We start from the raw sequence: 72,089 nt of genomic DNA, 5'->3' as shown, positions 1-72,089 counted from the left end.
ATATTTCTAATTTGCCCCCTTCAACAAATTAGAATATTGCGAATATCTACACAGTTTATCTTTTCATGACATTTATATAATGTTCCTAACACATTTAATTATTTTATATATATATATATATATATGACCAAAATTATTAACAATCTTTCATTGGTCACAAATATATATCATTAAAATTCTTATAAATGTGTTAGATTTTATGAGTTCAAAATTGTCATTATATGCCTTGACCATATTCAAAAGATCTCGTACATTGATTACATTTGCATATAGAACCAAAACAATTTTAATTGAATTAATCGCAAGCAAACCTAACAATGATCACTAATGCTTACAAAACCAAATGACATGGACTCATCATGAAATGTATAGCATGAAAATTACATGAAGGTGATTTGTACACGTCTATTTTTTAACTTGTCCTTACGTTATCTCAATGAGATCAATATAATAACCTTAATATACAGAGTGTAATTTCTGAATAATATTCAAAGTATGTCCTAAGAAAATGTATGCATGCATAAAATCAAACATAGAACACAAAACACATAAAAGTGACTAACTTCCTCTAAACCAAAGATTCCTCAAAATGTAAAATGTAACATCCCTGGCTCGCCCAGATCATGTCAGGTTACTACAGCCCGATGCACCCCAACCCCTCACCCTTCTCCGTCCATTCATATTGGGTGGGTTGTTGCCAGCTGGTGAGCCAGAGGTGTTAAAGGTCAGGTTGGGGGTTCGATCCCCACTGGCAACAACCCACCCAGTATGAATGGACGGAGAAGGGTGAGGAGTTGGGGTGCATCAGGCTGTAGTAACCTGACATGGTCTGGGCGAGCCAGGGATGTTACAAAAATTGGTAGCATCTGCTGGTGAGCCAGAGGTGTTAAAGGTCAGGTTGGGGGTTCGATCCCCACTGGCAACAACCCACCCAGTATGAATGGACGGAGAAGGGTGAGGGGTTGGGGTGCATCGGGCTGTAGTAACCTGACATGGTTTGGGCAAGCCAGGGATGTTACATAAAACACCTATATAAGCAACATGCCATGAAAACCTTGGGTGGAAATACCTTAGTGAGAGGATTTGACATCATGGAGTTTGTCCCTTATTGTTCTATAGCAAATTGTCCACTTAAGAAAAAGTTATTCATATACGTTTTAATAGATTTTTTTTTAATATATTTTTTGTCTTTGTTGAAATGATTTACAAAGGAATTAAAAATACAAGTATGAGTTGAAAGTCTCATATCGAGTGAAAATGAAAATATTTAATAACATATAAGAAAAGAAAGAATACAAATATTAAGCTTTGAAATTTTGTTAAAGGTAGTGTCAGGTCTTCTCAAAAGCGGTGAGTCTTCCCAATTTATTCTACTAAAAAATTTCAAAAGGGGTAAGACCCAAAAATAGTTCGGGTCGGAAGAGAAGTGTTATAAGTTGAAAATCCCATGTTGAATATAAATGAGAAAATTGAATGATATATAAGAAAAGTTGGATCTATAAATATTAAGCATTGAGATTTCGTGTTAAAGGTAGTATGATGTATCTTATATGGACAACTTGTACATAAAAAGTTGTGAGTCTTCCTGGCAAGAACTTCAAACAAAATTAATGTTTATAAACCATTAAAACCTTAATTTTGGTAACTTAACTCATTTTCAAAATCTTCCCTAAATTCTTTTCAAAGCTCAATCAGATCCATAAGTGACTAACCATTTGATTAAAATTCCACTGTAAGATCAAGTTGTAGACCATGGGGTTTTGACCAAACTAAAATGAAAGCCATTAAACTCAAAATTTGAGGTGAAGCGATATATGATTAATTTATCTATAACAATAAAAACATCTTAACCTTGAACCAATTAAGATGAAAAATCCCTAAAGAATAATATTCTTCAAACTTTTATCTTATGTTTGAATGAGAGATTGCAACAATTCTAAAAAACTGAAATACATATTATTTGAATTACTTACTATTCGACCCGTCCTAAAGTGTCTAAATCTTTGGCTAGGATAACTTGGCTTGACTTTCAACTCAGGCCTACTGGACTCGGCATTCAGTCCAGGTCGACTTGACTTGACCTTTAACTCATGCCAAATCGGCTCAACTTTCGGTCCGAGCTAACTCATCTAAGCCTGAAACGGGTTATCTCGACATTTAGCCAGGGTTAACCCTTTTGGACTTTTAGCCTATCCCGACTCGTCTCATTCTTTGGCCTAGGTCTAGTCATCTCAACCTTCAATCTGAGTCTAATCTTCTCAACCTTTGATCCGACCAACTCATCTCAACCTTCACCCAAGACCAATTCGACTGGTTATTCCTCTCGAGACAAATCAACTTTCGACCTAACCCGACTCAGTCGATCTTCAGCTGGACCGAATCAGCTTGACCTTCAGTCGAGGCCAACTTGACTCGACCTTTGGTCCGAGCCAACCCGACTTGACCTTTGGTGTAGGCTGACCTAACTTGACCTTCGACTCAGGCTAACATTAATGAATTTACCCTTATAAATTACCTCATTCAAACACAACATTAATGTTTGACTTGATTGTAACCGTAAAATTATTAAAAGAAAGAAAAAATTAAATAAGAGAAATTTTTATGACTTAAAATTATTTTAATGCAAGTTCGAAGCTAAATTTTGAAGAAGTTACATAGAAAATATAGAAAATTGTTTTACATACTTCTTATTTCGAATCTCTTTTTTTCTTCTAGGAATCGTTTTGAAAAGATTTGTTTAAATACAATTATTAAAAATGTTTTTCTTAAATTGTCCAGGTAAACTTATACCAATTAATTTATGTATACATTATTTCCAATTTTTGAAGAAGTCAACTTTAACTTTTTTTTTTCTTTTTTCTAATTTGTAGGGAGAAAATTTTTCAAACAAATAAAAATTAAAAATAGAAGTCTCTTTACAAATTAATTTGTATATAAATTAATTTTAACTTTTATAAAAGTTAATTTTAATACTTTTCGTATTTCTATTTTTCTAAAAGCTATGGAGAAGTATGTTTAATCTTTTCTCTCCATACAGCTACCACTGTATAATTTTTATTCGTAATTTCTCGCAATTATAGTAATTATAAAGACCACTTCAATTATAATAACCATTTGAATTTGAAATTACCAATGTTTCAAACTTCGGATGAAAATTATACATTCAAAATAAAGTTATAAATAAAATATCATTAATCATAACAGAACGTAGACACTATTGCAAATCCAGTTTTAACCCTTTTTTTTATGTGTACCAAAATAACCATAATAACGGAATTTAAAAATTCATGTATATTTTCCAAACTTTTTACCACTATGTAAACACTAACTGTTAAATTTAGTTCAACTTAGATATTTATAACCATCATTTTTGTAGTGAATAAATATTTTAATACACATTATTACATTAATGGAATTTTTAATTACTAGAACGTGCACGCAATTTTTTTTTTATAATATTTCAATTTTAGTGAAAAAACATATTTTAAATTTCAAATTTCAAGATCTAAAATGTTTTCAACCCATGGATAATTGGGATTCTTTTCTACAAAGGTGCAGGAAGAAAAGGCATAAAGGTGCTAGAAGAAATTACCCAAATTGAATATTGCCTATACTAATCCAGATCATATTTTAAAATTATACAATTTAAAATACATTTTTGTATTATACAGTTCATAATGCATTCTTAAATTTTTCTCAATTTTAATTGTTGAACAATATTACAAAAAATAACTTCAAATTATGCAATTCAAAACACGTTAAATTATGTAATTCAGAAACTTTTTCACTCAATTCAGACTTGGCAAAAACTACATGAAGAGATATTTTTTTACATTTTCTCACTATCCATGAGATGTTTATAAGATTAAAACAAGATTGGATGAGTCTATTGAATGTCACAAAACTCATTTAATTGCTAAAGGATTCTATTAAAAAGATACTCTAAATTATGTATAAACCTATTTCGCTGTCACTAAGATGACAGATATTTATACTCTTATTATTGCGGACTTTGTTTTTGGTGCATTTTTTTCAAATGAATGTTAAAATATTGTTTTAAATGGTAATATGAAAGAAAAGATATACATAATCACTCATTCATGTAGTTCTCTTACATCTTATAAATACAAAAAAAAAAGAAAAAAAAAACCTCAACAGAGAATATCCACTTAATTGAAATTTTCTAGAATTTCAAAACATTAATCCTCATTTAATGAAGAATAATTCATAATAATGAAAATAAAGTTATCCTAAAAAGAACATATTAGCGTAGCAACAGAGAGTGTGAATTCTCAGTGCAAAATCACATTCTTTCCTGAATAAAACCAAACTCACTTAAAAAGGATCTGTGAGTAATTTTATGAACATGGTATTGTATAGAAGTCATAGAGTAATACATAACAGAAGCCGTGAATCCATACATAATACACAACAAATACAAGAATTTATACACTATCATGGTTGTGTACAAGCATCAGAGTATCCTGTGTCAAATCTTAAAACCTCAGTGAATAATCATTACTAAACTACCTAATTTTCAACCTAGTCAAAATAAATGACATGAACAAGAGTTGTCTGTCAGGGAAATTACTTCAGATTTTCAAGGTTTTTGCGACTATAATAACGCCAACTCTTCCCATTTTACAAAGATAGTTTTCCACATCATCTTTCCATTGGTTGAGCATTTGCGAAATGGTGGTCATCCTCATCTGTATAAACAATAAGAACATCAAGAAAGGCTGAACAAAGATTTGATTAATATGGAATTTTCATCATTTCATTTTTGAGTAAGAATGATATTACTTTTTTAATATAAAAAATGTATCAATAAAGTAAGCAAGAATAGGAGAAACAAGTAAGCAAGAAAGTATGGAATATTTTTCTTTTTGGTATATGATAATTTACTCCACACTTGCTGGGTAGAACAAAATAGTGACATTATTGAACACAGTGCAAAAATTGTGCAGCATGGAAGTGAGTTAAAAGTGACTGTAAACCGTATTATGCCAGCATCATAAAAAATATGACGCTGAAAGAATGCAAATTATAGTATTTTATTTATGATTATCTGCACTAACTAGATTCATTGATGTCCACATTATTCTAATTTCTAATCTAGAAGACAAATTAATCAAAGGAAAACTTTCAGATGGTATTGCTAAAAGGAACCAAATCAGAAAAATACCACTTTCGCCATCAGAAAGATCTGCAAGTTTTGCAATTGCATCAATAAGAGCTTGTTCGTGATCCTGCGTTTATCTCACATGAATTATCTGTTCATACACCATTTAAAGGAAAATACATGAAATGGCACACTGACATATGTATCTATCCCTTACCTTTAATACTTTCTTGACTTGCTCAATTTCAAGTGCATCAGGATGATTTGCATTGAATACCCTCTCTACCTGTCAAGTTCATCAGTACTTAAATATGTCAGATAAGATCAAATAATCTCAAAGAGTACTTTTCTGATTGAAGTGTTTTCAGTAACCTTCTTCACTAGCGTGTCTGTGTGAAGTATGTGTATATCATCTACAGTCTTCTTTCCAATTCCATTCTGAGATGGAAAGAAATCCATTTTGGATTGCCCCTTTGTGGTTCCCCTACCTCTTACAGCTCCTGGAACACTGCTACGTCCTACAGACCTACTCATCCCATTACCAGATCCATGACGACCACCACCATGATTGATTCCTGGATCCTCACCTACCCATTGAATATCTTCAGGAGAGATCTGCAGCAACAATAATATTTTTGCATGAACTAAAGACATTACAGTGCAGTGATAACAATGCACAGGCTCACAGCACAGTATTCTACACAGTATTGTACATTCACTAAATGGAAGAGCAGTGCTTTCAAATAACCACCACAATTCAGGGCTTAAAAAAATGAAAGTTGAAAACATGTTTGACAACAAATTCCATTTCATATACTATCAATAGCTGCATTCATTAACTTTGAAGTATTAAGCATCATACAATTTCTCTTCAGCCAGTTTTCATTCTCTATTTCAATACTGAAAATGAAGGGATTGCAACATATGCCAAAATATCAATAAACTAAAGAAAAAAGAGCAGCACACGGTCATTTTCTTTATGAGTAGCCATTTTCTTAAAGATAAGCACCCATACACTTGGGGAATCCACCTTCAAAACCTAGCCATTAAGGTGAAGGAACCAAACACTTAATTACTCTATATCGAACATACAATATTACTTTATGTGTGACTTAGTGCCCCATAATACCCAAGTCCCTATACCTTATGTACGACATGATGCCTTGGGAACTTTCATTCACCGCCACACTCCACTCAATTTCCTTGTAAGTCATAACACACTATCTAGGAAGCTTTTTTCGAGACGTTGACAATCAGCTTTGATACCAATTGATAAGTACCTAAGTACTCGGAGAACTCACCCTTAAAAGCTAGCGATTAAGGAGATAGATAGAACTAGAGTTAAAACTCCACTAAGCATCCCATACTGCTTGATGCTAGATTTAAGCACCCCCAAGTCCCTATCAAACTCTTTATAACTATAGTCAAAGATATTAAATTATACCTTGATATCCCCAAAATGTAAATAACAATACCATGACATAAAAATGAATCTGTTTAAATTCCTATGCAATATAATATAGACCATTTTGGCAATGGTAAACTACTTGTTTCTATGAATATAAAATATTAGTTCTGGTAAAATGTTCTTTAGTTGATTGTTGGTGAACCTTTTGCTGCCACAAAATACTTGTTTAATCACCTTTAGAGAAGACTATAAACCTCTTATTTTTTTAAGGAAATGGAACACTATCAGCAACCCTTTTTAAGGGTGGGGGTGTCAAGAGAACATTAATGTCTGACTGTTCTCATACTGCTTGATTGCCATTTCAAACTTCTTAATCCAAACATGTTTCCAACCATAATTTTATAGTTATAACATTGTGATGATGATGTGTTAATCATAAATACATAAGAATTTCAAAACAGTAATCAGTATCAGAAATACCTCTGACAGATTAACCCATTCCCACGTTTCATTTGCAGTCCCCATGTCATATACCAGAGCATATCGACCCTGAAAAGTTAGAAGTAAACATAAGCATCTCAGCTACATAATACCTGAAACAGAATCTTAGTTAATTGGGGAATGTAAGTACATCAGCTCGATTGTAGTCAGATATAACAGCTTCATAAAAGTTGTTGTCATCAGGCCATCGTGTTCGCACTTTCCTACCAACTAGTGAAACCATTGATGCTTCCTTAGCAAGCTCACCCGTTTCAATACCAGAAGGAGCTCTATTAGGTATTTGATTCCTTCCACTGAGTCCTGATGAAGGGTATTTCTTGATTGAAGATACTCCCAGTAATACTTGGCCCTGCAAGTAATCGACAACATTATTTAATTATTATTCCTTAGTACTAAAATGTGTAATCCATGTGTGCATAGGGGACAAACCCAAACTCAATAAAGCTATACAGAAAGGAAGAGCCCTAACAAAATTTATCATTTGCTTACAGGTTTGTGCTTCTTGCCCTTGGATCCAGAAACAGATCCTGGATTTGCAACCAAAGATGGCTGAAGAGGTGGTTGGGGGTGAAATGGAGAAGGCCCACCAAAGGATTCTAAAGGAGTGGACGCCATTATCTTCTGCTTCTTACGAGATACAGAGACAGTGGGACTTGGAATTGAATCATGAATAGCTTGCCCAATATTCAGCACAGCAGGCAGATGGCCTCCTGCCTTCCTCCAGTCTCTAAAATAATGTTCAATAAGGTGTTGATTAAGAAAATAAAATTGGATATATGGAAAAAGCAATGGCAATCTCACTTCTGAAGCATAATTCAAAAAGAAACCACGTTTCAAACTTTTATCAGACCTTATATTTTGTATTACATCATCTGCATTAACATGACCTAGAAGTTCTCTGTGTTCCTCATTTGATAATCCTAGTTCTTTTCTAAGTTCTGTAATCAAACTTTCCTTCTCCTGAAGAAATACACGCCATTTAGCAGTCATTTAAACCTGACCAAATCATCTCACAAATTATAAATATATCACAAACGAGAAAGTCAAATGACAGAATATACCCAAGTAATGGCATCATCTTGAGCTTTAAAGGCTCGTAGAACTGAACTGTATGCCTCCTTCTCAAGTTGGTGGATTTGAGTTTCCATATCAATTTCACCATATGTCATCGGGTATGAAGCTCCTACAGATCTTCCATTCCTTGCAGGATGTGCCCCTCTGGGGATTCTGTTTTGATGAGTTGGTGGAAGATCATCATCAGTTCCTGCAATCAAGTGAATGCATGCAATGAAGTATAACATGTGAGGCCAAATGAATCCTTGAAATTGGTATCAACCAGACTTTTTTGGCATTGGTGAAAAATCTGATTCTCAAGAAACAGCTTGTAAGTAAAATTCTGAGCATCAAGAGTAGCAAACATACATTTACTAATCCTACAACGTTAGGACACAATCCATTAACCATAACAATTAAATGATAAGAGAAACTATTTTAAGGGAGAGTATAAATACTTAAAAGCACTAAAACTTCCTCATGGGAATAATGAAACTTATACATGACAGCATTACACTGTATCATATAGAGAATTGTGTACAAATAGTTCCAAAAAAGAAAATGATGTCAAAGGGAGTACAAAAGAGTTGGCATTTAAGGAACTTAAGAGCATAACCATTTTATTTAGAAAAAAAAAAAATTGAAGTCCTTGTAAACAAAGGATAGATATTTCCATATAACATTTTTTATCTTTTTACATTTATAAAAAATGTCAGGCCTAACTTAAGTAGTTAAATTATTTCCTGTTTTCTTCTTTCTAATGCGTTTCTTAATTGAGGCAGAGGCTTGCTTCCCAGTGCCTCTCGAGTCATTAAAATGCCCAAGTTCTGAGGGCACCCTTTTCTTCCCTTAAAGTCCATAGGAAAACAAGCTAACAAGTAAATTGACATGAATATTTCCACCTTCATCGTGGAATAAACACAAAAAATAAAAATAAAAAATTATCCCACTAAGTGAGGTTGATTAAAGACCAAATTCCCAACAATATTATTCACCATGAAATCCCGCATAACAATTTCCTTTAATGTTGTTCTAGGTATCCCTCTCCCCCTTTTCACAGTACTACAAACCATGCAATTTACTCTTCTCACTAGTGCTTTCAATGGCCCCCTTCACACGTGCTCTCAGACCACCTTAACCAATTTAACTTCTCTTTACCTCAATCGATGTCACACAAATATTTCCTAGAACACACCATGGAACAAACCTATTAAAGAAAAACACTAATCATTTTGTCCCCTGGGTCAAGCCACAAAACACGAAGCGTTGGCGCTATACCCATTAATCAAACACGCTCAGTTGCTCTAAAGTTACTCGCTTTTACATACTCCGATTCCACAAGAATATGAAACCCAACAATTTGGCGCCAATTGAAATCCCCACACCCATCAAAAAGAAGAAAACAGAAATGGGTCAAATGAGAATAAAAACAACGCCCTAAATGTATAATTAAAACAAGTCTTAAAGATTTTGGCAAAGATAGGAGAAAAGTACGAAACTTGAAACTCACCACTACTATCGTAGGGTTCGTAGTCCATAGCCAGTTTGCAGCGAAATCGAAGCACCAAGATTCACGAGAAAAAGCGCAGAAGCAAATATCGCAGCAAAATGGGCGACAACAAGCGGGGAATGGAGGAACGAAAAGTTGAAGGGAAAAGGAATCGTAGGTGGCTCTGTCGAGTAGAGGCTCTGTGTTCCGAATCCGACTCTGAATCGTACTCATTTTTTTCTATAAGTATATACACTTCAAGGTATAAAAAAAATGTTTATATAAGGTTAAATTAATCTCTATTTGTATGAAATTTCATTTTGGTCCTCAAGTTTTTTTGTTATCTTAGTTTGGTTTTTATTTTTTTAAAAATGATTCAATTTGGTCATCATTGTTAACTTTTACTAGACGCGGTGTTAAGTCAACGTCACGTGTCAATTTCTGATTTTTTTGAATTTTTTTAATTTTTTAAAAATTTTAAATTTTTTTTGAAATTTTTTTAATTTTTAACATGTGTCACTTCACAGTTGTGCCACGTGTAAAAGTGACTCAATTTGGTCCCTATATTTGTTTTTAGTTTCAATTTAGTCCCAATTTTTGTAAAAATGAAGCAATATTGTCCTCCTTAGATCGAGACTCAATTTAATTTTTATATACAACTTATGATGATATTCTTAATAAAATTGACATTTTTATTAAATATTTGTAGAAATATTTTTAAATAAGTTTTTTTTTAGTTTTATTATTAAACAAAGTTAAACCCCAAACTTAATTTCAAAAGTTAATAATTTTGTCATCATATATAAAGACATCAAGTGTATCATATTATACAAACTTAGTAAAAATTAAAAATCAAATAACTTGTCACACATGAGTTTAGGAACTAAATTTCAAATCCAAAACAAAATCAAAGTCTAATGTTTTATGTAGAATTTAAAGTTAATTTAAAATATTTATAGAAATATTTAATAAAAACATTAATTTTTGTAAGAATATCACCATAAAATTTATAAAAAAGTAAATTTAGTGACAATTTAAGGAAGGACAATATTGTTTCATTTTTACAAAAATTGTGACTAAATTGAAACTAAAAACAAATATAGGGACCAAATTGAGTCACTTTGACACGTGACACAACTGTGAAGTGACACGTGTCAAAAATAAAAAAAAAATAAAAAAAAAATTGAAAAAAAAACAGAAATTGACATGTGACGTTGACTTTAACACCGTTTGGTCAAAGTTAACGGTGATGACCAAATTGAGTCATTTTTAAGAAAATGAGGATCAAATTGAGACAATGAAAAACTTGATAACCATAATGAAATTTCATGACAAATAGAGAGACCAAAAGAGTAATTTAACCTTTATATAAAAATAGTAATAAAAGATGATTAATTTTAATAATATTATAATCATGTAACATGTGGAATTCTAAAAAGGATCCCTAAGTTTTCAATTGTCCAATTTAGTCTTTTAATTTTTTTCAAAAAATTCGTTTTAGTCTAAATTACTGACGTTGTTAAAGCAACTAACAGAATAATGAATAGGATTGTATATGTGGCACATTTTAATACAACTTAGAAAACCAATATTTAATTGAATGGGAAAGTAATTGGGAAATTGTTTTCGGTTAAAGTAAAAAAGTTATCAAAGAAAGCATCGTCCATAGTGGAAGAAGAAGAAAACTTAGGGTTTTTTTCTTTCATGAAGATTTTGTGTCGTCCATGGTGGAAAGTGCGTTGATTTCGTCTCATGTTCTTTGTTTTTTCATTGTAATTTGGTCGTCGACATTATGTGGTCTCTAATTTGCTCATGTGATAGTGATTGTAGAGATTGGGTTTCTTCCTCGAGGATTTCTTCACGATATTGCCTCGTTATAATTTCGAAGGTTCTGTGCATTGGTGGTTAAAGGTGCGCTTTTAGTTTTTTATTGTTTGATTTTGTGTTTCTATTTAGGGGTTCTCCTTCTTGATATGTGTGTTACATACTGTTATGTCAATGTCCATGTGTTTTGTTTATTCGTGCTTTGTCAAATTGTGGGTAATGGATTGTATTATTGTTTAAACGCCCACCACACACTTCTATTTGGTTTAATTGTGGTCCCCTATTTATATGTTTTGTCTGATTGATTTTGGGGGCATGGGTTGTAATATGTCTTGATTTTGTGGGCATTTATATTTGACAGTGTATATATTGTTTCTGTATATATAGGTTGAAATGTCAAACGATTTATTTGAAATGGTGGTCCACCATGATGGCCATTTTATTAATAATGGGGCATTGGAATATATTGGGGATACAAGTACCTGGTCTTGTGACCCAAATAGATGGAGTTACTTTGAGATAGTAGATATAGTTAAACAAATAGGATATATGGATATTAAGGAATTGTGGTATGCTATAGGTCTGGGTTCTTTTTTGAGTAAAAAGTTCCACCTCTTATGTGATGATATTGGTGCAATGGACATGGTCCATATTGGCAAGCGATGGGGTCAAATCCATTTATTTGTTGTACACACAATATCTAAAGTTGAGATTGTTGAAATGTTGGAGTATTTGACGAAATATCAGGAGAACTGTGAGGGGGAAGGTCAAGGTAAGGGTGGGGTTACTGTTGAGGTTGAGGGTGAGGTTGATGATGGGGTTACTGCTGAGGTTGAGGGTGAGGTTGATGATGGGGTTACTGCTAAGGTTGAGGGTGGGGTTGAGGGTGGAGTTGCTGCTGAGGTTGAGGGTGTGGTTGAGGCTAGAGTTGTTGTTGAGGTTGAGGGTGAGGTTGCTATTGTGGTTGAGGGTGAGGGTCAAGTTCAGAGTCAGGTTGAGGGTGAATGTGGGGTTCAGGGTGTCAGTCAGGTTGAGGTTGAGGTTGAGGTTGTTGAAGATGTTCATGGTAATATGGAAGGTAGTGTGGAGGTGGAAGTCCATGATGAAGATCATGATGATGATGTTAGAGTGCCTTGTGGGAGTGCCTCCCGAAAGAGAAAAAAAGGGAAAGCCAATGTTGGTTTTGACAGAGAAGTAATGGATGAAGAGGATGAGGAAGTTAGTCATGATGATTCAGGTTGGTTTGGTGGTGAATGGGAGTCAGAAGAGTTAGACAGTGTGTGTGATAGTGATTCAGAAGACGATAGACAAAGTTATGGACATTTTCCAACCTTTAGCATGCCAAAAATTATGGCTGATTATGAATGGGAGGTTGGGACATGTTTTGAAAACAAGGTTGAATTTATAAATGCAATTATAACATATGGCGTGCATAGTGGAAAAAGATTGAAGATCACGAAAAATGATAGGAAAAGGGTTAATGTGAAATGCTTTGGAGCAAAAGGAAAATGTAATTGGTTTGCTTATTGTGGGTATATGGCCCAATTAAGACATGGCAATTATGGAAAAGTGACAATAACCACAAACGCAACAAAGAATTCAATGTTGGTTTAATCACTTCTAAATGGTTAAATGGGAAGATTGAAAACTCAATAATTGAAAATCCAAATATGAAACCAGTTGATATACGCAATAATGTTAGGAAGTGGAATGTAGAAGTGTCTAATAATATAGTTAGGAAGGCAAAAGCATTAACAGCTGAACATATTGATGGTTCATGGAAAGAACAATTTAAAAGGATTTATGACTATGCACATGAGATCATAAGATCAAATCCAGGATCCACCGCCAAGGTTAAGGTTGAAGAAAATAATGGACAACCTATATTCATGAGATTGTACATCTGTTTGAAGGCATGCAAAGACAGTATCAACTCTTGTCGTCCTATCATTGGACTAGATGGATGTTTTCTGAAAGGTAAATATGGAGGTGAATTGTTGGTAGCCATTGGAAGGGATGCTAATGACCAGATAATGCCAATAGCATGGGCTTTCATTGAAGTAGAAAGCAATGAAACCTGGATTTGGTTCATGGATTTGTTGATTGATGATCTTAGTGGACCACAGATTCTTAGTTTGTGTACATTCATCTCAGACTAGCAAAAGGTACCTTCTTTTCAAACCATTTAAATTTGTTTATAACCATGAATGACATTCACTAATGTACTAGTTCTTGTATAGGGTCTCGTGCAAGCTATATAGACACTTCTTCCTGGAGCTAGTCACATATTTTGTGTTCGCCATCTATATGCTAACTTTATGAAGAGATTTCCTAGTGCATATTTGATGCGGTTGATGTGGAAGGCAGCTAAATGCCCTTACTCACAAGCATGGGAAAGAGAAATGATGAAGATAAAAGACATAAATGATGAAGCATTCAAATATCTTATTCAAATCGCCCTAAGGTAAGTTTCAATTGTTGTTATATTTTCTAAGTTAAATTTCGTGCTGCCACATTATATTTTGATAAATACATGTCAATTTCTTTGAACAGGTATTGGTCAAGATCAAGGTTTACTCAAACAGCTTTGTGTGACATAATGGTGAATAACACGAGTGACGCATTCAATAGTCTTATTGTGACATCAAGGAGTAAGCCCATAATAACAATGCTTGAGGAAATTCGAACTTATGTCATGCAAAGCTAGGCTAAGAATAGATTGAAGATAAGTACATATGAAGGTTATATTTGTTCAAGACTATTGGCTAGATTTAAAGAAGCTGGAAATTCACGACATTGGCTTCCAAGGTACTTCAATAATCATTAAAATTATTCCATTATTGCTAACATACTAGGTGATTAATTATACCTTCACCACATATGACAGCTGGTCCGCAAATAAGATCTTTGAAGTGAGGCACACATCATGCATTAGAGAGAAATTTGTTGTCAACATAGATAATGGTGAATGCAGTTGCAGGAAATGGGGACTGGGATACTGTATTCACATGCAGTAGCAACCATGAAGTTTCTTAACTTGGATTGTACAGACTACATCCCTGTGTACTTCAGGAAATCAACATATGAGGAAATTTACTCCTCCATCAATCTACCCTGTTAATGGTATGCATATGTGGGTAGAAACTGGTTTTGCTAACGTATTGCCTCCAAATAAAAGGGCATTACCTGACATACCAAAGAAGAATAGAAGACTTGAAGCATGGGAGATAAAGAAGAATCATAAAGAGTTAAGTAAATGTGGTATGCGCAAGAAATGTGGAATTTGTAAGGAATTGGGTCACAAATGAAAACGATGCCTTCAACTTCCTAAGTCAGCACCACCTTCTCAAGTGGTTCAACCGAATACTTCAGTGACACCAACACCTACATAAAGTGAGATGAATGGTCCATCATCCATTAGAACAACACAGTAAACAACTAAATCTGACAATGGATCACAACCAACACCAGTTTAGACTACATAGGCTTCTCAAACATCCATACCACCTCAACCAATTCCCATTCAGCCTCCTCCAAACCTAAGACGAGGCACATCCATCATAAGGCATAAATTACAACCCACAAGAGGTCGTGCGTGGAAAACGTAAATTTGGTTATATGTAGTTCTTTAAACTGCAAGTTTGGGACATGTATTTTGTTAATGTAGTTGGTAGGCTTTTGGGACATGTATTTTGTTAATGTATGCTGAATGCTGCATTTTTTTGGGACAAGTAATGTACTGTTTAAATTCATGAACACTTTTTATGTGTGAATGCAACTTGGAGGCATGGTGCTTTAAAGTCTTACTCAAACTCTGTCAGTATTGGTGAATAATGGTGCTTCAAAGAGTAATTTTAGGTTTTGTGCAGGATTTTGCAGGATAACAGACTATTGTTTCCATTATTTTCCAAACTTAATTTTGTAGACCACAGTAATGGGGAAACTTGAATTTTTGTCTAAATGAACCAATATTGTGAATTAATATTTAATTATGCCTCAAAGGCGAGAATGATGTTTAATTATGCCTAAATGCATTGGCCTTGTAATGTTGTGATTTAAGCATCCAAAATATGAAATTGCAAGAGTTAAATTCTTTTCTCCATTCACACTCACATTACAAGAATTAAACAAAACATGTTCTTTTATGCATACACAATCACATTATAGGAGTTAAATTATGCATAATGTATTCTTTAATGCGTACACATTGCACCTATAATATGCAACATCACTTACACCTTGAACACCCACAAGACCTACACTGTGACACCCCGACTACTATACTAAATAATTATTATTTGATAAAAAGATATGAAATTAATTTTTCTTTTTTTTCCATAAGATTATCCTTGAGAGAACATTAATAATAACATAACTTCATATTCATATATATAATTTACATCTCTGTAATTGTTCATGAAATATTACAAAAATATCTATTTGTAAAATATTAAGAGTCCTACATCAAAATAGAAGATTTATCTATATTTTTAATATCTCTTAAAGATATTAATAGAAATTATCCATGAGTCAATCTTCAAAAAATTCACCAATAATATCCTAAACAACTCTCACTGAGCAGGTTCCTCTTCTGCTCATGCAACAGGTACATATGAAAGGAGTGAGGTCTTTATAAGCCTTAAATATCAATCTTAATAAACTCAACAAACAATACAGACACCGGGGGCCTAGATTTGGACCTACAACCACAAAACTTAATCTCGTTTTACCAGACATATGGATCCATATTTCACTTCTGATGATCCAATCTGAACATCAAAAGTTACTTTGGGAAGTGATTAGGTAGTTGAGTATTTCTCATAAAACATTGGTACAATGATAATTATTTCTTTCTTGAGAATATTAGCCATTTATCGGCCCATAGAAGAGATATATACTCACTACCTAACCTTGGCGATGCCGAGCAGGTATCAGATAGTTCCAAGTTTGGCTTATGAATATCCTAGTCCAGTGCGCTATTCTGAACTATCCAGATATTCACCTACTTGGTAAAACTTCCTTAGACCCCACCATGGTCCCTGCCTTTCATCCCGCAGTGTACCAAACTGTGACTTCCCAAATACAAACACTCTAACACTAGTTTAATCTCAACCAGACTTAACTCTTATTTAACTGACATACTCTTGGATATTTTCAAAGGTCATAAAATGTGATGACTATTAATTCATGTCATTGTATAAACTATACACAAAGAATATAAAACAACGATAAAATGTACATGCAATTTTCTTCTATCCAAGCTCATTGAATAAAATAATATTTACTTTCACTTCACATCTATTTTTTTTTATAAAATAATGACAAAATCAGAATCAAAGCAAGAACTTTAAATAAATAATTAGATAAGGATTATAACGCTATAAATAAATATAATAACAAAAATATAAATTAAATAGGACCAGTGCATAACTAGAGATATATTAAAATAAATAAACAGAACCAGTGCATAACTAGAGATAAATAAAATAAAATAAATAAATAGGACCAGTGCGTAACTGGAGATAAATAAAATAAAATAAATAAATAGGACCAGTGCGTAACTGGAGATAAATATAATAAATATAAGAGGATAATAAAAGAAAATAAGTTAAATGAAAATAAATAGAATAATATATGAGTCAAAATAAATAAAAGATTAATATAAAACCCATGAGTTTATCAAGATTAATATTAAAAGAGCTTAACCTCACTCCCCCCTTACCTGATTAGTTGGAGGGACACACTAGGAATACTTCTAGAAGACCAAGATCTCTTTCAAATCTTTTGCTCCAACTTTTTCTCTCTATTTCTTTCTCTCTTTCTCTCTCTTCCCTTCTTTGCTTCTCATTTAACTCACATTTCCTTTAATTCTTTCTACATTTTTCTCTTTCATGCCATCCTTTTATAAGAAAACCATGTGCAACTTCATTAATGCAAAGATTCTCTTCATTAATGAAGAGATAAGCTTTATGCTTTCCTTATTTCTCTTACCTAATCACCCTTCCATCATTTCTTTTATGTATTTATAGGTTAGGATAAGATTCCTTTCATTAATGAAAGGTAATCCAAAACTTTCCAAGTAATCCATGTAATACATGCGGATGATGTAATCTTAGGTCATCTTTCTTTCATCATCCATTTCTTTCATCCATTTACAAGCCATGCATGTGCCGACTTGCCAAGTAATGAATGGATGCATTAAATGTAACGTTATCACTTCTAATTATTCCTATCTTCCATGTATTTAGATAAAACTCCTTTAAATCTCCTTATCTTCTTTCTTTTTCTTTTATTTCTTTTTTTTCTTTTTTTTTCTTTTTTTTTCTTTTTTCCTTTTCTAATTTTTTTTTCTCTTTTAGAAGATTCTTTATTTTTCTTTTTTTTTACACACACCTATTTAATTAAAATACTTTTACCTAATATTTATATATATATATATATATATATATATATTATTTGTTTTGTTTTGTTCTTATTGTTATTTTTAATAAGTAAAAACTACATCATGATAAAATATATTTTTATTGTTTAAACTACATTTAGATAAAATATGAAATATTAGTAAAACCATAAGATTTTATAATTGTTTTATATAAAATAAATAATACAGTTTATTAAAAATAAGGATGTTACATACACAATCACTACAACACATTTATATAACCCATTCTTTATGGAATTCTCAATATCATTGATAGTAGGATCACATTCATAATACCAAAAATAAAAACATACACTATCAACAATTTAACCCATTTCTTTAACACCTTAAGATCTTTCTCTAAATTACATATCTTCTTTCTATCTCAAAATAGTACGATCCCTTTTATCACTAACATCTTCATTGCACCATTTGAAGTAATTGCATCCAACAAAATCTGAGCTTCCATTCTATTATTCAAAGAAAAACAATAACCTCATGGTTACAAAAACGGTAAAACAAAGCAAACCAATAAAGAACAAAAAAACTTCATTAACATTATCTTATAGTTAGGACAATCCCAAAATTGTTTTCCTCATTCTTTACCGTCCTTGTCGTTCTCAACACTGTAAACTTTCCATAATTACAAATTGGGGTTACTGCAAAACACCTCGACCCAGATCCACCAGAGGGAATGCTATGATTTTGAATTGTTGAGCATTGCATGAACAAGAGGAAGATGAAGGAGACCTAGCCATAACTCACCCCAACCCTAAGCATGAACAAGATGAAGGTGTTTAATGAACTAGGGCAACATTCACATCTTCCCTTCATAAAGGGATGGCACGCCACCTACACAATTTCCACTGAGCATTTAAACAGGTGTCAATTTTTCATACACACTGTGCCGTCTCAACAAAATCTAAACGGCATTTAGATCAAACTAACGAAGATGACCAACTAATACATTTTTAAAAAACTAGAGGACCAAATTATACAACTGAAAAACTAGGAGTCTTTTTGAAAATTCCACTGAAATTAAAGGACGAAATTAGGTATTAAGCCTAGATTAAATTATGCTATCGAAAATATCGTCCTTTTATTTTTTTATGTTTCAATTAAATTTTGATTTTCGATTTTAATGACTATATTCCAAACCATCAAATACTATATAACTTTTGTTATATATATGAACAAACAAATAATTTATATTATTTTATTTAAATTTTAAAATTATATCTAATCTTCAAATACAAAGTTTGATAATATAAAAAAAATTATTTTTCAACAATAATATTAATAATATAATAATAAGTAATGTTTAAACATATTTTTCTTATATTAAGTTTTAAATATATTTTCCAATGAGGCTAGATATTATATAGATACATTATCCAAAAATAAATTTTAAATTTATTTATTATAAATAAAAATGTGGGCAATTCATTACAAAGAGGGCTTTAGTGGTACATTAGACAATAAATATTTTACAAATTGTTTATACGTACTTCATGTAAAAAAATTATCTTAAAAGAGTTATTTTATTTTTTTATCAATTTAATCTGTTTTTAAGCTTATTTATCATAAAATTAAAATATATTTCAAATCTATTATTTAATATCTAATAGACTATAATTTTAGTTCTTAAATAATACTACGCTTAAATACTTTTTTGGTCTTCATTTTCGTAGTGTTTGTTGTGGATGATCCTCATTTTGACATAATGTTTTAAATGGTCCTCATTTTTACCGAATGTTTAAAATGGTCATCATTTTCGCAATTCGTGTTTTATTTGGTCCTTTTTCTGTAACGCCGTTTAAATCATTAACGAAGCATTGTACAAGTGACACGGTTTGTATTAGGGTGTGTTACGTGTACTGTACATATGGCTAATTAACGTTAATTTTTCTTGGGTTTTCATGGTAAGATCCTCTTATGTGGTGGATGGACGTCAAGGTAGGGAGTTCTTTTCCATAAGACTACACCATTGATTGGAAAGAAGATGGATTGATATATTTCTTTGTAGGTGGATCTCCTGAAGCAGATTGATATGAAGTCCTCAACATTGACATTGATGAAATTCATGGTTGGAGATAAGTACACAGTGAATGTGGATGCTCAACATTGCAGTTGTAGGAAATGACTTCTGACTACTATCCCTTGCTGCCATGTTATTGCAACAATGAATTTCATCAATGTCAATGCTGAGGACTTTATATCCACCTGCGAAGAAATATATCAATCCATCATCTTTCCAGTCAATGGTGAAGTCTTATGGGAAAGAACTCCCTACCTTGACGTCCATCCACCACATAAGAGGATCTTACCAGGAAGACCCAAGAAAAATTAACGTTAATTAGCCATATGTGCAGTACACGTAACACACCCTAATACAAACCGTGTCACCTGTACAATGCTCCGTTAATGATTTAAACGGCGTTACAGAAAAAGGACCAAATAAAACACGAATTGCGAAAATGAGGACCATTTTAAAATTCGGTAAAAATGCGGACCATTTTAAACATTCTGTCAAAATGAGGACCATCCACAACAAAACTACAAAAATTAGGACCAAAAAGGTATTTAAGCCATAATACTATTAGTTTATCAAATTTATTAGCCAAGAAGATTAAGTGAAAGGATGGAACAACGTATTTAGTAATTAAATACATTTTTTCTTATAATTTTTAAAGTGTCTTGTAACTTATTGGAAAAGCTTTTCTATACATGTTGGTTACTAAACCTGGTATCAAACCTTTAATATTCCTCCTAGGTTTGCATTACTTTTCATGTTCAATTTGCATGCTCCAGTAGTTCTAAAACCAGTATAGAGCCTTTACTCTCATTGCTCCTCCCTCTTGTTGCATTCTTGCATCGTTGCCGCACTCAAGGTAACATCATTATTTGTTGTGTTTGCTTGTATGCTCTTTGGTTATGTTTATTTGAAACATGGTTCGTGAAATCTTGGTATACTTTTCTGTTTTTCTTTACCTGGAATGATACTTCATTGAAAATGCATGAATGATAATAAAGTTCATGTATTTTTTAGTTCTGACCCTTTGAATGACGCATGAATAAAAGTGTAGGAGATGAGTTTGTGCTTTGTTGCTATCAAGAATAAGTTGCAAAAGGATTGGTGCTGCCATATTTATATAGAGGTCTTTAACTCGGTAATTTTCATGAAATGCAATATTTGCCTAAACTTTTTCCTTTAGTTAAACTCCCACTGGGACTGAAATAGATGATGATTCTAAACATCCCTTAATTCATTTGATTCATTGTTTCCTCTTAACTTTGTCAATCATTTTGTTTGCTACCACCACACTATCAGTAACCTCTTACCTTCTATAAAAGCAAATTGTGTTTGGTCAATTATTTTATTCAGCACTTCATATCCCATATAGGTCGGTATTCATCCAACATTTGTGGGTTGTCTACCTTGGGTATTAGGCTAATGAAAGACGCATTACTTCCAATTGGTCACTTCTCACAACTATGGAAACAATTTGAGGTTTTTAAAACAACATCTTTAATAGATAGTGTCCCAGAACATCTTTATAAATGAATCACTAGTCAAACTAATGAATCATATTGATAAATTATATGTTGCGTGCAGCAACAAAAGAAACAGAAACAAAATTGTTATGTTTGCTTAAATAGTGGCAGGAGGGAAAATAAAATTCAAATAAATTACTTACGTTGACCAAAGGCATAACTTAACTAATATAACATAATAAATCATTTGTAATCTTTTTTTAACAAGATAACTACATGTTAGAGCTGTCAAAATGGATCATCTGTCCGATCCAATCCGGCTCATTACAGATTGGCCACTTAGTGAGTTAATCCAACCAGACCACTTATTCGGTCCATCACAGGTTGGTGAGTTAAACGAGTTGACTCACTTAATTAAAAAAATTACAATTTATTTTATTCAAACCTAAAAAAATATAATTTTTTATTAAAATCTAAATAAAGTTAAGGCATATTATAGATTCATAGGGTCACATAACTTATCTTCAACTAAAAGAAAAGGTACTAAAAGACAAAGGAAAGTGACATTAAGTTGATAATTGTGACTTTGGTGTGTCATTTTACTTTTTGAATTTTTATTTTATACACTTTTACACAATTGTATTTGTTCTAAATATCTCTATAAAGTTGTATCATTCATTTTACACCAAAATGGATCAATTACACTAGTTTAGAGAGATAATTAGAGAGAAAAGTATTTAGGGCTTTTAGTTTTTTTAATATAATTTAATATTTAAAACTTATGGATGGGTTGGCGAGCCAACATAGGTTGCTCGGCTCATCATGGGTTCAACCCGGGTGAGCCGGGTTCTTAGTGTACCAGCTCTATTACGGGTTATAGTAGATTCATTACTTACAAATCATATAATCAATAACGGTTATCTTTACGCAAATAAAAAGGGAGAAAATATTAAAGAGAATTATATTATTAATTATCATACTTATATATATATAAATTTTGTGGAAGAAATTGGTGGAGTATTAACTTAGAAATTTTATTAAAGTCTATGTTTTTTTTATTATAGTTGAGGATAAAAGAGCATGTGAATTTGTGGTTTAGTTAAATTGATTTGAAAAGCATTGTGATGACGAATTTGCGAAAGATTGGCGAGAGTGGTCTTCGTTGTAGTGAGGAGTTAGAGGACAAAGACAACTCACTATATATTAAATTATCATTCAAGCCTTGATGGTTTTTCACTTTTGCAATGTGCATGTTGTGTGTTTTTATTGCTTTTCTACTGTGCATGGTATGCATCTACACCATGCAAAGATGCTTGAGGAGATTCCTAAAGGCATATTGCACAATGGAGATTCCTTGCTCCATGCATTGACCAAAGGTGATAGTTCAAATTTTGAATGTTATATTAAATACGTGTAGAGAGGTTGAAGGTGTATTTTTGTTCAAAGGGTTGAGCTTGTGCATTTGAGCATGATTTGTGTTGTCTATTTGCAATTTAGTCTTGGCCATGAGTTTCTTAAGTTTGGTTCCTCTTATGTAACTTGTGAACCTGGGTAGTTGTGGGTTGCTTTGGTTGGTGTGGTTCATTTGTGAATCAAAGGCAAGATGTGTATTGGGGGAAATTTGTAAAAAGGGGTCTGTTTCGAGGCGTATTTGTAAAAAGGGGTCTGTTTGAAATAATATTGCAAAAGTGGGTCGTGTCGTCCGGTGGGAGGACGACATTAAGGTGAAGTCGTCCTCCCAAAGGCCGGTTTCCCTTTTTTTTTTAAATGAAGTCGTCCGGCCTCCAGCCGGTTTCTGCATGTAGCGTGATGAAGTCGTCCGGTAGGAAGCCGGTTTCAGTTTTTTATTTTTTATTTTTTTTCGTTGGAGTTTTATTTTATGTTTTATAAATTTTCAATTTTCAGTTTTTTCAATCATTTACATTTCTTAAATTTTTTGTATAGTATATTTAATTTGTTGGGATTCTTTTATTAGTATAATAAATTAATTTAAAAAAATACATCACATAATAAAAATAACATAATAAAAATTCGCAACCAATACATAATAAAAATGACATAATGAAAATAATATAATAAAAGTTACATGGAAATTGGATAAAGTAATAAATTACTGACGGTAGGGACAATTGCCCCTATGATGTCCTTCATCTCTACAATATGAACATTTGTTTCGTCTGTTTGGATTTGGTTCATCCATCTCATTATGGATTCTATTAGTTGGTGGTCTTCCCCTTACCCTACGACGCATGTTTGGGTCTGGAATGAAATGTGGTCCGGTGTATATGGGCCAATATTCTTTATTCCTAACCGAATGAAACTGTATTTCATATGCTTTGTTGATGTTGTAGAGGCTATAAACTGGGTGGATGTATGTGGTTAGGTCTATATGGGAGAAAGAGCAAACAACTATTACGTGATGACAAGGCAGTCGAACAACTTGAAAATGACCACAATCACACCACCAATCATTTAATTTAACTGTAAAAGACATTGGTAGGCGATGATCATGTGGAGAAAACATCTCTTGAACTTGAAATTCATTATTGTCTCGTGAGTATCGACGCACTTGACACATTCCCGCTTGTTGTTGATTTTTTCTAATAATAGTATTAATTTCCTCGGGATACTGGTGGCCTACTCGTAACATGGAGTCTGCCTTAACCCTTCTCTCAACAAACCATGTTGTGGTCCTTTCAAATGTTGCCTTAATTAGAGCACAAATTGGTAATGAACGAGCTCTTTTCAAAACAGAATTCATACATTCTGCCAGGTTTGTTGTCATGTGTCCGAATCTACTACCCCCGTCGTAGGCCTGAGTCCATTTTTGTAGTGGTATCCTATCGATCAAAGATGCCACTTTTGGTGAATGTGATCTCAAACCCGCAAATTTAGCATCGAATATGGGTTGTTTGACCTCGTAAGCTGTAAAAATGCAATTATATTAGTTAATTTAATTATCGAATATGGTGACTGAAAGAAAAATTTTATTACCCATATTCTTTAACCGATTTTTCAATTCGTGATTCTTGAATTTTTTGTTGAAATTGGAAGCAATATGACGTATGCAGTATACTGATTGCAATCCATCTGCTTCCCATTGTACTTCTTCAGATTGTAGGGCAGCCAATATGCCTTTCCCCTTGTCAACCACTTCCTCATCTGTTCTTTATTAGAAAGATTGAGATCAGAAACTCATACATTTCACTTCCCCCATGGAGAAACCACCGTGACACTAGAAGATGTAGTCGTCCTCCTTGGCCTACCGATAGACAGAGATGTGGTAACTGGTCCCACTACGGTTGACGACATATTCGCCACCTTCCATGAACATCTAGGTGTCATTCCACCACCGACGGTGATAAGGGGGAACTCAATTCGAGTATCTTGGTTAAACACTACTTTCCAACAGCTTCCACCCAATGCAAACAATGAGGTTATTGCTCAATATGCGAGAGCGTACATTCTCACATTGATTGGAAGCATTTTAATGCCAGACATGTCTGCAGCTAGGGTACATGTCATGTATCTACTTAGGCTAGCTGACTTGGATGTCGTCGGAAATTATAGTTGGGGCTCTGTAGTCTTGGCTTGTCTATATCGTTGCCTAGATCATGGCATTCACCTACGCCAAGAAAATATTGGTGTATGCATGATTTTGTTACAATGTTGGGCTTGGGAAAGGATTACTTCTATAGCCCCACCACTTCAACCTTTAAGTGATCAGGAGGTGGCTGATGGGGATGGTTTCCCTGTCTGTAGAAGGTAGAAAGCTAACTTTTAAATTATTTTTTTTCTTGTCATTTAACTAACTTTAAATTGCAACATTTTTATTTAGGTGGATGAACGTAACGCATCAGATAAATCCAACTTCAATTTCAGTTACTGATTTTCGATTGAGATTTGATCAAATACGTATAAGACAGGTAATACTTAAGGTAATTGCAAGTTTTTTGTTTTTAAAAGTTTAAAACTAATGTCTACAATTTGGTTTCAGTTCTTGTGGAGGCCTTACATTCAACCCGAAGTTAGTCGATTGATTGTGGTTGACATCCCTCCGGTGTCCAGAGCAACAGTACCAATAATTTGCTTCGCGATAGTAGAAATCCATCAGGCGGATAGGGTGATGCGTCAATTTGGTTTAAGACAAAACATTCCGCCTGAGCCGATTAACCTGGATCAAGTTCACAGGGATGACTTGAGGGGGAGAAACGACAGAGATTGGGTGGCGCATCATCACTAATGGATTGCAATTTGGAATGATCGACAAAATCGGATCATTCAAGGTACACCGTTCAGTGGAAACGGTCATTTGCGTGATGAAACACCGTATATGCAGTGGTACATCAACCACACTATCTGCTATATATCTCCATCAGAATCTTTCGACGATGAGGTTATTTATAATACATTTGTAGTACATTTGTTTATCATACATACTTATTCATGCCAATACCCATGTTCTTTATTTTACAGTACGACATATCACAAAAACCTTCTCAGCCTGCTTCACAACCCTACACTGCCCATGTTGGGTCTTCTCCAGATTTCATGCATCATCACCAACCCTTTTTCGGACAGTCCCCTATGGGTCAAGGTCAAATGTTTGGACATTCATATCCTCAATTTGGCAACCCATCAAACACCTCATTCCAACACATCCCTTCCTCATACGGTTTCTTCCCGCATCAGTCAACTTATGGTGCTGGTCCATCACATATGTTTGGAACCTCAACCATGACACCACCATCTGCCTATTATCCAGGATCTTCATCATCAATGCCATTCTATCCTCCGCCAATGCCTTCCCAATCACAACAAATTCCTCAAAATGTCCAAAGTCATCAAGATGAAGATGACGATGACGATGATGAACTACAACAACAACCACTAACACGTCCCAACAGACCCAGAAGAAGACATAGATGACTGTTTCATTATTTTCAAGTTACTAAATTATTGTATTTTAATTTTTAATCATTTAAAAAATATATTAAAGTTTATTTTTATTTTTATTTCAATTTATTATCATTTACTGTTAAAAAAAACTAAAATGAAGTCGTCATCCGCAAAGACGACTTCATTAACGTCAAACCAAAAACCGGCCTTCAACCGGATGACTTCATTTAAAAAAAAAAGTGGAAACCGGCCTTTGGGAGGACGACTTCACCTTTAAAGTCGTCCTCCCCCTGACGACACGACCCAGTTTTACAAATAAAATTTCAAACGACTATTTTTTACAAATTCTTGGTCAAAGTGACCCCTTTTTACAAATTTCCCTGTGTATTAGTGAGATAACAATTTGCAGTGAGTGAGATTTTGGGTTGGGAGAGGTTTCATGACACATGAAATGAGAACTCAAAGGCTAGATAATCCATTCTCTTCTCTTTACTTTTTGGAACAAAACTTATTCCTTTGTTATATAATACCCAGGAGAATCGATTCTCCTATCTCATTTTACAACTAGAATCGATTCTATAGTCACCTAATACTAAGAGAATTGATTCTCCTTTCTTCCACTATACCCTAAAATTGATTTTCTTTTCATATAATATAAGTATAATTGATTTTCTTCTAGAGAGATTACACACGAGATTCAATTCCTCCTTTATTTTTACGAACGCTGCATGTGTTGTGTTGGTGTTTCTTCCTTGGTTTCCTTTGTGATTGTAGCTTTATGTTGTTTTTGTAGGTGGTGGTCTTGTTGGACATGGTGGCCGATGGTGGTGCTTGTTGTTGTTGTTTCCAATGTGTTGTGGTATTCGTGTGTTGGTAGTGCTTCTCTTCGGTTTTGGTGGTGGTGTTGTTGGTATCCTTCATGGTGTGTTCTCTTTTTGGAGTGGTGGTGTTGTCCCAGTTGTTCTCCATTTTTTATACGTCTTCAACATGTATGTGAATTGTAGTTTAGAAGTGAACTAGGTGTTAACCATAAAATTAGTAAAAGTAATAATTAGTTTAATTAGTCGTATGTTTACGCTTAAAACACATGGAAAACGTCTTTTTCACTCCTTGGTCATTTTATAAAAGAGAGTCTAGCCTAGCCCCTCTTATACAAACACGTTTTAAAACCGATTAAATTTTACTTTGTGAGACAACTTTTGAGAATATTTAGAAGGATTCTACCCTTACTTAGGTTCTGATCTTTGAAAATTTTTTCAAATGATTAATGCTTTTTATTCTTATCTTTTTTAGAGTCTCTTTCAAAAAGTAGGGTGTTATATGTGCTTTTTCCTTAATCATTTTCTTTGTTTCATTTTACAATTTATTATTTGTTTTTCTTGTTTTTCTTTAAGTTTCGAGGAAATTTTTCACCATGTATAATGCTTTTTATTTTTTCATAGAGTTTCTCTTCTCCGTCACCTCTTAAGTTTATTAAAGTTCTTCCTTCCTTTTAAAGATTACATCGACCTACAGAATGTAATTCTATTTCGTTAACGTGACCAAATAAAAATCGTAAAAATGATAAAATGTTAAATATTATATAGTATCATATCTGTCACATGACTTTTTTCCATTTTAATACTGACATGAAAATCAGGTTAAAAAGACTATTATATTTAAAAATTCGGTTAAAATTACAAACAAAATTTATACCATATCATTCACAAACCTAAAAAAAAATCAATTAAATCTTACATATAACATGTTCCATAACTTATGAAACAACTAAATTGTTATGATAAATCTTTTGTGAGAATGACACTATATAACAACTACTGCTTCCATAAACTGTTGTACACAACTAGAATTAAATATGAATTTCTCATCTTATTACACAGAGTTGAGTGAATCTGAGGAGCCTCCAATGTGGAACAAAAAAACACTACTTTTGCAGAAAGCATGGTATTAAACAGGAAGAAAGTTGAAAATGAACATGCTTGAAACATTAAAAGACAAAGGGAGTGAATCTTAAAATTCACATGCTTGAAACATATCTGCAGAGTGAATAGAAAAAGACAAAAACACAATCAAATATTAAATTTGTCGAAAGTGGGACCTAGTATATGGCGGTGGCGAGGACGACCGGTGCATTTATCTTCTCCCTGCGATTGGCCCTAAGGGAGTTTGGCAATTGATTCGAAAGCAATGAACCTTGAATCATCAATTTCAGTTCCAAGTGTTCAAGAGTTAGCATTTCAGAGGCCACAGAAAGTGCCACCAAGGTACATAAGAGATGAAGATGGTGATGACATCATTGGCCCTTACCCTTCTGATCCATCTCTTCGCGTACCCTTCATAGACATGGCAAAGTTGGTCAACGCCGACACACACCAACACGAGCTTCAAAAGCTTCTCCTCGCATGCAGAGACTGGGGGGTTTTTCAGGTACCACAAGACCTTCTTAGATAGTTATAGATCCTTGTGTTAAATGTTATATTCTCAGAGAAGTTAAGAACATAAGCCAAAGTTTGTATTTTTACCTGATTTTCTTCTTTTTTTGCCTTCAGCTGGTAAATCACGGAGTTTCAAATACTTCGCTTAAGAACATGGGGAATCAAGTTCAGAGATTTTTTGAGCTTCCTTTGCAAGAGAAGAAGCGATCGGCACAGAGACCAGGAAGCCTTGAAGGCTATGGCCAAGCATTTGTAACCTCAGAAGATCAAAAGCTGGATTGGAATGACATGATCTTTCTCAAATGCCTACCCATTGAGAACAGAAAATTGGATTTGTGGCCACAAAACCCTCCTGAATTTAGGTACATGAATAATAAAGCATTACCTTGGGATATTTGATCAGTTTAGCTGTTTCTTGTTCTTATTTTCCAATCTTGTTTGTTTCATTCAAGAAATTCTAAGGTGGAATTTGTATTCTAATGCATTTGATTATCAGGGAAACATTAGAGAGATATTGTGAAGATATAAGGGAACTTACAGTTGCAATTATGAAGTTCATTACTATGTCTTTGGGGATTCAAGATACACAGATATCAGAAAGTTTCAGAGAAGGACTATATGATATAAGGATGAATTGCTACCCACCCTGTCCAGAGCCTGAAAGAGTTCTAGGGATTGTGCCTCATGCTGACAATTCTGGGATCACTCTCTTGCTTGATTGTGCTGATTTTTCTGGGTTGCAGTTCCTCAAAGATAAAAAATGGGTCAATGTTGAGCCTATAGAAGGGGCCATTGTTGTAAACATTGGCCAAATTATTGAGGTTTGTACTTGTGACTCATTAGACAGCATTCTAAATAAGATCATCTCAGATAGTAATGACATCTCAGTTATACTAGCACCTCAAAACCTATTTTCACATCTCAGTTATATTGGCACCTCAAAACCTATAGATTCTTTGTCATTATATATGAAAAATTATTAGAAAGAAAAAGTAAAATAAAGAAATACAAAGCATTAGACAGCACATTCAATCATGGATAGATTGTTGGAAGTTTGTTACAGATCAATGAATGTTGCATGTTGATGTTGATGTTGCATGTTTTTCCATTATGAAGGTGATGAGCAATGGGATATACAAAGCACCTGAGCACAGAGCTGTAGTAAATAAGTGGAAGGAAAGGTTATCAATAGTGACATTCTGCTATCCAAGCCCTGATATGAACATTGGACCTGCTGAGGAACTTATAGGTGAAGGGAACGTAGCAGTATACAAGAAATTGACAAATGCAGAGTATTTCAGCAAGTTTTTTAACAGGGAACTTGATGAATCCTTTCTTGATAGTCTCAGAATATGATCAATGGTGTTAAATTTGTTCATCATTTCATTGCACCGTTCATATATAACTTACTATTTAGATCACATATTTGTACCACACACTTTCTACATAAGAATTCTAGAACGATTTATATACTGTTTTAAAAGAATAGGAAAAAGTTGTAGTTTTCATTTTCATGAAACATGTGAAGATTGACTCTAAACCATGATTGCTTATTGAAGATTACGGATCCTTATAGCAGTATTAAGACTATCTTCTAGTGTCTTAATGATTTTCTGTTACACTTCAGGTCTATATATAGTCTTGTTTAACGCTCTATATATGTTGTTCAATGCATGATCTTGTACTATTGTTTTCATTTACTTTTATTGTTACCACACCACAAATGGGAAGGAAGGAAAAAAGTCTAGAAGATTAAGAATTGAGGCAAGCCCACAAGTTTGATATCGAGAAGTTTTTGGTAATAACAACTTGGGTTAAGACGAACATGTGATCTTCTTTGTCATAACAAGATAATACTGACATTAATAATAAACCTAAAAGTGTCATATTTTTTGTGTTTTGGAGATAGTGCACTAAGAGAAGTTTGATTCGTTGTATATGACGAAATTTTAACGCATAAATTTTGTTTGAAGCAATAGTTGTATTCAGTGCAGAGGATAGAATCAAGAATAGTGTTGGAACATCATATATGTTTTAACAAGATTTTGAATGATCTTGAGAAGGGGGCTTCTCCTTGCACCCATGCACCCCAAATGCTTCCTTCAATACTCCCAAATGTCAGCATTCATTACGATTATACCCTTACCTACTTTGGTGGTTGACAGTAATTACAGAAATTACTGATTTGTGTTGCTTTTTACTTCTTCTGCTACGTTGCACCTCCAAATTTCTTCCCGTTTTGTTTGCTCTCCTTCCCTTTGCTCTCGTTTGGTCTCGCTTCCTCTTGTGTTCCCTCTTCTCCAACCATTTACAGCAAAAGCAAAAGCAATAGCAACATCAAAGCTATGGTCCCTCGTCTCAGAGTGTTAGTTCCTCTCAGTGTCTTAGTGTTGTTCTCACTTCCTTCTCAGTGTCTCAGTGGTCTTCTTCTTCAGTTCACACAACCAGGTTAGTGTTCCTATTTTAATAAATGCTGATAAATGTTTGAAATGTTGTTTGTTGATCTGTTTTATTTGTTTATGATGTATGAAATAATTATTGTCAAAACAGATATCGACATCCTCAGCAATGTTCATTAGAAGCGGATGTCCACATCCGTAATTGTATGCAAGTTTGTGTTGCAGATGTTGGCATCCACAACCTTTATTTTTGAAACTTCTGAAACGGATGTCGACATCCGCAATTGAAATTTCTGAAGCGGATGTCGACATCCGCAATACAAGTAAAATTTAAAAAACCTAAAACAGATGTTGACATCCGCAATTGAAATTACTGAAGCGGATGTCGACATCCACAATGCACGAAAAAATAAATAAAAAATCTATTACGAAAGTCGACATCCGCAATTGAAAATTCTGAAGCGGATGTCGACATTCACAATGCACGAAAGAATTAAAAAACTTATTACGGAAGTCGACATCCGCAATTGAAAAAGCGGATATCGACATCTGCAATGCACGGAAAAAAAAACTATTACGAAAGTCGACATCAACAATTGAAAATTTTGAAGCGGATATCAACATCCGCAATGCACGAAAGAATAAAAAAAAACATGTTATGGAAGTCGACACCCGCAATTGAAAATTCTGAAGCGGATGATCCGCAATTAAAAAAGTTAAATAAAAAACCTGAAACAGATGTTGACATCCACAATTTAAAATTATGACTCGGATGTCGGCATCTGCAATGCACGAAAAATTAAAAAAACTTGAAACGGATGTCGATATCCGCAACTGAAAATTTTGTTGCGGATGTCGACATCCGCAATACAATGTAAACAGATGTCAAGGTCTGTTGCAGATATCGACATTCGCAATATATTCTTTGTTTTTTTTTTCGTTTTGATATGTAGTTTTTGGATAAAATTTATGATCCATAAATTCCAGTAAAACTTGTATAATATGAATAAAGATTAATATAGTTGTTTTATAATTTTTTTTCTTTTCTTTAGTATGTTTGCATTAAAAAAATAAAAATAAAAAGAGGATGGTAATTTTGTTGACATGCTCAATATGTTTTTTTTTATTGCTTTGGTTCTAATGCATTTGATGAATTACTATTATTTATATTTTTCCTGTTTTTTATTTATTATAGGTCATTATAATTATGGGAAATCATCATTTTAGTTATTTGAATTTCTTGGATTTTCAAGTGGATTCTCAAGTAAACTCTAGTTTCGTGTCAGACTTTTCTGCTTTCGTTCATTGATAAATGCGAACAAGATTATACCTCTAAGTTTACAACTTATGATATATTCCCAACACGTGAAGATTTAGTTAAGTGGGTTAGAGGGGTTGCTTTTGATCTTGGATTTTTTATTATTAATCTAAAATCAAATAAATATAATGGACAACCGGGAAGAAAGACCTATGTATTATTAGGTTGTGAAAGAGGTGGAAAATATAGAAAATACAAATCTGATGCAGAACCGAGTTTATCTGGGACAAGAAAATGTGAGTGTCCCTTTAGATTGAGAGGAAAACACGTCTCTCAAGGGAAGGGATGGATGTTGAACGTAATATGTGGTGACCATAATCACAATGTCTCATCTACTCTAGTTGGTCACCCCTATACAGGTAGGTTGAAGTCTAGTGAACACTTGTTGCTTGTTGATATGATTAAAAGTCAAGTAAAACCTGCAAATATACTTCTCACTCTCAAAGAAAACGATGAGTAGTATGGGAGACCTATGTTCGTGTTGGGATGGAATTCACAACGTTATTATCTTGCAACATAACGAAATAAAGGCATCTTTCAAAAAAAGTCTTAATCTGATGAGTGGCTCTTACAAGGCATTGAGTTATAAAATATTAGTGGGATATGTTTCTAAATTTGCCTTAGGACTCCTCGCTCTATAGTTAGAAAGAGTTAAGAAAATTGGATTTGATACTAGTTGTTATGGTTGCGTTCTGAGACAGACTTATGGTCTTCCATGTGCTTGTGAATTAACATGATATGACCCTAGGATGATTCCTCTGCAAAAAATTCATGTAATGTGGACTAGGTTGACCTTCTTAAATGTGTCCTCTTTACAACCCGAATGACAATTATCTATTCAAAGGGAGCTTGATCTGATGCTCAATCATTTCAAAGAAGTTGACATTGCAGGAAAAGTGACCATCAAACAAAAATTACTTGACATAGTTTGCCCTTCGATGACATCGATGTTGCCGCCAGTGAGTAAAATTAAAATGAAGGGTGCACCTAAAAGTCATCTTTCAAAGAATTCAACCAAGCGTGACCCCTTATATTTTGAGCATGTTGAATCTAAGGTAAATCTACTATCCAGATGTAGATGGTCGTCGTCCCCAAACTCTACGTCCTCCTTTACTCTCTTCCTCTTCTGTTGCATCACGAGCTATCTATAATAACTCATGCGTGTGATCCCAAGCAATTGTGCCCTCACTAACATCTATGTAATCTATCATCCGTTGAAGATCGTTGACAATGCGTTTCATGGCATCCTGTGATAATACCAACTTAATGTCAAATATTCAACTTAAGTTACTAATAATATGAACAAATAAATTTCTAACATACCAATAAACTAGAAGATGATGACTATGATGTCCTCTGAACTGGCATGTCATCTGGCAAATTCCGATGAAGTCTAGGTATAACCACAAGATTGGTCACTCGTGCTCAACTCCGCATACAATGTAAGGATGGGAGACCCTCCTAAATCATTGCAAATATCCATCCACACATGAAAATGGAGCTGACGCAGGGACCACCTGAACTACGACATATTGGTCATAGTATGTCCACCGATCATCAATAGTAACAAAGTCCACCAACTGGACTCTAATATCAGTTATACTGGAAGTAACGCGTCCAGTGACATAACGTGTTGCATGAGGTTCAGTCTCCACATATGTATCACGTAACTGCTTCCTTCCCAATGCAAGAAAGTGCTCATATATCCAGCTCTATATCAAATAACATTTTATTTAACTATTGTGATATAAAAGAAAAAATAAGTAAAATATTAAAAAAATGTAATATATGTGGGTACTTGTAAAATAAGTAGATATTCAACTAATTGTTTTGTATTTGCAAAGCTAGCATCTCCTAGCTGCTCATAAAAGTAGACAAGAGTAGCAACTTCCCAAGCATATTTATGGCAAGTAGGGAGATCTCTAAACAACTCCAAGTATTAGGTTCAAACAAAGTGGCGCTTTTATTAGCAAATATGGTGCACCCTACAAGGTGCAAAAGATATGCTCATGCAGCAAATTCCCATAGTTGGTTTTCACAATAGCTGTTATAGAGGTCTTTCAGCCAGCTAAGTCTAACATGTGCACCTCAACAATGATTTAACTCATCGAAAGTCATAGCCCGATCAACACCAAGAAATGTCATCATAATCTGAATTGAATCTTCTTATTCAAGAGGTTTAGTTGGGCAAAACTCGCCGGTGATAGGAAGATGAATGAGCGACCAAACGTCATCTAAAGAGATAGTTATCTCAACAAATGGTAGATGAAAACTATTAGTCTCAGGATGCCATCTCTCCACGAAACCCAAGGGAGAACAAAATTCAACATAAAAGGGAGAACAGAAGGGTGAGGATGTCCAAATCTTTTCACTTTTTTAGTATGGGAGACTAGTTTCATAACTCGATCCTAAGAAAAAAGAAACATAAAACAACATAACAACAAAAAATAAAAGATTTATAAAAACTTCTTACTAACCTGACCCTCCCATATGATACGTGCGACATGATCCTCGTATCGAGTCAATAAAGATGTATCAAAGGGACTACTTGGAAATCCTGCACCACTATTACCAATCCCCTGCTCCTGGTCTTGAGCAACATCGGAAGCCTCGTGTTGAACAACATCATCCTCAACAACATCAGCCTTGTGTTGACCCCTTCTACGAGCTAAAGCGGCCAGTCTCCTCCGTGCAGCACCCTGTGCAGAACTCTCAAGTGCATCGTGTGAACCACGTCTAGATAAAGAACCTCGTGTCCTAACCATATCTATAAAATTGAATGATTCAAACATTACACATAATCAAACATAAATAAAAAAATTTGGTAATCACATTCGCAATTTCACCAATCCAGTATTACACAACATTCCACAATAAGATCTATGACATTTATGATACATTAAAAAACTCACTACGGGCATTAAAAAAATATTTAAATGAAAAAAAAAACGAAACAGATGTCGACATCTACAATTTGAATCTATGAAGTGAATGTCGACATCCGCAATGGCCAAAAATTGAAAAAAAAATGAAACAGATGTTGACATCCGCAATTCAAATTTTCAAAGCGGATGTCGACATCCGCAATGGCAAAAAAAAAACAAAACGGATGTCGACATCTGCAATTCAAATTTTCAAAATGGACGTCAACATCTGCAATGGCAAAAAAAACGAAACGAATGTCAACATCTGAATTTCAAATTTTCCAAGCAGATGTCGACATCTGCAATGCTAGAAAACGAAACAAAAAGGCAAAACGGATGTCAACATCCGCAATAAAAATCTCTGAAGCGGGTATCAACATCTGCAATGACCAGAAAACGAAAAAAAAAGTGAAATGGATGTCGACATCCGTAGTAGAAATCTCTGAAGCGGATGTCGACATCTGCAATGATCAAAAAATGAAAAAAAAATGAAACGGATGTCGACATCTGTAATAGAAATCTCTGAAGCGGATGTCGACATCCGCAATGGCCATTTTCAGAAGAAAAAAAAAGTACAAAACGGAACTGGACTATTTGAGAAAAACAGAAAATGTATTAAAACATCAATTTTATGCTCAAGCATGGATATGATCTATTGCACAAAGTAATCATTCATGTGAACATATATAATGAGATTCATGTGAATAACTTACTAGACAAATTTACTTTACTAGAGGCATATGTGTTGAGGTTGCGCTGCTACTGCGAGACAAGGGTTGCGAGGCAAGGCAATTGTGATGCGAATGGAAGAGGAAGAGGAATATAATGGAGGAAGTGTGTCGCGACAGAGAAAGGGAAAAGGGTTAGGTTAAAAGGTGTGCAGGGTCTGGGTATTAATTTTGGGTGCAGGAGGTGGGTGGGTATTCTTTGGGTGTGCAGGAGGTGCGTGAGAGAAAATTGTTTCTTCTTTTACTTTTACTGGGGGCAAAGATAAAATTTTTAAATAATTTTTGGGGGTACTAGAGAAAGTTTTGGGGGTGCAGGGAGAAGCCCCCTCTTGAGATATTGAAGTGAGGTTCAAAGATGAAGATAACACTTTCCCACTTCTAAATGTTTTGTCTACTCTTTAGATCCAATGTTTCCATGTCTATAGTGATGGGCTTATGGGGTTGGGCAACCTACTTTTTCTTTAGGGAAATTATTAGTTTTGAAAAATTAAAATTAAAATTTTCACTAAATCAATCGATATAGACATTTGTGGGATGGGATGCTATAGTCAATGGTCTTTATAATCCAAACATCTTGTGAATGGCATTGAAGAAAAAAAAACATGAAATGATTTGAACCAAATTGAATAAAGGGAAGCATTGCAAAGCTAAGAATATAATAACTTTTGTATTGAAACTTGATGATTTTTTTTAGTGTGGGACACTTCAAAGGTCATGAAGGAACCATTATTATGAAAAGGATAAGAAAACATACACATTAAGTACGTGAGATGTGAGATGTGAGATGTTTAGGGTGCAAGAAGGTGAATTCATTCCCGATGTTTAGTAAGGATTCACACATATCATGCATTATTTAGATGGACAAAAATCAAATTTTTTTAATCTGATCCATTTTTGCTCTAATGCAATCTATTTAAGATCTATTTTATAAAATAAATTAATTCATTTAAAATTTATTTTATTCGATCTGAATTTCGATCTGTCTACATTTTATATATTTTTAAAATTGGATATCTGTTTTTTGAATTCAAATTTTCAAATATGGAAAATCTAAAATATCCAATCCAATTTTCAATCTAAATTTTTAGTTGGGTTAGACTGATTGGTTTAGGCCAAAGGTCAAGACAAGTACCTCTTTCTTGGAATTTGGTCGAATCGATTTTGATCAAAATTCGAGTGAGTTAGTTCTATTAGATAAGTTTTATCTTTTATTTCAAGTATTCGTACATGTTTACACTATTTTTTAAGTTTTGTTAATATAATATTCAATATTGTTATAAATTGTGCAGTCGGAAAGGCCAAATCTAACCTTTTGGATGGTAGGATTTCTATTTAGAATATTTGTATTTATAAAGGATTTATATTTATAAATACATTTTTTATATTTTTTACATTTTTTACATTTTTTAGTGATTTGAACAAAATTGCAGGCCATTGGTAGAACCAATCACTTAAGTTGATGGATTAGGAATAACTTTCCCTCCGCGTCTATGGTTACATAAAGTAGTAAAATGACTACGGAATAAAAAATATAAAAATGAGTTAACTTTTAAAAAAGGGTTAAATATATTTTTGGTCCCTCAAGTTTCAGCGAAATTTGAAATTAGTTCCTCATCAAAACTTTTGACCAATTTAGTCCTTCATCTTTCAAAATGCGTGAATTTAGTCCTTTTAACCAAATTTTGTTAAGTTTATCTGACGTTTCAAGCGCATTTCATGATAGTATTTAAGTTAACATTGAAGCAAAAATATGTCAAACAGTGTAAATAATTTAAATACTATCATGAAATACGCTTGAAACGTCAGATAAACTTAACAAAATTTGGTTAAAAGGACTAAATTCACACATTTTGAAAGATGAAGGACTAAATTGGTCAAAAGTTTTGATGAGGGACTAAATCTAAATTTCACTGAAACTTGAAGGACCAAAAACATATTTAACCCTTTAAAAAATTATAAAAATGAACCAATCATACTTTAAAGAACGACTTTAGATATTATTTTACAAACACCACTTTTCTTGTAAAATACAATTTCAAATTTATTTTTTTTAATTCTAAAAGTATTGTGCTTTACTTTTATTATATTATAAAAGAAACCAAAATGGTATAAAATATAGCTTTCAAATTGATTCTTTTTAATATGGGGAAATAAACTACTTTTATATATATATATATATATATATATATATATATATATAAAGGAATGAGTAGACATAATGTAGAATGAAATTCAGTATTTATGGTTTCTTTTGGATTAGAGGGGAGTAGAAAAGAAATAAAAAAAAAGAAGATAAATTACTGAAAAGTCAAGTTATTAGATTGAAGAAAAGAGTAAAAAGAATTTTTTTTTTTATGAAATCAAACTATTTTAAGATTTTGTATACTCTTACCTCAATGTTCGAGAAACTCCTGTATAACCTTTGAATTGACTAGAAGGGGTTGGGTGTCTACTATGATGCACTGATACAATATGTGTATATGTCATGTATCTAATATGTTGATACACTTATTTTTGAAAATAATAAAATGTGATACATGATGTATGCATATTGTTTAATGTACAATAATTCTTAAAAATATGGTACCTTTATTTTTCTTATCTCAATTTGGTCCCTATTTTGGAAAATTTGATGCAATTAAGTTCTTTCCATTCACGTTCTTGGACTCTTTTTAAAGTTTTTTTAAGTTTTTAAAATTTTTAAAATTTTAAAAAATTAAACAATTTGCAAAGTATCAAGCTGACATCGTACCACGTGACAATGACAGTGTGATGTGGTAGTGACAATGCCATGTGTCACTATTATGCCCGGTGTCATTTCCTCATTCTCAATTTGATTCTTGTGTTTTTATTTTGTCTCAATTTAATCCTAATTTTTTGTAAAAATTATGCAATTTCGTCCCTTCCCAAATTGAAACAAAAATTAATTTTATTTAAATGTTACACAAATTGATAGTGGCAAATTGTTTAATTTAAAAAAAAAGTAAAAAGAATTAAAAATTACAAAAAAATTACAAAAAAAGAAAAAAATTCAGAAATTGACATGTAGCACTCCTTTAACATTGTTACTACATCACTAATGGAAAACACTTGATTGCATCAAATTTTCCAAAATAAGAATCAAATTGAGATAAAAAAAAATAGAGGGAGCAAATCGATATTTTGTTACAAAAATGGAAACCAAAAGACATAATATTTAACCTATACCTTACTATTTGGACCTTTTTACCTAGTTGGGCTTAGTGTCTTTATTTGGCAAACACATTCTTATTTTAGAAATGTTTAGACATTGCAATAAATATTATATGGTAACATTAGATAGACATAGAAATAAATAAATAAATTATCATTGATTTGATTGATTAATGAAATATTTTTTATATTTATAGAAAAAATAATTTGTAAAATAATTTTTTGAAAATAACTTGGTCTATTTCGTTAAAATTATAAATTATATTTTAAATTAAAATAAAAAATTGTTATTATATGTTAATAAACATAAATTTATATTTCAAAATAATACAAAAAAATATTTTATAATATAAGGTAGGGGAAGTTAATCATTTAGAAGTTATTAGTTTTCTTAAAATATTAAGTCTTGCTTTTAAGATTTAATTTGGGGTATTCATAATTTTATCTTTTTGTAAATAGGTGAGAGGTGACAAATTTATATTAGAAAAATTATGGTAAAGAATAAAAAAATTGATTTTTTTTTTTCAAGAGGAAGGCTTGTGATGAAAATGAAAAAAATACATCTACGTCATCTAACATTAAAAAACTTCATCAGAATCCAAAAATTGAAAAAAACGAAAAATAACTCTCTAAGATTCCTAAAGTTACATATAAATAATTTGAAAATGCTTCAGAATGTCATCCGGGGAAGCGTCTTCAAATTTGGTAATACATATAAGGTAACTTTTTTTAATATATTATTGTTGATGATAAACTTTATGTTACTCTTACATATATATTATTGTCATATTGTTTGGATTCTATTACCATGAGTGCTTATTTTGAATAGAAAAAATAATCTAAAGAAATGAATTTTTTTAGTTAAAAAAATAATTTATATATAACAAATATAATTTTGTCCCTAAAATTTTTGTTCAAGTTCCATCACCAGTTACAACATGTATTTGTTTTTGTGAGATGAAAATGTATGAGATGAGAAGTTGAGTAGAGTCACAAGACAACTTATGTCACAATCTATTAAAAGGTATTAGAGGTTGAGTAGAGTTGAAGCTTATGCCATAATCTACTGAAAGTATGAGTGAACAAAATTAAGGTTTATGATATAAACTACTCAAAGATTTATAGGACTGAGTTGAGACATTATACTTTACTCAAAATGTGAATATTTCAAAATATGTTTATCCTTTTAAAAAAATTAGACTATTTGTTAACAAATATTGAATGTTTTTATACATAAAAAAATTACAAAATTATAACAATATTTAAATATAAATTTAATAACTTTTTTTACTACTATGTCGTTTTTAATTTTGTTACATTATTTTAGATGTCTTTTAATATATTTTTTTAGAAATAAGTTAATGTAATTTTTTTCTCTCAGATTCATAATGATAATATTTGTAGTGACACATGATATTAGTTATTTATCTGGCGTGTCAACTTCTTTAATAAATTATCATCAATCTAACTAAAAAATTATGTTATACTTAAATTTTAAGAAAATAGGGCAAACTAAAAATATTGAAAAATAACAAATAAATTCAAATAAATTAAAAGAATCATCATAATAACAAATTTAAAACTTACTAACCTTATGATTTTTTATAATTTTCAAGATTCACATAATTAACATTATGAGTTTTTTTTATAACTTTTATTCCTTTTGTTGTCAATTGAACAACTTTTTTTATATATAAAATTAGTTAGATATCACCATGGATCATGACATCTCAATTAGATTAATATTTTAATTAAATTAACATTTCAAAATATACCAGTAATTTATCATTTCATAAAAAAATATTGTTAAAAAAATAATAATAACAAAAAGTAAATGAAGACCAAACTAAACCAAACTCATGTATAACAAATAGATAGCAAACTTTCCTTAAAAGAAACTTAATAAATTTAAAGATACAAAGTTTATCATTGAACAACTTTAAATCGATGGTTTTATATGCTTTAGGTTCCCAAAATACATTTCATTTCATTTCAACTAGTTATATTAATTTTTAAATTCTAATAATCAAGGTATTCTCTATTTGTATGAATAAAAAAAATTAAATGATCACATTAAAGACTCACGAGATACTTTTGCAGAAAAAACAAATTTCAACTACCAAGATTTTGGTAATTTAAAAATGAGAAACACGCATGTTTTTGCCAAAATAAAACTTGCTTGTTGTGACATCCCACCACGTTGTTTCTCGACCAAGCGGGTAAAAAACATTACGAGGAACTTTTATTATTAATACATTTTAAAAATACTTGATAGGGTTAATTTTCTATTTCTATTTCTTTTTCTTTTCCTTTTATTTCTTTTATTAAATTTGGTTCAATAATTGACTTTCTAAATTTTAAAAATAACATAATGGGGCTTTTAGTTTGTTAAAATTTATTTAATTAGTTATAAATTACATGACCTTGAAATTAAAATTGTTAAATTTATTTATTATTGATTTAACTATTAATTGGATGAAAAATAGTGAATCTTGATGGAACTTTTAATAAATAGTAAAATTAATAAATAATGAGGTAAAAAGTGATTAAGACTATTTTTAATGTATCCTTAATAAAATAAATAACCAATTCGATCATTAAATTTGTCAAACACTGGCTAATTTAGCCTTTTATAAATAAATATTTATTTTAGTTCATAAATGTGAAAAAAGACATATAGTTAAATTATACTGGTAGTTTTTTTAAGGGTGACGACATGGATGAATGAGATAAATTTTATATTAGATTATAAATAAAAAACTCTATTACTCTATTTTGATAGGTTAATAATTTAATAAAATATCTTATCCATTAATAAAAATATATAATCCATTTATTAAATTTTTTATGGATTAAATCAATTCATTAAAAGTTTAAAAAAAAAATTCGAAAGCAAATTTTGTAAAACAAATTAAAAAAATAACTTTTGGAAATATTTTATAAGGTAAGCTTAAGAACAATTTAACTATGAAAAATTTGGTTAGATTGATCATCTATAAATAAAGGGGATAGATTTGATTTAATTTGATAAGATCCATCATTTTATACTTTTTAGTTGACGAATTTACTCCTGGACGGAGAAATAAATGAAGGAAAAATAAAGAAATTATTTTTGTCACTTTTAGATGTTTTAGTCTATTTTAACATTAAAAATTACTTTTAAATACCAATTTAGTCTCTAAATATGACATTAACATTATTATTCTATCATTTACGGTAATATTTAAAACTAATCTGAAACTTTTACACCGTCAAAGATTAAATTAGATTTTTCATTCTTTCAAACATTAAATTAGTACACATTCATCATGTTAATCATTTACTCTATTTAATAATCAGCTAAAATTTATTAAAAATGTAAAATCTAATAGAGTAACAATCAAATAAAAAGTAAATTTATAAAAAATATTATAAAAATGTGTTAAAAAATGTGACATTTCACTTAGATTAAAACCTTCTGCATCTGCATATAGCAATAAAGTCACAATCGCGTGTACCCCACGTAAATTCTCACCGAAACAGGAATGAAAGGATCTTTTTGTTCTCTGCGGTCAGCTCATCGTGTAACCTCATCTTTCACCATTCATTTTCAGGTCCCACAATCTTCTAACTTTCACGGTACAGATCTTCTCACTCAACCTTCCTTATTCGCCTCTTATATATAAATATCCTTCACAGATAGCTTTTCTTTTTCAGTTGGCCAAATCTGAAGAAGCAACATTAGCAGCCGAAGCTAAAGCTCAATCCCTTGAGTTAGTGCCGGATTGTTAGATTCGATTCGAATTCTCGACAAACTCATCGATCCCTCAATCTGGGGTGAACAGGTAGAATCCCAAGATTTGATAGTGAGTTTCTTAAAGTTCGTTCTTTTCATGAATTATGAATTATGGAGGATTGGTATTGTGATTCTTTTTGGGATTTGAGTTATTGATCTACAATGGTGTTTGAGTTGGATGCAGATCGAGGGCGTGGTCTATTCTATTTGAGTTGAGTTTCTGATCAAGGATCTCATTCTCTGGAGCAAAAAGCGGGAAAATTCTAGGTGAGGTTATTGATTGTGCTTTTTTGTTTTATTTATTTATAATGCTTGTTTTTCTTTTTGGTCTTGTGTTGATTACCATTTTGTTATGATTGGATTGGATCTTATGGATTCAGAAGTGATTATTGAATATTTAATGACCTAGCGTTATTTCTTGTTGGATCTTATGGTGTGGTTATTTAGTTTAGCAATTGTATTTTCTTAACTGCTTTATTGAGGTAGATAAGTTTCATCTGGGTGCGACAATTATTAGATGTTATTCCCTTATGCAAGTGTATTGTGCTGATCTACGAAAGCTCTTTGATTTTTGTTAATACATGTAACCCTGATTAGCCATTTAGTTTTAGCGTATTAAAGAGTTCTTTGAAACTGCGTTTTGCTTTGCTATTGTTATGAAAGCGTTTCTGCGTAAGTGTAGTTTTTTCTTTTCTTATTTAGGGATCATTCCTTCATTGTTTGTTTTGTTATATTTCCTTCTTTCTTTTTGAGTATGAATGAATTTGATCATCTAATATGGAGGATAAAGTCAAATTGTACTGTCGGCTGCATGGGAATATAAACTTTATCATGCGTATATGCAGCATCCTGTTCTGTTTTGCTTTCTTTATGACTTACAACTGTGGAAGCTATAGCTTATTGTATAAGTTGGATATGCAGCTTGTTCTTCTGTTTTCCTAAAATATGTGGAGATTTAAGCCATTCGGCCACAAAGAACAGACTGGTCTTGAAGGCCGCACTGTAGATGTTGGCAATCTTAAAATAAACATTGTTAAGGCCATTGCGGAAGGAGGGTTCTCCTGTGTCTACCTAGCTCGTGATGCTGTACATATGTCAAAGCAATATGCCTTGAAGCACATAATATGCAATGATGAGGAATCACTTGGATTGGTAAAGAAGGAGATATCTGTGCTTAAGATGCTGGTAGGACATCCCAATGTTGTCACACTTCATGCACATTCCATCTTTGATATGGGGAGGACGAAGGAGGCATTCCTTGTGATGGAATTTTGTGAGAGGTCTCTGGTCAATGTGCTGGAGAACCGCGGAGCTGGTTATTTTGATGAGAAACAGGTTCTTTTGATCTTCAGGGATATCTGTAATGCAGTTTTTGCTATGCATTGCCTGTCCCCACCTATTGCACACCGGTAAACAACTCCAGCTAAAAGATTTAATGAGTGTCAAAACTTGTGATGTTTCTCTTTATATTCTTCTAAGTTGTTTATTTATTTATTTATTTGTTTGCATTCAATCATTTGAAACATGTAAAGCTTTCAGTTCGTATTCTGTTTTTTCTTTTTTTTTCTAAATTTCATATTTGTGTTTCTTTCTTTTTCTATTACGAAACTCTGGTGTTGTGTGTCTCTCCCCACGAGTGACTTCTTCAGCATCATTGTTTGCTAATTAGTTTTTCATTTTAATGTGCTAGATAGTATGCCCCATAGCCCCGACGCTTCATGATATATTTACGGACAATGAAATGACTTTTACATCTTTAGACACAAATGTTGTCTTTATTTTCTGTTTTATTAAAATCGTAACTTAATCACATGTGATTTATATGTTTATTTCAACCATTCTATTTCGTGAGACTGACTTTTGTCTTCTTGTTCATAACATCATTCAAAAAGTTTGGCAAATCTAATGGAAGCATACGTGGTGCTTTTTTTTTTTTAATTTTTTTTTATCATTAATAAACTGCTTTTAATTTTCCTATGTTTCCTAGAGACTTGAAAGCGGAGAATCTTTTATTAAGTTCAGATGGCTTATGGAAGTTATGTGATTTTGGAAGCACTTCCACTAATCACAAACGTTTTGAAAAGCCAGAAGAAATGGGGATCGAGGAAGACAATATCAGGAAGTATACAACTCCAGCCTACAGGGCCCCTGAGGTAATTTAAGATCTGTCTTCACTAGATAAAGTTAGGATACAACTGAAGGTTGTGGTGACAGTTCCATATGCCTAGGTTCTATCCTTGGATTGGCCATGTGGTGGACACTAGACGAGTTTGATCTTGGTTCTTTCTGGGGTTAAGTGTGTACCCATTTCCCTCGACAACATTGCTAATGGTTAGGTGTAGGTTTGCATGTGTTGTTATGAGTGATACTCAAATGTTTTAGTTTTTGTTGTAACCAAAAATTAATTGTCAAGTGATACAAATGTTCATTTTGTTTTTGTGAATTTTAGATGTGGGATCTGTTCCTGAGAGAGGTCATTAATGAGAAGGTAGACATATGGGTAAGTCATGCATGGCTAAAACTTGTCGTTTTCAATATATTATTTGCCAAATTATTTTATGCTAATTGAGGAATAATACTTCTGGTTGAATATTTAGGCTCTTGGATGTCTTCTTTTCCGCATATGCTACTTCAAAAGTGCATTTGATGGGGAATCAAAGCTTCAAGTCTTAAATGGCAACTACCGTATTCCCGATTTACCAAAATACAGTTCATCTATCACGGACTTGATAAGAGACATGCTCCAAGCTAGACCAGATGACAGACCAGATATCACGCAGGCAAGCGCTTTGCTTGATTGGCCATTCTTCTCCATCAGTTTAGGTTGGTCATAGATCATCCATCAATAGCATTCATAGGTACTAGAATTAGGGCAATCAATCGCTGACCTTGGATTTTCTACCATGGTGGCAGGTCTGGTTTCGTGTTAACGAGCAACTGCCCATTAATCTACAGAAGTCATTACCTGACAGGCCACCTGAATCACCCTCTCCCAACAATCATGAAGGTTATAATGTTACCCTTGATGAATTAGAGGCAAAAATGTCTTTGCAGAAGATTGGAGTGGTACATACAATTTTCCGCCTTAATGTTTACTTAGAAAACTGATTTGTTTCTAAATTTTTGTAGGTATGCCCTCAAACAGATCACCTCCAATGCCTCGTAGGAACCCACCTCCTCCACCTTCATCCGGAGAACCCAAAACTACACCACAGCCATCCCTTGCTTCTAGGGGAGGGAGCAGTGGGGGGCAGCTTGGTGCTTTCTGGTCCAGTCAGCACGCAAAGGATCCACTTGTCACTGAGGACAAGAGCAAGCCAATTTTTGATGAAGAACCATCTAGTCACCATATGCCACTGAAACATGATAGACTTCGTCCTGAAAATGAACAATTAGCCAAAAATGTTAGTACTAGCAAAGTGGTTAATGCACAAACTCATACTGTGAAAAGCAGTACACATGGAAAATTAAACAAGCCTGATGCCAAACCCTCTAAGGATTTTGAAATAAACTTATTCCATGATAAAGATCGTATGGAGAATACAGCTAACTTTCAAAACCAGGCTTTTAACACTTTTGTTGCTGAATTCGATACCAATAAGCTCAACACTGGACTTAATAACAAATCCGAAAGGGAACAAGCATTAGAGGTTGAAGTGGAGAAACTCAAAGAACAGCTGAAGGAAGCTAACGTGGAAAAAGCTGAAATAACATCAAAGTTTGAAAAGCTTTCTGCTATCTGCAGATCCCAAAGGCAAGAATTGCAGGATCTCAAGCAAGCACTGGCAAGTCGGACTCCTTCACCAAGTAGAGAAGGTTTGAAAACCTCTCCTGCAATTACATCATCTGCACCTATGGTAATAAAAGTTTGTTGTTTTCCTCTCAAATAATTTTTCTTGCTGATTTTGTTCTACATTGTGTTCGTGGTATATATGCTTATAAGTTTTACACTGCGACAGCAGGATAGAACTGAATGGAAAACTCCCAGTTCAGAACCTAAGTCATGGCAAGCTTTTCCTGAGGAACCCCAACAACAAAAGTCCCTTTCAACAGGAAATACTACCAAATCAGTCAGGTCAAATAATGGCCGGCAGAACAAGCAACCTGTTCCACTGGCTACTAATTTTGATTCATGGGGTTTTGGAACTGATAGCTTCAGTGCTGTACCTACTGGCAGCTCACAGATGCAAAGACCTAGCAGTGCCGGAGGTAAGTCTCAGGGTTTTGATGAGGCAAAGGCCTTTGAGAGCAAACCAACTTCTCAACCAGCTGGTTGGGCTGGTTTTTAACCGTGGGAAAAGTTCTAAAGGATCTATACTGTGTGATTGCACCGAGACTTTTTTTTTTTGGTCTACACTGAGAAGTAAAATGAATGCAAACCATTATATATTCTGTATTTTAAATTGATGCGGTCGAGTTTGTTTTTTCTTTTTTTTTTTTTTTTTGTGTGTGGATCATGCTTCGAAATGGTACGTTTTTCTTTGGACTAAAGCCATTCTCGGGTGACGGTATTCATTTCCAGTTTGCAAGATTGCTGCATTACTGTTTATTCTGTGTTATTCGGCCAGGGTCTGATTGGACCAGCGCCCTCTTTACCCAACCCATTCAGACTCCAGAGCTTGAATTTAAAGCTTTGTGCTACAAATTTGAACGAGTGGTTGCACTGCACAAATGCTACGTTGACGTATTCTCAAACGTTAGAGATTCGTATTTCTACTACATGGATAAATTGTAATTATAGTTTTTTAATTTAACTTATTACAGGTTTGTGGTTACTACTGACACGGATAAGATATAGTGTTTCTCTTTATGCTTTCAAAAAGAAAAACCAAAAGCTATTATAACATAATGCTTTTAGTTGTCAATTATGGGTTGCGAACTCGCGAAAAAGTAAGAATAACCGACACAAGGTAACTTGCAAACAAGGGACATTGTTTAGAGGGATATTTTTCTCACCCTTTATTAGGGATGTTAACGGGTGGGTAGTAGTTTTTTCGTACTCTAAGTGCTGGATAAATATATGTTCTGTATTCATATCTATATGTGTTGGATATCCGTTATGTCAATATTTGTAAAATTTTTTAATATCCACGGATATTTATGGATATTTGTATAAATATTTATGTCAATATTTATAAAAAAATAAAAATAAATATTTAATAACATATTTTAATTATGTTTTTTTATTTTTTTAAATTTAAATTAGAGTATAGCGGGTACAAATATCTATGGGTATGAATATTATGATATTTGTATATGTTCTGTTAATATACGGGTAGCAAAAATATTGGTACCTTTTATCCGCAGATATTTATTTACAATATCAATTTTCTATTCGTTTCGGGTCTTATCCAGAGATATATGCTGATACGGAGTTTTTTATATCCCTACGATTTCCATTCTTACAGATGAAAACAAAACAACTTATCAATACATCCGAGTGTTTTAACTCCATTGACTTCTTAAGAGCAACTCAAGTTGCTTTGTCAATTTGGTTCCTGTTCTAACTCAAACTAGGTGTAAAAGGGAATGGAAAGTGTTAGACAAACACTCATTTTATGTAAATGTAAATACCCTTCCAATGCCATTTAAGAATTGATATTTTAGTTGAGTCACTGTCTCATTTACGTTGTTCTGTTTTCTTTAACTTCTCTTGAAATTAGAGATGAACACGAATTGGATTTTTAGATATTTGATTCTCATCCAATCTGAATCCAAATATGTGGATTTGATTGTTGATACTGATCTACCTTTTGTAAAAAAATAATTTACATAATTTAAAATTTAGATTCAAATAGATCAATTGAAAATCTAGATCCATTTTAAAATCCTTTTTTAATAAATCTTAAATATTATAATTATAATTTACATTTATATTTTAATAATAAAATAACTATTTCATCTGATACATAAATATTTTAAAAAAAATTTAAATAATATATAAAATAATAAAAAAATTAATAATATTATAAATGTATAATATTTCCATTCACATCAGTTATTATCCCTAAAATTTATAGATAATTGATGCTGCAATGATTCTAATAGAAAGAGCACATGATTGGATTGAAACAGAACATTATGCTTGATCTTCACCAAAGTAATTACTAATAATTAAAGAATAAATTCTATTTTCTTCTTGGTAAGATTTTGCAGTAATAATTCAGTCCAAGAGAAATTATCACATTTTTTTCTTCTTAAATACCACTTCTTGAACATCAGAATTGGTAGTGCATTTATCCAGAAGCTAACAAGTAAAAAGAAGAACAACTTGATTTTATACTTTGCTAACCAAAATGAAAGCTCTTATGAGAAGAAAACAGAGAATCTTAATACTGAAATACATAGGAAAAACAGACAATTAAAACTTCATTCAAGTAAAGAAGAAGAAACAACCATAACAATCACAATAAGTAAAATTTGAACTTTGGGTGCACTAAATTTTTAACTGTGATGAATTGAAAAGTGAACACTTTAAATTCTCGGTACAAAAAATCCGAGTCTCATCTTAAGTACAAAGAGCTCCCACTAGTTATGTATGCCACAATGTTCCTATCAAAATATCAACAACTTTATTTTTATCTAGTCCATTTTGTAAAACCCAAAAAATGGATTAAAAACGCACCAAGAAAGCTATATCTTCTTGAAAAAGGGCATGAGATTGAGCTTTAACTCAACGAAATCATGTTTTGGTCAACATCTTATTGAGAAACTAATCCTATAATAAATGAAAAGATTATCATTATTTAACACATATTTAATTGTAATATTATTATATAATTGAAACATTAATATACCTCGTTCAACAACACATTGAAGCTCTTCAAAATCATAGTCCAACAATGATGGTAAAGGTATGTCTTTTAACCAATCTTGTATACATATAAGTGCATTCACCTTTTGATATGATAAAGAACTACGATATGGATCAAGCACTCTTCCTCCTGTGCTAAATGCAGACTCAGATGCAACCGTAGAAACATGCATGGCTAATAACTCTCGAGCTATGTTTTAAAGAATTGGAAATCTACATGAATTAATTTTCCACCAATCAAGAATGTTCAAATTTGCACTTGTATCAAGCTCTTCCTCTAAATACTTTTGAAGCTTAGATTTGTTTGAAGAGGTTAATCCTGTTGTTTTCACAAATTTGTTCCTTCCATATGGATAACTAGGGATCTCTACATATGTTTGTTGTGTGCCATTTTTAGCTCTGTTTTGACTTTTATATTCATTAAACAACAAATTTGAAGAAATGCCCAATTTTGACTTTAATGCCCATCCATCATTTGTCTTTTCAGGATCAGAAAATTGATCAGTTGTCCAATTCATATAACTCATTTTGTATCTAGGTTCGAAGACAACAATAATCAACAACATATTGAATTTGTTAGGTTCACCCCAATATTTGCCATTTTTTTTTTCATTTTTTCAGCCATCTTATATGTAGCACTGCTTGTACTATTGGACTTAAACAAATAATTGATTCCATTCCAAATTCCTACTACCTCTAACATGTACATATTACTAGTAACATAGGAGTTACCAGAGATGCACAAAGTAGCTTCTAAAAAAATGCTAAAAAAGGTAGAATAGATTCAACATATTCCCAATCTTCATAAGAACGCAATCCAATCCCCTTTCCTAACTATTAGCATACTTTGTATCATGAAACTCAAGTTGATCAAATGCCTTTTTATGCTTCAAAGTAGCATCTAACATCAAATAGGTTGAATTCCACCTTGTTTCAACATCCAAGCAAATATGACCCTTATATTCAATATTTTATCTTTCAACACACTCTTTGAATTTCATAAATCTAGAAGGAGATGATCTAATATATTTCACTACAACACGAATTCTTAAAACAGAATTATCAATCTCTTTTAGCCCACTTACTCACAATTAAGTTTAAAATATGTGCACAACAATAGTTTTCTCATCAAGTGTTGAACTTCCGTATCATTTGATGTAGCATTATCTATTGTCAAGGTCAAAACACGACTCAAACCCCATTCATGCAAGCATGACTCAACAAATTTAGCCATGACCTCTCTAGTATGACTTGTTATACTTGACGAAAATTCAAAATCTTTTTATGCAAATTCCAATCATTATCGATGAAGTGGAATGTCAAACACATTTAACTTTGATTTTTAAGTGAAGTCTAGTGAGACGAACTCTTTGACAATGTTGAGAAAGAAAATTCTTCGAATATTCCTTCTTTGCATTCCATAATGTTACAATATTACGTGATAAGGTATAGTGTGATGGGATCTTAAATCTTGGTTACAAAGCATTTGAATTTAAAAGTAGCATGCTCTACAAACAGAAAGGGGAGTTCAGATTCCATAAACATTTTTACTAGTTCTTCTTGAAAAAGTTCTTGGTCAAATCTATCATAAGAAGGAGAGTTAATGTTCCCATCAATTGTTGAAGATGCACTAGGTTTTTGCCTCTTGTTTACTTCTTTATTGGGGTTATTTGGATATCTCAACACATGATTACACATTGAAGTTGTTCCTTTCTCATATCGAATAATGACATTACAATACTTGCATTGAGCACTCTTATCCAATTTAGGTTCTAGTTGAATGAAATGATTCCAAGCTTGCAATCGATTTTTTTGTTCGTCATGAGAAAGGGGTCTCACATTTGTAGAGCCACTGACAATTGGTGGGGTAGAAAGTGCAGGCTCAATTGGTTTTGAGACAGAACAATTATCTTCTTCACGCACTATTGGTTTTTGAGATGTTACTTTTCATTCTACAATTAACGATAAAGGGTAAGAAAAGAAACTAGAAAAGGAAAACAACCAACAACATAACATGACATAGAAAAAATTATCAATAGAAGCATATAATTATTCATGCACTACAAAATCTTAACAGGATTGGAAAGAATGTTCTTGCTCACAAAAATACAAAATGTAGGAGTTGCTATAATACAAGTGTACTTTCGCCCTAGTGCTAGTATATCACTGACATTAGTTTTATCTATGAAATTATTAAACTTGTCTAATAGGTTGTGCTCTTCTCCATTAAACGGAACACCTTTAGCAATCTCCCAATCCCACAGCCTACTCTCCTCTAATTTTAGAAAACCTCAAGCATTTGATAATTGCAGTTGGAAAGACGCAACTTATGTAACACTACTGTAACATCCTATTTTATGACCACTAACGTAATCTTGAAATTAATTACAACTCTTAATAATTATGCGATCATATAACTAATTTATAACCACTAAAAGTCATCCAAGTGACATGACAAACGTTGGAGCAACTATATAAACGGAAGAAACAAGAAAAACATCAATTTCTTTTTCTTATTTTAGTTTTATAAAAATCTTCATGAAGAAATTTTATTAGTCTCACTGCTTATTTATACGGGAAATGTCATCTAAATAGAGAAATCTATTGAAACTAGAGAAAATAAATATAAAAAGCATGGCAAAAAATAAGTAAAATGATTAAGATATTATAAGAAGAGAATTAAAAGTTGGAAGATAAAAGATAAGTAGTTTAATTAGATTATTCAAGACACATGAATAGTTCTTACCTTGTACCTTAATTTTCAAAGTTATGTTTGTGTAACTATTTGTAGATTATTTTAGTACATGTGAAAATTGTAACTTAAATGTTAATAATTAGTGAGACATAAATATAGTTATTAATTTAGTATTCATATTAGATGTTAACGACCTTCTATCTTTCTCTTTAGCCATATGTAACGTAAGGGTTAAAGCTTCTTTTTGAAAATCATTTTTGAACATTAAATATACATGAATTTTGTAATAGAACTTTGAGAATTTTGAAGGTGTGTACTCTCTTTTTTATTCTTAAAAAACGTTTTTAAGTAATAAATATTCTTTATACTTATCTGTTGGGATTCTTTCACAAAGGTAAGCTTGCTGCTAATCCTTTATTTTTTTGAATTTATTCTTGTTTCTACCTTGTAGTTTTATATGTTAGTTATGGATTTTTTTTTGTATCATGCTTCCATCATTCAAAATTTTTATGGAATTTGACTTCTTCAATACCTCTTGAATTGATTAAGATCCTTTCATGCTATAAGAATAAGATCACTAAAAAAAATTAAATGTTAATAATTATTTTGGTGTACTTAGGGTTTATTTGGATCCTTTTCAAGATTAATATAAGGTAGTTGTATGATTTTTCAATGTAAAAGAAATCACAGCCTATTAGAACAAAAATTAAAGAAATAAGAGTTCCAGTTTCCAAACCATTTTTAAAATGTAAATTGACAATTTATCTCTTATTCAAATGTTTCATAAAATTGTGTCATTTTTTTAATTCGAATCTGTGTTTAAAAATACCGAATATGTTCTATTTTGAAGAGACTAATTATGTTTTTGATGGCTCATGTAAAAAATATATATTTAGTTTATAGACTTATTGTTCAATTTCTAATTGAAATATAAATATAAATTAACTTTCGTAAATATTTCTTCAATAACACAAGAGAATTTAATGCAGTATATATTTATATTTTATATAATATATTTATATTTTATATAATAAATTCTGAAGAAAATTAATTCAAAAGTCATAATTATTAATTTTGTATTATATTAGAAATTTAGACATCATCACTTTAAATACAGTGTAAAAATATAAATTTAATATATTATCCATAAAGCAAAATAGATCGCCTTAAAGAACTTTAATAGAATAAGGATAAAGGATTCATTACAAAAAGATGTCTCTTTAGTAACTAATTTGAGTGACCAAAAATTGTTAGTTACTATAATAATCAATTTAAATACAAATTTATAAAATTAAAAATTATTGGTTACTAAAATAATCACTATTATAAATAAAAAATTATAATTGATCACTAAATTGATCACTAATTAATTAGAGACTAATTTAGTAACTAAGTCATTTTGGTAGCCAAAATCTAGGTAGCTAATTTTTAGTAACCAATTTTTTTTTGTACCCAAAACCATGGTAACTAATTTTAAAAATCAATTTAGTGACCAATTATAATTTTTTATTCATAATAGCAACTATTTTAGTAACTAATAATGTTTTGGTATCTAAATAAGTCAATATAGTGACTAACAACTTTTGATCACTAAAATTGGTTACTAATAAGACATTTTCTTGTAATGATTAAAAATATTTTTATTAGTGATAACATGAGAAAATTTTGATTCACTTCTTCCGATTTTTGTATCATTCGTAAAGTATTTCAAATTTTATTTCTCTATCATAGTGACTCTGGTTAACAATTTATATTAAAAACAATCATGTATATTCTAAAAACAATGACTACATTTTTCATATCATGAACAAAATAAAATTTCCCATGCATAACACCAAATTGAACAGTAAACTGAAATGCAAAATAGCAGTTGATTAAGCTTATAAACTCATTTATTCAACCTAGAACTATGTTTCACTGAACAAGTGAGATTATATCTTGGTGCAATCAGTGGGCTTAAAGGACACAGTTTTCCTCAGCAAATCATATCCAACTAAGTAGTTCATCTGTGCTAAGTTACCAAAGATGGAACCACTTTCCACTGGGGCAAAAGCAAAGCACAAAACATCATCAGACACACTAACAAAAGTGTTCAGAGAATCCAACACAACGTCTGCACCACTAAAATGTGCAACAATAGGTGGAGCCTTAACGGCATTATGTCCTCGAGAATTGTAGCAAAGGCTTAGAATTTGGTCTGTTATATTCACACGTTCTAGGTTGATGTTAGCAGCCACTTCTGACTCTAATTTCGCATAAAATTTTTCTGGCAAAATGGTGAGAGTTGTTCCTGAGTCGATTATAATGTTACCATTTTCATCATTTGAGGCTGAATCATCCACAAACTCAATCCTTTTGGACCCCACACTCATGCCCTCCAATTTAAGGTAATAGAAAGTATCAACAGAACCAGGTATGATTGGTGTAGAAACTGTTCCAGGGCCATCCACAACAGCATTTTCTCCAAAATTTAACTTACTCGAGCTTTTGGGGTGAAACAATGGCACTAAGCAATAGGAGAATTTGAAGTCAATTGAAGGACCTATCTGGGAGACAAGTGAGACATGACCACCTCCTAAACCAACTATGCCAGAACCTTCGGTGTCAAATGTACCAGCATTGTTCACACCACAACCAATGGGAATACTGGGAAATGCAACTGGGGAATCTAATAAGAAACATCAAAAACAAACCAACGAACATTAAATAACAAAAGACATCAAAACAAATGAACATTCGGAAAACATTAACTGATGACAAACTAAAAGTGTTTGTGTGTGTAATGGTTGGCATCACAAAACATGAAATGACCTAAAAGGTACATTTTGATTACCTGTAGTAGAACCCAAAGTGAGTGTGTCAAAGGCAAGATTTCCTTGTGAATGAGATCCATCGCCATATGAGACAGTATATTGGCAATTGGGTTGAGCATCAGAGAGGCAATAAGTCTGACCTAGAGTCTGACAAACCGTAGAATAGCAAGAGACAGGTTCGTAGGTTTTGGATTTGGAAGGGTCAAACAATGGACTGGTTTGGTTGTAACACTGTTCACAAGGCTTGCACTGAGACCAAATGAGGTCACTCCCGGTGTCAGCAATGCCCATCACTTCAAACGGTGGAGTTCCGATGGAGTATTTCACAAGGTACTCTCCCTGGTTGGAGATTATCACAGACTGGGGTGTGTTTTTGGTAGCTTTTGGTTTTGCATAGAAGTGATTAACACGGTCCAGAGAACGGTGGAAAGAGGTGTTGAGTTTCTGAAAAAGGGTTTTGGTGGGGTTGTAGAATGGAGATTTTGGAGAGTCTCTGTGAATCAGTTCAACACTGAAACCTCCTTTGAGTGGCTCAGTGAGAGACCTGGCATAACAGCAAGTGGTTGAGAATTTGAACAAGAGGAAGAAGATGAACAAAATGCAGGACTGAAGGGCCATGTTGTGAGATGAATGCAGCTGTATGGATGGATTTAGAAGAACACTGTATATATAGAGGTTCTTTCTGGAGAGTATTGATTGTAGAAGAACCCTTTTGAATTCCATTGAACTGTTATAATTGAATGAAAACAATGGTTTTTATTCCATGCATGGATGTTACAAAATGAAAATTGAAGATTTTTGTCCTGTTGTTAAATTTGCATGGCTCAGGATCACAGTTCATAATATGTGGAATAATTTACAGTACCCTTTGATCTTTCCGATTCACTCACTTGGAGCACTGTCATTTAATTCTTATTTAAGGTTCTAGGTGTGACTTAGAGAAAAGAAAAAAAGAAAAAGAAAGGTCGTAGATTTAATATCCTAATTAACCGTTTGAAGAAATTAATAAGGTTCTTCATTTTCGTCTCAACTTCTTATAAGTTCATAATTTAGTCTAAGAAGAAAAAAACTGAAATGAAAGCAACTCTTGAAAATTTAGCCGAACTATTTTAAGGTTTAAGATGTCTTTGTTCCAATGAATTTGAGATAGAGTGACTAGATGGATTAAATGAAGTTACAAATAAAAAAAAATGAAGAGATTAAAAATAAAATTTGTGAATTATTTGATAAATACAATAAATAAAATATAATAATAATAATAATAATAATTATTATTTTTATCATCATTGTTTCTTTATTATAATTATTGTTATTATTATTAATAAATAATAATAATTATCATTAATAATTAATAATTATTATTATTATTTTTTCCAATATTTTTTATTTAAAAATTATTATTATTATCATTATCATTATTAATATTATATTTCATGATTGAAGAAGGAATTAAAAAAAAACTGAAAAACATTTACGCGATCTATGCTAAGTTGTATTTTTTCTTTGATTCCTTAGGTTCATGTAAGATGAGGTTCAACTCTCCTCCTTAGTATTCATCTTCACAAATCAGTGTAAATAGGTAAAAGCAAACAATCAAATCACTTGTTCACAACGTCTCACAAATAGAGTTGTGTTCAGAAGATACGAGGACTAGATAAAATTTTCATTTTAATATTATTTTACTATAACTTCTCATTTTTATTTTATTTATCTAATATTTTGAAGTAATTTGTTAATTAATATTTAATAATCAAGTCGTTTCAGTTCATTCTATTCTGGACCATTCAAATACTGATTTATAATATACAGTTTATATCAAATTGAATATGAATGTTCTAATTTTAAAATTTTCACATAAAAATAAAAATAGTTGCAAGTATTGTGAACAATATTCTGTGAATTAAAACAATTTATTTTAATACGTTTAATATTTCTGTAAGATATAGTAATTTCTTTTCTTATTTTCTTCCCCTAACTCTAATTCAGGGAAAAAAAATGTCAAGATCCATAATATTTAATCAATAATTATGTATACATATTTTTGAATTTCAAAATTTTAGTAATAAATTAATTGTGAATGACAAATTAGAATTTACTGTCTAATATAAGTTAAAAATATAACATTTTTACAGGTGATATATATATATATATATATATATATATATATATATATATATATATATATATATATATATATATATATATATATATTAATTCAAAACTAAGGTGATGAGAGAGTACTTAGAAATCTCTTACAGAACCTCAAGTATTTGATATGTGGTTGGGAAGACGCAACTTATGGTTGGAATAAAATTAATCTAACATCTTTCTTTATGCAGAATCAAGGTCTATTGAAAATGGTGAAAATAAATATGAAAAAGTGTATGAAAAGAAAAAACAAAAAACATTACCTGTAAGAGAGATTAAGAAAAGAAAAACAGTAAGGTCTGGAAGACGAATAAAGTAGTTAGTTTTAGATGGTTTAAGACACATGAATAGGTTTTAACTTTCATGTTATCTGCAAAGTCATACATGCTTGTAACTACTTATACATTACTTTAGAACATGAAAAAGTTGTAACTGTTTTTTTTTTTTTTTTGTTTTTCAATATGAAAGTTATAACTTATGTTAGCTAGACATAACTATAGTCATTAGTTTAATACTAATATTAGATATTATTTAATTATTTAAGTAACTTTTGTAACCGTCCTTCTTCCTCTTTTTGCCATGTCACGTAAACTATACATAAGGGTCCAATTTCTTATAAAATTATTTTCAACCTTAATACATATAAATTTTTGTAAGAGAATTTTGGATTTGAAAGTTTGTATTATCTTCTTTTGATTCTTACAAAGTTTTTCCAAATAATAAATCCTTTGTTACACTTACTCTGTGAGATGTCTTTTATAAAAAAGGGCATGCCCTTCATTCATATATATATATATATATATATATATATATATATATATATATATATATATATATATATATATATTATTTTTTATTTCTTTTAATTATTTGGTTTGTTATGAAATTCATTCACATCTCTAATATATTTTTTATCTTATCATAATCTTTATGTAATCATGTTAAAATGATGTATATAAATTAAAAAAATTTTATTTTTAATATTTGAATATTTCTATTATTTTTTAATATTTTTATTTATTGTATATTTTCCTTTCACATGAGAATGTTTAATACTCTCAATTTAAGTATTTGATAACATAAATCTTTCATTTACTAGGTAATATAAAAAAATTTACTTATTATTATTAATTTTTGTTTCATTTGAAGAACTCTTTTGTTTCGCTACAACAATTTTTCTAATTTCTCAATCATTGAGTATATATGTTGATATTTGAAAAGTTTTCTTAAATCTCTAAGATATTTTTCATCTTATCATACCCTTAATTATACATTTGTTTTCCTTTGTGTGATTCATTTCAATAGTCTTCATATTGTTTATAAGACACACATTTGTTAATTTTTTAATATTTTTATTTTTTGTTTATTTTCATTATGTAGAATATTATTTCGATATATTTTATCTAGTTATTTTTTATTTTCTAACTCATTACAATTATACTTTAATTTTTTTCACTATAATTGTATAAATAATTTTTATTTACTACAATATAAAATTTAATGTAACTGCCATAAATATTTTTTTATTACCATCCAACATATATTGGAGTTTAAAAGATACAAGATCTATCTTACAATTTTATTATTATGTTTATTATTTGTTCTTTGCGTCATTTTGATTAAGTGATGTATTATAACTTTTATTAGTGTATAAAAAAGAGATTCATTACAATTTAAAAAATTGAAGTAAACAAACATTTAAAATATATTTTAATTTGAATAATTTTTTTCCTTTTATATTTTCTTAAAAATATTTTTAAATTTCATCAACTAGGTTTTATTAATGTTTGCAAATTTAATAAATGTTTTGGTTCTCATGAAATTTTATTTGGTATTTTAATCTAAAATGTAAACAATTATAATTTATTTCAAACTATTTGATATCGAAGAACCATCCTCCTAACATTGAATATTTGATAATATTATGTTTCATTTACCGTAGCTTTTTATTATTTTATAAAAATTAATTAAAATTAATATTAAAGTAGTAAGAAAACGGGTACGGGTATGAGTACGAGATTATATTCGTTACCTGGTGGGGATGGAGATGAGTCAAAAGTTTGATACCCGTTGGGTTTGGATATGAGGATGAGGATGAATTTGTTTTACGGGGATGGGTATGAAATAGCGAAACCCATCCCTGTCCCGCCCATTGCCATCCCTAGATATGGATGAATTTTTTCTACGGAGATGGGTATGTGACAGTGAAACCCGTTCCCGCCCTGTCCCGTTGTCATCCCTAATAACCAGTGAAAAAACATGCACATGCATGTGTGCTATTTTTTTTTTAATTTTAAAAATAAATATAAATAATTTTTTAAATTTTATTATAAATACTTTCTTTATTTATTTTATAGATAATATTTTTTTATTAATTATACTTATTTTAGTTTAAAAATAAGTAATTTAAAATAAAAAGGGTTAAATATGTTTTTGGTCCCTCAAGTTTGAGCGAAATTTGGGTTTAGTTCCTCATCAAAACTTTTGACCAATTTAGTCCTTCATCTTCCAAAATGCATGAATTTAGTCCTTCATCTTCCAAAATGCGTGAATTTAGTCCTTTTAACCAAATTTTGTTAAGTTTATCTGACATTTCAAGCGCATTTCATGATAGTATTTAAATTATTCATATTGTTTGACACATTTTTGCTTCAATGTTAACTTAAATACTATCATGAAGTGCGCTTGAAACGTCAGATAAACTTAACAAAATTTGGTTAAAAGGACTAAATTCACGCATTTTGAAAGATGAATGACTAAATTGGTTAAAAGTTTTGATGAGGGACTAATTCCAAATTTCGCTGAAACTTGAGGGACCAAAAACATATTTAACCCAAATAAAAATTAAATAATCATATCAATTTTAATTAACAAAACAGTTACAGGTAAAAATGAAAAAATAATTGTTTTAATTTAAAAAAAAAGTCATTTATTAAAGAGTAAAATTGGGAATATAAATTTGGACAGCGAAATTGGATATCACTTTTATATATAGATATAGATACGAGAGTTATACAAGAATTTTAGTTGTATACAAAATACTTGTAATCTTTTGATTCATTAATAATAAATTATCCCTTCCTGTCAATCCTTTTGTCTTTTACCTAATCCGAGCGTGTGTTTTATCTCAATCAGACATGTTTGTATTTCAGAGTCAATTTTAATTTAAATTTGTAAAAATGGGTTCATTATTTTTTTTTTTTGTAAAATAGGGTCAAATCGGCATAATGGAAGACGACATTAAACTGAAAAGTGAAGTCGTTATGTATAGGGATGGCAACGGGGCGGGGCGGGTACGGGTATCATGATCTCATCCCCATCCCCATAATAAAAATTCATCCCCATCCCCATCCCCAAACCCAACGGGTATACAACTTTTGACCCATCCCCATCCCCACCGGGTAACGGGTATTTTCTTATACCCATACCCATACCCATTTTTTTATTGTTCCATATATCAATTAAATATTTTTTATAAAAAAAATTTAAAAATCACACCAACGGAATCATGATACTATCAAAATATTCAATATTAAAATAACATACTCTTTTTGATTTTCATGATGTCAAATATTAAGAAAAATATTATAATAGTATAAATCTCAAATTAAAGTATCAAATAACAACTAAATAAAATTCAAATAATTATATAAAAGCTAAAAAATTACACATTACTAAAATTTTATAATAACCAAAATATTTATTAATTTTACAAATGATCAGTGGTTTCATTTGCATTCGATCCACCTACACATAGAAAAAAAATGAAAAATTAGATATGATATAATAATTGAAATTGAAAATTTTAATTACTAGAATATAATGTACCTTCTTCATCAGATTCATTTTCACTCATGAGAACATCTTTTCCTTTTAATTTTTTAACACCTATAAACACCAAATGTAGAATATTAGATGAGAATTCACAAAAAATACTAACAAAAAATATTAATAAATTTGAGTAACTTACCTAGATGGTTTGAGTTCCATATCCAACTTCTTGTACACATCAAAGCCTTTATAGTAATATGATGAAGTCGACTACGGTGAGAAGTTAATATCTGACCACCAGTACTAAAAGCAGATTCAGAAGCTACAGTTGTTATTAGAATAGCTAAAACATCCCTTGCAATTGCTTGAAGGGTTGGAAACTTTAACCCATTTGTTTTCCACCATGATAGGATATCAAATTCTTGTGTAACCAGCAAATTATCTTCTTCCAAGTAATAATCCAACTCTGTTTTCATAACTGTAGTTATAGATTTTTTCTTTTTTGCCATAAACTCTAAAAATTCATTCGCATCATTATCAACATCCTTTCCCAACTCCAATGATGTAGCTCTATAAGAAGAAGTTTCATTCTTTTTTGATTGATATTCCAAAACCAAATCATAGCACATTTGACGAATCCTACTAAGTTTCAGATCAAAATCATTACCATACAATTTATAAAAATAATATTCTAACATGTCCATCTTGTACCTTGGATCTAAAACTGAAGCAATTGCCAATATATCATGAATAACACTCCAGTAACTTTCAAATTTCTTTAACATTTGTATTGCCATATTTTGAATGGTTATCTCAGGAGATTTAACCCAATCATTTATTGCAATCTTGATCTCACAAATCTTTGGGAAAAAGATGTTGGCAGTTGGGTATTTGGAGCCAGAAATGATTTCTGTGATGTCATTAAATAATTTTAGCCTTCGACAAACATCCTTTGCAAATTCCCACTGCATATCAGTTGGCAAAGAAGTGTATTGAGCTTCACGTTGCTTTAACCTAAAAAACACATCCTTATAACATATGGCAATATCAAGCATCTTGTAAGTAGAATTCCATCTAGTTGGGCAATCCAAACTTAACTTTTTAGTGAAAGAAATTCGCAATTGTCTAGCTGTTTCCTCAAATTTTTCCATTCTTTTAGGAGTTGCTGTCCAATATGCTACACTTTCTCGAATTTTTTCCACCCCTTCTTTTAGGACGGCTAACCCTTCTTTCACAATCAAATTAAGGATATGTGTTGAACAACGCATATGAAGCAAAGACCCTTTCTTAATGAGTGTGTCCAACTTCAACTTATCCTTAATTTTTTCAATCATGCTATCATTTGTGCTGCAGTTGTCTAAAGTGATAGTAGACAATTTTGTATCAATATTCCAATCGAACAAACAATCAACTAATACATTGCAAAGTCGATCAGCTGTGTGAGGTGCGGGAACATAAATGAACCTATAAATTAAGCAATATTTTGTAAGACATATAATCTTTCTAGAGGTGCATAAAAAAAATTACTGGAAAATTTATAAATTAAAAAAGGTGTACCTCAAAATTATATTTTGCAATGTCCAATTGTCATCAATATAGTGAGCTGTGATAGACATATACCCTTTCTTTTGATTGCTTGCAGTCCACATATCCGATGTAATTGCTATTCTTCCTTTATTTGTATCTATCAACTTCATAACAACTTGTTTTTCATGTTCATAGATGCCGAGTATCTCTTTCTTTATCGTATTTCGTGAAGGAAGTTGAAATAATGGTTGAATTGTTGTCACGAATCTAATAAAACCAATATGGTCCACTATTGACAATGGATATTCATGCAATATAATCATTGTTGCAAGTTCCCTCTTGGCATTTTCTTCATTATAAGCTCCACAAGCCAATTCCTTTTTGCCACTTGAAATCTTAGAAAAAAGTGTTTTTTGTCCCCCTTTTCCTTTTGCTAAAGCCTTCTTTTGAATACATATGTTTGTATGATGGTGCAAGTGCTTTGTTCCATTCTTTGTTTCTCCACCAAGCAGTTTCTTGCAATAGTTACATTTAGCTTTGTATTTTCCATCAACTTTTATCTTTTCAAAGTGTTCCCACACAACACTTTTCAATTTCCCTTTCTCAGGCTCTACTTGTGTTGTTGAATGTATTTCATCATGAACTTCTGAAGGTGTTTGCGTAGATGGATTCAATGGAGATTGACTGTCATTATTGGAACTTTGAAAGGGAGTTGGTTGTTGTGAACACTGTGGTGGACTTGGTACCTGCAAATCTTGATCTCCTGTGCTCATTTTCTCTAGAAACTAACATACGTAACAAAAAAAAATCAAACAAAGTAAAAAGGTTAATTTCTTTTTTAACAAAATATAAAAGGAAAACCAATAATCAAGTTTAAAAATATTTCAAATATTTTTTATACTATTAAAAATTTATATTATACCACTTAAACGAAATAGCACAAATAACAAAATTAAATTAATAATAATTCAAATTTAAACATAGATTCTTCATCTTTTGATCTTGAATTAAATTAAGGATTTATGCAATTGAGCACTTAAAATTGAGAATTAAACATTATCATGAAACAAAAAATAAATAATAAATAAAATTATCATAAAGGAGTAAAGATAATTAAATGTGTGACCCAAATTTGAGAATATCCATTTGAACATAACATAACGGAAAAAAAAATGTATAATTAAGATTATGATAAAAGGAAAAGTACCTTGAAGATCTGCTTAAACCTTAAAAAACAAGCCAAACAATTAAAAGAGAGTAAAAAAGTGTATAACCAAAGTAACAAAAAGAAGAGCTACAAAATAAGAGTCAAACATTTTCATGAAAATAAATAAATAAATAAAGATAATCAAATGTGTAACCTAAAAATTATTTCATAGAATGAAGTTGAGGAACACCTATTTGAACATAACCATGTACAGAGAGTAAAAATTATGTAATAAGAAGAAGAAAAATTACCTTCAAAATTAAATCTTGAAAAACAAACCAGACAATTGAGAGAGTAAACAAAGTGTATAACAAAAAACAAAGAGAATGAGAAATATGTTATATATATATATATATATTATATTATATTATATTATATTATATTATATATTATATTACTATGTATATATATATTATATGTGTGGATATCTTATGTTTATATATATATATAATTATTTATATATATTATATTATATTATATATTATATTATTATTACTATGTATATATATTATATGTGTGGATATCTTATGTTTATATATATATATATATATATATATATATATATATATATATATATATATATATATATATATATATATTTATAGATATATATTTATTTTAAGTATATATTATATTATATTATATAATAATATAAATATAATAATATATATTATATTATTATGTATATATATTATATGTATATGCGTAGATATTTTATGCTTTTATATATATATATATATATATATATATATATATATTTCTTTTAAATTTTTATAAATTTGTAATGTTATAAATTTGTTTATAAAAGATCTCACTAGTTAAATGATTAATTTGTTTTATACGTATATATTATATATATTATATTATATTATTATGTATATATATTATATGTATATTATATTATATTATATTATATTATATTACATGTATATGTGTAAATATATATATATATATATATATATATATATATATATATATATATAAAAGTATATTTTATTTATATGTATATATACTATATTATATTATATTATATTATATTATATTATATTTTATGTGTAAATATATTATTTATTTATATATATTTTTTAGATTATTTAATAAATTATAAATAGTTTAGTAATTTAAGCGGGGACGGGTATTTGGGCGGGTATATATATATCCCCATCCCCATCCCCATCCCCAGTTGAAAATTTCGGGTATTACCCATACCTATACCCATACCCAGTCAAAGCGGGGATTCCCCGTCAAAACGGGGACGGGTTCGGGTGATACCCACGGGCACGGGTTTATTTGCCATCTCTAGTTATGTACGAGGACGACTTCACTTTTCACATAATAGAAATTGGCCTTTTATAGCATATTTTACTTTTTGAAAAAAAAAAGGAATCCGACTGGAGGACTTGACCGTATTTTGCAAAAAAAAAATTTAAACGAACCTATTTTTACAAATTTGAGTTAAAATCGATCTCGAAAAACAAAAAAGTCTCTCAATCAATTATCTATATTGGTCCAACATTGTCAAAACATGAGACAACTGCAACATATTTTGGAAGATTGCATGTGTTGGTTAATTCTATGAGTTTGTGATGAACTTGTGGAAGATTGCAAAGTTATGGAGAAAATAGAACCTTGACACCCCAGTTTGACCATATTGCGATTACAATCGAAGAATCCAAAGATCTTGAGACAATATCTGTTGAAGAATTGCCAAACTTCTTAGTGCCATTTGGTGATGAGGCACATTTGGTGCAAGATGAAGACGGTTCTAATTCAGATTGCGTGTTATTGGTGGTAACTACAAATAGTGGAAAGATGATTCTTCCTTGTACCTTAATACAAGGTGTTGGTGATCCAAGTGTCAAAAGTAGTGTAAAATTTGCAGATAATAGCATTATTATGGAAGACAAAGTGTTAATCACTCAAAAGGATGGAAAGAAGCATATATGAATTATGTGTTGTATGTTTCTACAATGAAGAAACATTTGCTTAGCATGCAGGGGGCGGTACCTGCATTGCATGTGATAGACTCCCCAAAATTTTTAAATTTAAATATATATATATATATATATATATATATATATATTTTAAAATTATATTTATATATTTATATATTATTTAAATTAAGCTATATATATTCTTTATATATTTTTACCATTTAAAAAATAAAATAATTAAAATAGAAAACAATTAGATGGATGTTGCTTAATAAGAGTAGGATTCTATCTCTAGTCATTACAGCAAGTCATCAAGAAAGTGAGAGTGAAAAGATAAAACAAATACAGATTGGGAAAGAGAGACAAGAATAATGCATTATCAAAAAATCTCTCATGAGACAAAGTTAATATCTATGTTAGATTTATTATTCTCTTCTTATCGATGTTTCTCCCTAATTAAGTTCTCCACAAATTAGTATGAATCCTATGTATAATTTTAGGAATTCTTTGTGTGAAATTGGCATGAACCCTAATTACATTTTTTCCAAATTAGTATAATTCTAAATTATAAAATTTAGGAGAATTAAGGGATTTTATGTTTTCTACCACATATGGTAAACTTTTATGGATGTATTTTGAACTGCATTACAAATCCTGCTGCACATAATAAATTAGTTGAATAACCTTGAATTGGAATAGAAATTGAAATATCTCTTTTGCATGAATTCAATGAATTAAAAATATTATGGTTTAAATAGAAGAAACAAAAAACTTTTTTTTAATTACAAAAAAATTTAAATATAAAAAATTTAATTTGACATCCCTTAATTTTTTGACAAGTTCTACCACAGTTAACATGGACAATTAACTACAAAAAATCATGTATATAATAACATTTTTAAAATGATGTTTCTATAAAAATATTTTTTTTTTCAATATAATACGACATTTTTATAACAGTCATACTTTGTATACAAAATATAACTATTTTAACTATCATATTACTAATTGTATTATTGAAACATATGACATTTAAAAATGTTATTTTTTTAAATAAATAATTTATTCTCCACTATAAATTACATTCCTCCCCTTTTCCAAATCACTTTATTCCTTGCACATTTACTTCCAACTTCACTGGTTCACTTCACTTCCAAACCCTCGAAACTATCTTTTCCCATTCACTTCGACACTCTTGAAACAACACTCTGGACACTTCTCACATTGCCTTCGAACTTCAGCACGTTCACTCCAAAATTTTAACTTTGAAACAACACACATAGCCTTCGAAATTTAGGCAATTTCCAATTCCTATCATTCCCTAGCCGATTCCTTGTGCAGGAACCTAGTCGCGTGTTGGGCCAATGACATATGAGCCAAACCATAGAAGACACTGACACCACTCTCAACCTAAAACCTTAAGGTAATGGGTTTATGGGTCTTTATTCTTATATAGTGCTCCACTTTCTCATTTCTAGCCAATGTGTGACTTATAATCACACTTGGATTCTTAACAATCTCCCCCTCAAGGGTGAGTCCCTTCAACCACATTGATACTTCCCCTCTAGCGGAAGCATCCCAACCACGAGTACTCCTTTTCTGTACCGCCGTTCTTATTAACGGGACACACTTACCTAAAACCCTTGTCAGGAAGACTTTCGATACAAGGACCATACTGCACTCGTCTGAGCCGGTTTTAATCATCGGCTCTGATACCACTTGTTAGGTTTATAGAGAGGGGTATCACTGGAGAGATACAACACCAATGAGATCTGAGCCAAACCATATAAGGCACTGACACCACTCTCAACCTAAAACCTTAAGGCAATGGGTTTATGGGTCTTTATTCTTATATAGTGCTCCACTTTCTCATTTCTAGCTAATGTGGGACTTAGAATCACACTTGGATTCCTAACACGTTATTTGTTATTATTATCTGTTCTTCATTTATTCAAGGTAAGTTCTTTACTTGTTCATTCAATGTAATGTCAACCCAGTCGCGTGTTAGAGTTTTGAAATTCAAAAAATTTTGTTTTGTTTTTTAGTTTTCGTTATGTACCTGTACTTTATGTGAAAAAGGCCAATGTTTTTGTTCAATATATTCAATATTGAATTATAAATGGTGCTTATATAACCACTAAAATTCTTTTTGAGGTAAGAAAAATTAGGAGTAGCAAGATATCATTCCAACTAATTTTGGTTCATCAAAAGTAGGTCGAGTCGAACTGGTCCGCTCCTAAAAAACGGATTGAACAATTCAACCCATCCCATCTTAGGGAAGGTTGGCGAGAGGCGGGCTAGCCTGCCACTTTTGTTTTTCAATTTTTTTGTAATTTTTTTTAACATTTTTAAAATTTTGTTTATAAATTATATATATATATATATATATATATATATATATATATATATAATATCATAAAATTATTTATTGTTAATTATTTTTTATTTTTAAACATAAAAAATTTAAAATAAAAAGGTTGGCGGGCCAGGACAGGTTGGTCCGTCTTTGGCCCGTCAGCTGGACGGACTAGGCGAGTCAGGTCATAACAAGTTGATGGGTTGAAAATTTTAATCCGACTTGTCTTTTTTATAGCAAACTGGTAGGCTTACCTGACGAGTCTGATCCATTTTGACATCCCTACAAAAAATAAGAGATACTTAAGAAAAGTTGTCACGTAGTGAAGAAACAATTGGTACATTAGAGGATCCAGGAAATTCTAAACTTTACACATTTTGGAGTTGATTCTCATAACATAGTACTTTCATATTAATCTACGTCTCTTGATTACTATTTTTTTTGGAGATTGGCTAACAATCAATATCAATATCATTGTTAGTTCTATCTACTATGGATTTTGATTTTTTATTTTATCTTTTCTAAGAAAAAAAACATATTATACTTGGTGTCAATGAGATTTTAGTAGTTATTGATAAATATATTATATATCTCCTGTTTTTATTTATATTGATAGAGATATCATATATTTGATTCTCTTTTATTATTATCAAATATTCTATTTTATTTTGTTTTTAACTTTTTCCTCTATATGATGGGACATTGTACTTTATATATTGAACAAAAGATTCTAATAAATCCTAAAGAAAACTCTCTTGAGTTGGTTTTTACCCAAACTTTCCTTGTGCATTTTTTGTACGCATCCTTTCTTCTTTCTCTCATGGCTTATAAATTTCTAACATGGTATTAGATTTAAATCACCTTCCACATTTTTTTTCCTTTGTTGTTGGTTTCCTGCCATGGCCAATACTCATGGTAAAAATTTTGCGGTGGTTTCTCTAGCAATCGTGGACGAGGCCGCTTTCCTCGGTCTAGTGGCCACAATCCTAGATATTGTGACCATTGTCACCGAACCAATCATACCTCTGATTCTTGTTGGATTAAGCACTATGTGCCCCAAGGCTCTAACCTACACACTAAAGTCCAACCTTCTCCTTCGAAGCCCTCTGCTCATGCTAGCATGGTTGACATCGTCTCCTCTACTACCAATCTTCGTGCCGGGAAGGATGACAAAGCTGAAGCTCAGTTTGGTTTTTCTAGAGAGCAGTATGAAGCTCTTCTCGCCTTGATTCAGTAGTCTCCCAATGATTCTTCTTCCACAGCTACTGTTGTTCATCAATGTACTACCAAACCCAAAGGTTTTGTTTTTCCCTCTTCTTCTTGAATTTTAGATAGTGGTGCTACTGACCATATTTGTCCTTTTAAATCTCTATTTCAAAATCTCAAACCTATTTCTCCTATTTTTATACAATTACCCAACCAAAACTTTGTCATTGCTAAATTCTCGGGTACCATTGTCTTGGGCAATCTTATCCTTTACAACACTCTTTTTGTCCCTGAATTTTCTGTCAACTAATCTCTATTCCAAAATTGCTTAATTCTACTAATTGTCTTATGGTTTTCTCCCAAAATACTTGTCTTATTGTGCAGACAGATACCTTCCAGACAATTGGAACAACTAGGAAACATCAAGGCCTGTTTTATCTCTTAGATAGTTCTCAAGACAGACGTAACTTGAGTATATCTAACACAAATATTTCTTTACCACATTCTACTCTCATTAATAATGCTTGTCCTTGTAACTTGTGGCATATGAAACTTGGTCATCCATCTGATAAAATTTTACAGCTTCTTGTTTCTGATCATTCTGATATTTGTTCTCCTTCTATTATTGCTTGTGATGCTTGTGCTTTTGCGAAACAAAAACGTCTGAAATATTCTTCTAGCACGAGTAAATTTCTTCAATATTTTGAACTTATCCATGTTGATATTTGGGGCCCGATTTCCGTCTGTTCCATTGATGGATACAAGTATTTTTTTACTATAGTTGATGATTATAGCAGATTTACTTAGATTCTTTTTCTTAAAAATAAAAAAGAAGTCAGATCTCTTCTTCAAGAATTTATTATTTTGACAGAAAATCAGTTTTCTTGCAAGCTTAAGAAAATATGTTCCGATAATGGCAAAGAGTTTCTTCTTAATGATTTTTATAATAGCAAATGTATTTTTCATGACACTTCTTGTGTTGCAACTCCTCAACAAAACAGGATTGTTGAGAGGAAACATCAACATCTTCTTAATGTGTGTCATGCTATTCTTTTTCAAGCAAAAATACCCAACATTTTTTGGTCCCATTCCCTTAAATTGCCTGTTCATCTAATTAATAGGTTACCCACTCCTTTTCTCAATAATCAATCTCCTTATATATTAAACAAAAGGTTCTAATAAATCCTGAAGAAAACTCTCTTGAGTTGGTTTTTACCCAAACTTTCCTTGTGCAATTTTTGTACACATCCTTTCTTCTTTCTATCATGACTTATACATTTCTAACGGTTATACCAAAACCACCATAATCTAGCCACCATGACAAGACTTTTAAAGTAATTAGGCAGTGTTTGCCACCATAATCTAGCCACTCAAGCTTGTATCGCTTTTTCCATTTTGTTTCCCACTGCGTTCCTTTAGCTCCTTGAGTCTAGTTCATCAACCCAAATGAGAAAATTTTGTTCGGGGCACAATGTTAAATTTTTTGTTTACATGCTTTATTCACCCTTTTGACTGTTAACATTTTCTTCTGTTGTCTGGTACACAAGAAATGGAGAACTTCTTGACACCATTGCTAGAGGTGAATGACGTCAGTGAAGTTAGCGTAGGCAAATTGTCAAATTGGCATGAGAGATTAATGTGAGTGCCACCAAGGATTAGTAACGGAAGCTTCAAGGGAGTTATGTTATGGTTGACATGTTTAAAGAGAACAACGTGTCCTTAGAAGAGAAACATGTTCATATGTGCTCTAGGGGAAAATAAATTTTAGAAAATAGAAAAATGTCCTTAGAAGAGAAAAATGTTCATATGGCGAACACTGCTGGCACAGTTGCACTGCTTGCAATTACAGTTTTGGGAGGATTTGTGATTTCCAGAGGTAAGAAAATGGTAGTGTAACCTCAAAGTTGGCCAATCTAACGAACCTTTCTTATTATAAAACATTATCTTTGGCATCAGAGGATGTGCACAAATGGTTTTTGTGGGGTTACTAGTCCTCACCAATGATGTATGGACATAATGCTATAGCTGGATAATAATAACCAATGATACACCTTCCTACAAAAGGGTTTTAGAAAAGAAGCAAGTACTCATTGAATTGGGAAAGTGAGTTAAAGACTCACATTCCATGCATCCTGGAAGATAAAACTCAAGTTCCAAGTGCACCACAAAAGAAAAATATTTGCTTCTGTTACTTAACTTAATAAGCTACATGTGCAGATTTTTGATACCCTGTCAATGCCCACTCCACTTTTTTACAAAATAGCCAACAATGAATTTAATTGCAAACATAAAATATGAAATGCACTAAACCAAAGTTGAATCCATGACTTTTTTTTTATAAGTATCATTTCTACAACACCAATTAGTTATAATCTTAACTTAATAATATAATAATAATCTTAACACATTAACCTTATTCCATAATTTTAGAAAAATTATAAACTAATTAGTGTATTAGGTAAAAATTGAACTCATAAGCTTCATTACCCACTAACTCTAACCAACTAAGTTATCTCATCTTCTTATCATATTAATAATATAATAATTAAATATATTTTATTAAATAAAAATATTTCCTAGATCTTGCACTTCGGTTGCAAAACGTATCCTTAGAGCCTATTTTATTTTACTAAGA

General features: G+C 31.5%; 4 protein-coding genes across 7 annotated transcripts; 2 read left to right on the top strand and 2 right to left on the bottom strand.

The window, feature by feature from the left end:
- Nucleotides 1-4,356: 4,356 nt before the first annotated feature.
- LOC114162457 (protein EMSY-LIKE 3-like) lies at nt 4,357-9,810 on the bottom strand. 2 transcript variants are annotated; one of them, XM_028046364.2, is made up of 10 exons: nt 9,595-9,810; nt 8,093-8,295; nt 7,882-7,991; nt 7,521-7,758; nt 7,162-7,380; nt 7,011-7,079; nt 5,495-5,737; nt 5,340-5,408; nt 5,186-5,249; nt 4,357-4,709 (listed from the first exon to the last, which is right to left on the bottom strand). In XM_028046364.2, the coding sequence occupies exons 1-10, from the start codon at nt 9,620-9,622 to the stop codon at nt 4,663-4,665; spliced, it is 1,290 nt and encodes a 429-aa protein (XP_027902165.1). In that variant the 5' UTR covers nt 9,623-9,810; the 3' UTR covers nt 4,357-4,662. The 2 variants fall into 2 exon arrangements, with proteins under 2 accessions (XP_027902165.1, XP_027902173.1); XM_028046372.2 differs by lacking the exon at nt 7,882-7,991.
- An 18,422-nt stretch (nt 9,811-28,232) lies between these two features.
- On the top strand, nt 28,233-30,237 carry LOC114175735 (protein SRG1-like). The gene is made up of 4 exons (XM_028060525.2): nt 28,233-28,639; nt 28,762-29,009; nt 29,144-29,468; nt 29,764-30,237. Exons 1-4 carry the CDS (start codon nt 28,400-28,402, stop codon nt 30,001-30,003), a joined length of 1,053 nt encoding a protein of 350 aa, XP_027916326.1. The 5' UTR covers nt 28,233-28,399; the 3' UTR covers nt 30,004-30,237.
- Nucleotides 30,238-42,901: 12,664 nt separating this feature from the next.
- Nucleotides 42,902-47,530, top strand: LOC114183795 (Protein kinase superfamily protein). 3 transcript variants are annotated; one of them, XM_028070955.2, is made up of 9 exons: nt 42,902-43,032; nt 43,168-43,250; nt 43,905-44,392; nt 44,971-45,136; nt 45,433-45,483; nt 45,581-45,763; nt 45,897-45,990; nt 46,113-46,840; nt 46,946-47,530. In XM_028070955.2, the coding sequence occupies exons 3-9, from the start codon at nt 43,929-43,931 to the stop codon at nt 47,270-47,272; spliced, it is 2,013 nt and encodes a 670-aa protein (XP_027926756.1). In that variant the 5' UTR covers nt 42,902-43,032; nt 43,168-43,250; nt 43,905-43,928; the 3' UTR covers nt 47,273-47,530. The 3 variants fall into 3 exon arrangements, with proteins under 3 accessions (XP_027926756.1, XP_027926739.1, XP_027926747.1); XM_028070938.2 differs by having other exon boundaries at nt 46,943-47,530; XM_028070946.2 differs by having other exon boundaries at nt 42,902-43,053; nt 46,943-47,530.
- Nucleotides 47,531-54,423: 6,893 nt separating this feature from the next.
- Nucleotides 54,424-55,923, bottom strand: LOC114187546 (aspartic proteinase CDR1-like). The gene is made up of 2 exons (XM_028075822.1): nt 55,326-55,923; nt 54,424-55,160 (listed from the first exon to the last, which is right to left on the bottom strand). Exons 1-2 carry the CDS (start codon nt 55,921-55,923, stop codon nt 54,424-54,426), a joined length of 1,335 nt encoding a protein of 444 aa, XP_027931623.1.
- Between the last annotated feature and the right edge of the window lie 16,166 nt (nt 55,924-72,089).

Source organism: Vigna unguiculata, chromosome 1, assembly GCF_037176805.1.
Source record: "Vigna unguiculata cultivar grain cowpea cultivar isolate G323 ecotype 2 chromosome 1, ASM3717680v1, whole genome shotgun sequence".
In the NCBI taxonomy this organism is placed as follows: domain Eukaryota; kingdom Viridiplantae; phylum Streptophyta; class Magnoliopsida; order Fabales; family Fabaceae; genus Vigna; species Vigna unguiculata.
This window is presented reverse-complemented; position numbering and strand designations above follow the sequence as displayed.

What these genes read in the sequence shown, in the direction of transcription:
- LOC114162457 (XM_028046364.2), bottom strand. Translation starts at nt 9,622, where the DNA reads ATGGACTACGAACCCTACGATAGTAGTG. An exon ending in GATGTAATACAAAATATAAG is followed by an intron (nt 7,759 to 7,881) that starts GTCTGATAAAAG and finishes ACATTATTTTAG; the next exon opens with AGACTGGAGGAAGGCAGGAG. An exon ending in AATGGGTTAATCTGTCAGAG is followed by an intron (nt 5,738 to 7,010) that starts GTATTTCTGATA and finishes TTGTTGCTGCAG; the next exon opens with ATCTCTCCTGAAGATATTCA.
- LOC114175735 (XM_028060525.2), top strand. Translation starts at nt 28,400, where the DNA reads ATGAACCTTGAATCATCAATTTCAGTTCCAAGTGTTCAAGAGTTAGCA. An exon ending in GAGACTGGGGGGTTTTTCAG is followed by an intron (nt 28,640 to 28,761) that starts GTACCACAAGAC and finishes TTTTGCCTTCAG; the next exon opens with CTGGTAAATCACGGAGTTTC. An exon ending in ACATTGGCCAAATTATTGAG is followed by an intron (nt 29,469 to 29,763) that starts GTTTGTACTTGT and finishes TCCATTATGAAG; the next exon opens with GTGATGAGCAATGGGATATA.
- LOC114183795 (XM_028070938.2), top strand. Translation starts at nt 43,929, where the DNA reads ATGTGGAGATTTAAGCCATTCGGCCACAAAGAACAGACTGGTCTTGAA. An exon ending in ACAGACCAGATATCACGCAG is followed by an intron (nt 45,764 to 45,896) that starts GCAAGCGCTTTG and finishes CCATGGTGGCAG; the next exon opens with GTCTGGTTTCGTGTTAACGA. An exon ending in TTACATCATCTGCACCTATG is followed by an intron (nt 46,841 to 46,942) that starts GTAATAAAAGTT and finishes ACACTGCGACAG; the next exon opens with CAGGATAGAACTGAATGGAA.
- LOC114187546 (XM_028075822.1), bottom strand. Translation starts at nt 55,923, where the DNA reads ATGGCCCTTCAGTCCTGCATTTTGTTCATCTTCTTCCTCTTGTTCAAA. An exon ending in CACTTTGGGTTCTACTACAG is followed by an intron (nt 55,161 to 55,325) that starts GTAATCAAAATG and finishes GTTTCTTATTAG; the next exon opens with ATTCCCCAGTTGCATTTCCC.